General features: G+C 43.6%; 1 long non-coding RNA gene across 2 annotated transcripts; it reads right to left on the reverse strand.

Moving 5' to 3' along the window:
- Window positions 1–4,246: 4,246 nt before the first annotated feature.
- On the reverse strand, window positions 4,247–33,323 carry LOC109554720 (uncharacterized). Of its 2 annotated transcripts, none has more exons than XR_011565045.1 (4): window positions 33,128–33,323; window positions 30,084–30,239; window positions 17,684–17,833; window positions 4,247–6,662 (listed from the first exon to the last, which is right to left on the reverse strand). It is a non-coding gene; the product is annotated as an uncharacterized lncRNA (long non-coding RNA). The 2 variants fall into 2 exon arrangements; XR_002180198.2 differs by lacking the exon at window positions 4,247–6,662 and adding an exon at window positions 15,811–17,123 and having other exon boundaries at window positions 33,128–33,321.
- Between the last annotated feature and the right edge of the window lie 38,766 nt (window positions 33,324–72,089).

The raw sequence follows: 72,089 nt of genomic DNA on the forward strand, positions 1-72,089 counted from the left end.
TCAATCAGAAGCCCTGTGTGCTTGCTTGGCATGCTTCTCGATATGTATCATTATTAGGAAGTGGGGGTGGCTGAGTGGCTCAATGGTAAAGAATCCACCTGCCAGTGCAGGAGACACTGGTTCCATCCCTGGGTCCAGAAGATCTCCTGGAGAAAGAAATGGCAACCCACTCCAGTGTTCTTGCCTGGAGAATCCCATGGACAGAGGAGCCTGGAGGGCTACAGTTCATGGGGTTGCAAAGAGTCAGACATGACTTAGTGACTAACCAAAAACAAGGTCATTTCCTGCTCTCAAGTAGGTCTCCAATAAGTGCTAAATGAAATAATGGCACAGTCATCTGATGCCACAGAGAAGTCTGAGGCAGAAATCATTACCAGCAGGGATACCATAAGAGCCCAAAACTGATTTTTCCCCAAACCTAGAAATCATCACCAAAGCATACCTGAGCTCACAGGCAATGGGGAATTAATTAGCAGGGTGCCCTTGGCAAGCTTTTGGGGCTAATGGAAATGGATGATGGGAAGTGACATAAGTCAATAGGAATCAGAGACAGAGTAGAAGAGGTAAGACAGTTTCATACTTCCCAAGGTCTCAACAAACCTTTCTGATGCCATGGATGACAAACATGAGCCGTTCACATTCAGAACCAGCCACCTCCAACTGAGGTGTGCTCAGTTCTGACACAGGCCTCGCAAACTCCCATTTCTTTTTCCCTGAAGTTCTCTGTTACTTCCTCAACCATTAGAGCACAGCTGCGCACTCCTATCAACCCCAGTTACTCTGGCCTCTTGACCCTCTAAGTCCTAACTTGAGCTTCCTATATCACTGAGCCACATCCCCTTTCACACACTGGCGAGCAAGATGCCATTGTGTGTAGTGATAGACATGAGGGACCCAGGAGTGGCCACCATATGTACACAGCATCAAAAATGTACAAGCAAGTCAAGTGTCAGCATATTCTATTGACTAAGCAAACAGTATTTTTGCCTGGAGAATCCCAGGGATGGAGGAGCCTGTTGGGTGCCGCCCATGGGGTCGCACAGAGTTGGACACAACTGACGCGACTTAGCAGCAGCAGCAAGCAAACAGGAGGACCTGATAGTAACTGACTAACGATCAGCAGGCTTCCAGAACTGAAGAGGCCCCATAATGTGTGTGTGTGTGTGTGTGTGTGTGTGTGTGTGTGTGTGTGTGTAGGAATGAGGGGGAAGATTCTTCCACAGCTGACTCAGCTTCCCAAATTTCACCTGCTCGTACATGGAGCACACAGGTTGGCCTCTGGGCACCATCTGTTCCAGGGCACTGGCGTGTAGAATGCCGTCCATCACCCAGTTGTCCTTGGTCTTCCGGTGGGCAGTCATCAGTGCATGTGCAGTGACACCCCCTGTTGCTTTCACTTGGCTCAGTCCCTTCCTCTTTCCCTCCCTCCACGCATCCCAAACTTAGCCTGAGACAGGGTTATAGCCCCAGCTCCTAGGAGCTCGCATCTCATGAGGAAACAAAAGCGGAGAGCAGGAGTCTTTTGCTTAGAGTCTCAGATCAGGACAGAACTGGAAGGAAATCCCAGTGGTGCCCTGCCCTCACTTTATTCCGGGGAAACTGAGGCCCAGGAGGGTGGTGCCACTGACCCAAATTCACACAGTGGACCTAAGACAAGAATTCAGGTCTTTGCTACTCCCTTAAGCCTTGGCTGCTTCTTCCAAGCTGTGGTTGCTTCAATAACAAGAAATTCGCATGAGCCCCCTCCTTGCCAGCCTCCAAGTCTTCTCGTTGATTCAGTACCTCTGTCCATGACTCCAGGGGCCAAAGACTTGAAAACCCCCTGTCATCATCCTCTACTGCCCCACCCTCCCCAGGCTGCATCTTCTCCCTTGCTCCCTGGGATCCCCTGCTTCCTATTATCATGATTGCTTGCCTTTTTGACCAAAACTGCCACAAGGCCTTAGATAAACCATCTGTAGAGTAAAATCCCAGCTAGAGTAAGAAATTATTGAACTAACCAAATGTTGCCATATAGACTTGAAACCCCCTTTCCCCCAGAGCAGCCTACCCAGCCCCTGCCCCTCATCCCTCTTCACATCTTTGTTTCCAGGGCCCCTGGCTGTTCTCTTGTTTCAACGAAATGACTGAAATGCCCTACAAGGGACAGCTCAAGATTTGAAATGACTACTATATTGATTCAGGCAAGTTCTTACCTTAGGAATTTTGAACGGATCTGGGCAAAAATGTGTGAACGTTCCAACACACCGACTTTAATCTCATTAGTGCAAATTCAACTGACAGGCACCGAAACAACCCTGGCGGTGGGTGGGGGAGCGGGGGCCTGAAACATGCAGACACTTACAAGGGGCAATTTCCTTTGCACCTGGAGATGAGAAATCACAGTTGTCAGCTGTTGCTTTGAAAGGCAGAAAGATGGGCGATCGGGTCTGAGCTGCACGCAGAGCTTGGACACCTTTTATTCCCTCCCAGGGAGGGGGCAAGAGCACAGAGCAGAGGAGGACCAAGAGGCAGCTCGAATAGCTCACACCTCTCATGAGGGAGAGCAGGGATTAAAGCCATCAAAACAGATCAAACTGTCTCTGCCCCTGGCTCCCCTACAGCCTCCACCGTGAGCATCATTCCATCTGCCAACCTCATCAGTGGAAATTGCTGAGAAGTTCTAAACCTTTCTCTGTCCTCCTAAGAGATTAATCGACATTGTACCTGCTCCTTATTTCCATATATCTCAATGACTCTCTAGCAGTAGCTTCAAGAATTTAGACCTGGAAACTTCCCTTCTGGCATAGAATTGCCAGATCTTTATTTTGTTGAGCCAAGATAAACAAAACATTTTGCTAAAACAAAATGAAATGAAAAACAAATCTCTCTCATCAGTATGATTTCTTTCTTTTTTCTTTTTTTAAGGGCACTTTTGAATAGAGAGGCAGCTGTAGAGAATGGACTTGCGGAAACAGCAGGGGAAGAGGGTGGGACAACCTGGGAAGTGGCATGGACATGTATACACCGCGACGTATAAAACAGCTCGTGGGAAGCTGCCTTATAGCACAGGGAGCTCAGCTCAGCCTCTGTGATGACCTAGAGGAAGGCGGGAGGGAGGCTCAAGAGGGATGGGATGTGGGTATACTTACAGCTGATTCACACTGTTACACAGCAGAAACCAGCACCACATTGTAAAGCAATGATCCTCTAATTAAAAATTAAAAAGGGGGCACTTTCATGCCAAATAAATAAATAAAGCTCTTTATGTAGCTGTTAATTTTCTCATTTGGACATGGTCTTCATTTGGCTTGAGGGGATAAAGACCCCACTGGGGGTCTCTGGATATGCCTTTGGATAACTGAAAACTATATTTCCAACTTCAGTCCCTCCTGCTGTCCCCGACCTGCTTCCCTCCCCTAAAATATACCCTTTAATTGGTCTCAAGAAACCAGACGCATGTGTCTTCCCACTCTCTGTGCCCTTGGAAATGCCCTCCCTGTCCTTGCTGGTGGCTCCTGCTCATCCTTGAGCTCCCCTCCTTCTGCAGGCAGAGGGCCACCTTTCCCGTACCTCTGCAATGCAATTAATCATACTGCAGCTTGTTTACACCAAGACATCTGCCTCTTCTGCAGCTCCCTGAGGGCAGAGGTAATCCCTCTGCCATCCTCAGAGTCATAAGCATCCTGAACAAAGTCCCCCCACCTCCCACCAGCAGGGATGCTCAGCCATTGGTTGAGCAGGGAATGGCCGGCATAAGGGCCACTAGTTCACCAAACAGGCACCCAGAACAGCGCAGGTATTACTGAGGCTACACCAAAGTAGCAAACGAGGGCCGTGCCCTTAGGGAGTTTACTTTTAGGGAATTGAGCAAATCAAACAGACTTAAATGAGACAATATAAACCATTCAAAATCCGTGTGACTCAGACTGTGGGCAGAAGAGCTGAGGGAGTTTTAAGTGAAGGAGAAGTCATCGCAGGGTGGGGTTTGCCAGAGACAGTTTCATGGAAGAGTTGAGTTTTAATCTGGGCCTTGAAAGAAGTGCAGAAGTCAAGTTGGCAGACGACAGCAAGGAGCATCAAGGAAGGTAAAGAGTATGACTGGAGGCTGGAAGGAATCAGGCAGTGGCTGATCAGCTGGGTGCCAGGCTGTGGGCACATGATTAAGAATGAAGGGACCCCACAGGGGAGTCCAAGTCTGGTGGGAAACCTTGGACCAGCCAATAGGGGAACCTGAACGCCAAGCAGAGTAATTGGGTTTTACAGCTGGAAATAAAATTTCATTTTTATTGGATAGATTAGGCATCCTCTTGTCCAACCCACCCATTTCACAGATGAGAAAACCAAGGCACAGAGATTTTGGGCATGTCTTCCCCAAGATGCAGGAACAGTGGCATCAGTAGTAAAAGTCAACGCAGTGGCTGATGTTTAGAGAACTCGGACCTGCGGGACCTTGCTCTAAGCAGCTTAGCTGCACACCTCGCTTAATCCATAGCATACCTCCAAGGTAGGTAGTCTACTGATGCCCATTTTGAGGCCAGGAAGCCAGAAAGTTGAGCAGCTTGCTCAAGTTCACAAGGGAAAAGGGACAACTGATGCAGTCAGCACTTTGGAACTGATCTCACCGGGTACTAGTGCTAATGGAGAGAACACAGGATTTCCAATCAAAGGACACGCATTGAATTCTGGCTCCACCTCAGTCATCATGTGACCTCCGGTGAGTTGCCTAACCTTGCTGATCCTCTGTATCCTCACCAGTACAAAGAGGATAATAATTCCTATCTTACAGGACTTCTGTGGGGATTAAATAAGATTATATGTGTCAAATTCCTGGCACCTAGTACATGCTCAGTCAACACTGGTCCCCTCTCCATCTCCTTCCTTCCAGAAGCCTTGATCCCACCTTCTACGGTCCTGTGGCTGCAACTCCTCCCCTCAGCCACGTCTCCTCCCTTGGACACTGTTCCTCCAGGCTCTGCTGTTCAGCCCTGGAAGTAACTGTAGGGTAGGCGGAGTGGAGGGGGAGTGCGAGGGGAATTGGGCTTTCTGGGTGGCAGGACAAAGCTGCTCACCTGCTTCGACTTCCCAGGTGGTTCAGTGGTCAAGAATCTGCCTGCCAGTGCAGGAGACCTGGGTTCAATCCCTCGGGGTCAGGAAGATCTCCTCGAGAAGGAAATGGCAACCCACTCCAGCATTCTGGCATGGAAAATTCCATGGACAGGGGAGACGGTGGGCTACAGTCCATGGGGTCTCAAATTGCTGGACACAAGTGACTGATTGAACATGAACACTTAGGGGGAAGTGCAGAAAGATCCATAAGTGGACCAGCAGAAAGACACAAGGGGAACCTCCCTAATGCTCCATGGACTCACCCCTCCCCAGCCCAAGCCCTTGACTTCCTGGGTTTCTGGGTTTCTTGAGGTCCTTATCCTTTGCACACACTTCCACCTCCCACCCCACCCTCCTGCCCCACCATCCTGTCCCACACACTGCCTTCACTCAAACTGTCTTATATGCCAAGTTGTGCTGCTTAATTATTCAATAGGAAGCCTCCAAAAATATGTCTAGGGAGACTGGTTGGGAGGGGTCAAGAAATTATATCAAGAACTTTGCTCAAACAAGGCTGCTTGAGATGGAGAGAGAAGATACATGTATTCTTCCCTGGCTAGGAGATGGGATAGGATGAACAATTCCTCCCTGTACACTTTAAGTGTTTAACAGCTTCTTGGGCTCTCAGTTGCAAAGTACTATCCTCCACCCACTCAAGTGCCAGATAGTTTGAAATTCATTCGCTGGGTTACCAAGTCCCTCTGAAGGACAGGTTACTTAGGTAAACCAAATGGTAATAAATCTGCATGTTATAGACCCTGTTTCCATCAGGTTTAACTGATGATGAAGGAGGACTCAGAGAAGACATCACAGGGATGGGACTGAGCTTTCTGAAAGCGCCCACTGTGTACAAGACACTGGGCTAGACTTTGTGCTTGCTTTTTCTTACTCTTTCCCACAACCTAGGAAGCTGATGACACTGAAGCACCCAGCCAGTCAGTCCTGGGCTGTGGTCAGCCTCATTTCCCAGCTGTGGACCCAAGACACACTAACCTCTCCCAGCCTTGATGTCCATATTGAAAAGCAGGGACGACAGCACCTATCTTCTGAAGGAGCTCCGGGGATAAAGACTGGAGGGTAGGTACCATCCTGACCTAGGGCTGATGCTTGGGACTGGCTGGGGCTCAGCAGAGAGGCCAGGGAAGTCTGGGGAGGGCTCACCTGGGCCCAGCTCTGAAGCTATCGATTGTGTATTGATGCATCGAGTTGAGTTTCACGCTGCCGAAAACAAGTGTGAGCTGTTCAGCTGAGCCTGGAGTGCTTGGGAGAGTGTGAGAGAGCCATGCGGCAGAGGTTAGAGTGGCCTACGGCTGCCAGGTCCAGGTCACGGGCCTCTCTGCAAGTGACATGCTGGACCCGGTGATCGCTACAGTTCCTTCCCGCCCAGCAGAGAACCCTGTGTTCCAAAACGAATTCATTTATAGAATCTTAAGAGTCCCGTTCCGGCTTTTCACATATGACAGGCAGCTTAGGAGGTACAAGGAAGATTTCTCTCAAGCAATTTCAAAACAAAACAAAGCAAGCTGCAGGCGCTGCCTCGGCCTGGGGTGTTTTCCACTTCTTACCCTGTTCACCTGCATGGGGAACAAAAACAAGAAAAGTTTTTTTTTTTTTTCTTCTCTTAAATAACACACACATTGTCTTTCTACCTGGCTTTCCCTTGGGCTGGGTGCCAGCAAGGTGGATAAGATCTTTAAGGAACTTTTATAATGTCACATACTTATGCAAATTGGCAAAGTGTTTATAGCAACAGGCACCACAACAGCGCCCTGAGGTTTCAATTAGTGAGAAAAGCAGGGCAATCTAAGCGGCTCCAGAGCATGGAGGGTGAGGTTGGATCTAGAACACTTGGGACTCTAGCTTGGCAGCTGCCCGGCCACACCACTCCATCTCCTGAGCCTGTCTATCTGTGTATGGAGATGATGTTGTCATTCCACGTGGAGTGCCCGACAGACCCCGGGCATGCTGGACACACACATGGAGTTGACTGTCCACCAATGCGACTCCGACTTCCATCACATTGACTCAGAGGCCTGTAAGCACTCCAGTCCAAAGGCCCACTGGCCACACACCCACACGCACAGTGCCAGGCAGGACACTGTCCTTCCAGCTAGGGACAGGCAGGACACTGCACTTTCCTGCTGGACAGACCTGGAGGGAGGCCTGGGCCATGCCCCACTCTATCACTTAACTTGTTCTGTGACTCTGAGCAAGATACCAGCCTTGAGTCTTACTTTCCTCATTTATTAAAAAGACAGTAGACCCGTGGTTTGGTCATGCCTATGTGGCGTGCACCGGTCTTGCTGGGCTGCCTGGGAGTTAAATGTTGATAAGGTGGTGCTAGTGGTAAAGAACCTGCCTGCCGATATAGGAGACATCAGAGATGTGGGTTCAGTCTCTGGATCGGGAAGATCCTCTGGAGGAGGGCATGGCCACCCACTCCAGTATTCTTGCCTGACGAATCCCATGGACACAGGAGCCTGGTGGGCTACAGTCCATATGGTTTCAAAGAATTAGGCATGACTGAAGCAACTTAGTACTCAAGCACTAAAGAACCACCACTGTGCTTGACAAGTCATAAGCTTCAGTGTATCCTGTCACCATACCAGCATCATCTAGGATGAGTCCCAAGTTGTATTTGGGGAGAGGGATTAATAGGCAATATGTAGAAAATGGGTCTGGGATCAGATTCAGGAGTGAGGTGCCAAGCAACGGAGGAGCAGACATGGATGAGGTCTCCGGAACTTTCAGAGGGGGTTACAGGGCTCTGTTTCCAAATTGATTTGTCTTCAGAAGGCCCTCTCATTGTGTGCCATGTGGGGACCAGCAATCCATGAATCACCCCTGGGAAATCCTAACCATGGCCTGAATGGGAGAAGAGGAATCCCAAAAAGGAGCACCTGCAGACTTCCCTGCTGGTCCAGTGGCTAAGACTTCACACGCTCCCAGTGCAGGGGACCTGGGTTCTATCCCTGGTCAGGGAACTAGATCTTGCATGCTGCAATTAAAGATCCCACATGCCGCAACTAGGACCTTGCACAGACAAAAAAATACTTATTTATTTCAATATTTAAAAAGGAGAGAGAGGTGAAGACATCTGAAGAAGAAGCAAAGATAAAGGACTCGGAGAGAAAAGACAAGGACACCCATGTACGCTGGAGCCATCTGGACCCCCCATGAGACATGGACACCCAGGGAGCTGCTGTTCACAGTAGCTCATTTTGAATCACCATACAAACCTTTTGGGAAGCTGGGCTGGACTGTCCCCACTTCACAGATGCCCACAGTCAGGCACTGACAGGTTCAGCTGCAAGCCCAGGACCATGGGACTAGCAGGCGGTGTACCTGGGATGCGAGCCCAGTGTCTCAAAGTCAAGTTCTAGAGTGTCCTGTGTGAGTGAGAGGAAGACCGATGTGGATTCTAGCAGGCCGATCATTCAAACTCCACTTAGCCTGGGGCAGTTCGATCATTAAGATCACTTTGGGCTTCTTTTTGGCTTGAGATGTCACCTGGTTGTTTTCACTTTGTAGCCTCTTTCCAATGTTTACATTTGGAATGTTGTAAAACTTTGCTCTGTTGAGAGGCATAATTGGAACCTTACCAAAAACACTGCAAATGAGTCTTAGATTTAGTTGAATCAAGTCCCCCCCTTCCTGTCTCTCTCTCTCTCTAACCCCAACACTACAAGGGCCTTGGGTACCGTCTTCTGGACTCAGGTTACCCTCCCAGGGCCCTATGACCTCACTGCAGAAATTGCTGAAGTCAGCCTGTTACCTTCACAGTCCTTAGAGAGAAGGGAAAAATCCCAGGGGCCTGTAAATACTGCAAGAAACAGCACCCCACCCAGCACTCTGTTTAGCTTGGATGAAAAACGTACGCGGTGACAACGCAAAGCGCCCTGGGCAGCGACAGGACCCAGCGATGTTCCTGTATCTCATCGCTGGTTGATTAATTACCAGGCTACATACATGGGCTGTGGAGTCAGGAGTGGTGCCGTGTGTGCTGTGGGATCGTTCTTCTCTCTGCTGCTGTGTGTGCAGAGCCAGGAATCTCTGCCTGCCAAGCGTGAGAGGTGCCAGCGATAAACACTCCAGCCAGGTGGTGGGGACCAATGAGGGACAGAGTGGAGGCCGCCTGTCACACCCGACCTTCTCAAAGCCGGCTCTCAGCACCTGGGGTGGTATGTGGAGGAAGGCCTTTCTCTTTTCTCTGTTTTGATGGCTGGCTTTTGGGTTTTGTTTTTGTTTTCCCTGGGAAACCAAAAGGCATGGCCTTCAGCCCCAGACTGCAAGAGTGGGGTCTCTTTCCCTCTTAACTCAGTCCCTCAAAGACCACTGATGAATGCTTTGTTGTGTACACAGCATTGGGGTGAGACCATGGAAGAAATGAGGTCTGAGGGCTTCTCACCAGGAGCTCACAGGCCAGCTGAGTGATGAGATCCTCCAACCAAGCAGAGGGGGGAAAGATAAGACAGGGTAACATCCCAGGGAGCTATAGTGGACATTGGTCATTTGTGTCAGCTCTGTGGGGGCATCACCCTTCCATGAGGCAGATGGTCCCAGAGGGGCTGGCCACCACCATCTCCTATGTCCTCACCCCTAGCAGAGGAGTAAATGAGGAAGCTACGCTTTTCTGCAGAGGATCTGCAGAGTAGGGACACAGAGCAAATAAACTGAGGTTCATAAGGGTTTAACTTCCTCCAGGTTACTGCGTGGGAGGACTGAGCCTTGAATCTAGGTTTGTCTGACTCTAAGCTTGTGCTCTTCCCCATGGTATCACTTTAACCTCCAGAAAACGAAAGAAACAAGGACTAAAGAAGCAGAATCCATCTTCTCTATCCACTCATCTGCTGATGGACACTTAAGTTTCTCCCATATCTTAGCAATTGTAAATAATACTACTATGAACATCAGGGTGCATGTTATCTTTTTGAAATAGGGTTTTTGTTTCTCAGATATGTACCCAGGTGTGAAACTGCTGGGTCATATGGTAGTTCCGGACTTCTCAGGTGGCACTAGTGATAAAGAAACTGCCTGCCAATGCAGGAGATGTAAGAGACTTGGGTTCGATCCCTAGGTCAGGAAGATCTCCTGGAGGAGGGCATGGCAACCCACTCCAGAATTCTTGTCTGGAGAATCCTACGGACAGAGAAGCCTGGCCGGCTACAGTATAGGATCCACAAAGAGCTGGACACGACTGAAGCAACTTAGCATGCACACATGCATGGTAGTTCTATTTTTAGTTTTTTGAGAAACCTCCATACTGTTCTCCATAGTGGCTGCACCAGTTTCCACTCCCACCAGCATGTATGAGGGTTTCCTTTTATCCACATCCTTATCAACATTTATTGTTTGTGATGGTTTTGATGATAGCCATTCTGACAGGTGTGTGGTGATATCTCACTGTGGCTTTGATTTGCTTTTCCCTGATGATTAGTGATGCCGAACATCTTCTCATGTGCCTGCTGGCTATCTGCATTTTCTCTTTGGAAAAATGTCTATTCGGCTCTTCTACCCATTTTTAATCAAGTTGTCTTCTTGACATTGAGCTGTTTATACATGTTGGATATTAATCCCTTATCGGTCAAGTCAATTTGCAAATATTTTCTCACATTCAATAGATTGTCCTTTCATTTTATCAATGGTTTCCTTGGCTATCAAAAGCTTTTAAGTTTAATTAGGTCCTACTTGTTTATTTTTGCTTTTATTTCCTTGGTATTTTCATAAGTATTGTACTGAGTCCACACACTCACACAAACACACACTGGAATACTACTCAGCCATAAGAACAATGACATTTTTGCATTTGCAGAAACATGGATAGACTTGAGGGCATTATGCTAAGTGCAGTAAGTCAGCCAAAGAAAGACAAATACTCCATGATCTCACTTATATGCAGAATCTAAATGATACAACAAGCTAGTGAATATAACAAAAAAGAGGCAGACTCACAGATTTGAGTACAGACTAGTAGTTACAATGGGAAGAGGGAAGGAGAGGTAACCTGGGGTAAGGAATTAAGAGGTACAAACTATTAGATATAAAATAAGCTACAAGGCTAAATTGTATAATATGTGGAATATAGTCAATGTTTTGTAATAACAATAAAAGGAATAAAAACTTTAAAAAATGCGAATCATTATGTTGTACATCTGTAACCTATAGTGCATACCAACTATACTAAAAATATTTAAATTTAATTTTAAAAAAGAAATGGAACCCAGAGCTTCCCATAGGAACTGCTCTGCAGAACTGCCAATGCCAAAAGATGACCTGGAATATGCTGTCATGAAACTTAGAGGGGCCAGAAATGATTTGAAAAAAAGGATCTAATCCAACCCTCAGCTCCTAATATTGAGCAATAGACTGAGGGTAGCAGCTGTGCTTTAGTTCACTTTTCTCCCCAGTGTCTAACGCTTGCTTATCCAACGGTCTAATACGATACCACTATTTCCTTGGAACAGCAGAGTGATTAAAAGCATGGGCTTTCAAGGTGCAAAGGTCTAGGTGTAAATATCTCCTTCATTGAAAAAAGGGAGCTTTTTACATGGAAATCATTGAAAAGGATCCCTTTCTCACACCTTCAAAAATCAATACTGAATAGATTAAGAATATAAATATCAAGGCAACATTTGAAAACTTTCAGAACTAGTGAGTATCTTAATAACCTTGGGATAGGAAAAGATTTCTTAGTCAAGACATAAACATTTCTAGTTATACAAGAAAAGATATATAAGTTTGACTATATTATAACTAAGAATTTCTATTTGTCCAAAGAGTCTCCAATGGGAGGGAACCCTCCTACACTGTTGGTGGGAATGTAAACTGGTTTAGTCATTATGGAGAATAGCATGGAGGTTCCTTAAAGAACTAAAAATAGAGCTACCATATGACCCTGCCATCCTACCCTTGGCATGTATTAGGAGAAAAACATGATCTGAAAGGATACATGCACTCCAATGTTCATTGCAGCACTATTTACAATAGCCAAGACATGGAAGCAACCTAAATGTCCATCAACAAAGGTAAGATGTGGTACATATATACAATGGAATATTACTCAGCCATTAAAAAGAATGAAATAATGCCATTTGCAGCAACACGGATGGACCTAGAGAGTGTCATACTGATTGAAGTAAGTCAGACAGAGAAGGAGATATATCATATGACATCCCTTATAATATGTGTAATCTAAAAAGAAATTATGAACTTACAAAATAGACAGAGACTCACAGACTTAGAAACCGAACTTATACTTGCTGGGGGGAAGGGATAGTTAGGGAGTTTGGGAAGATCATGTACACACTGATATATTCAAAATGGATAACCAACAAGGACCTATTTTACAGCATACGGAACTCTTACTCAATATTATATGGCAGCTTGGATGGGAGAGGTTTGGGGGGAGAGTGGATACATGTATTTGTATGGCTGAATCCCTTTGCTGTTCATCTGAAACTACCACAACACTGTTAATTGGCTATCAGTTCAACTCAGTCACTCAGTCGTGTCCAACTCTTTGTGACCCCATGGACTGCAGCATGCCAGGCTTCCCTGTCCATCACCAACTCCCAGAGTTTACCCAAACTCATGTCCATTGAGTCAGTGATGCCATCCAACCATCTCATCCTCTGTCATCCCCTTCTCCTCCCACTTTCAATCTTTCCCAGCATGAGGGTGTTTTCAAATGGGTTAGTTATACACATCAGGGGAGCAATGTATTGGAGTTTCAGCTTCAGCATCAGTCCTTCCAATGCATATTCAGGACTGATTTCCTTTAGGATGGAGTGGTTGGATCTCCTTGCTGTCCTAGGGACTCTCAAGGGTCTTCTTCAACACCACGGTTCAAAAGCATCAATTATTCACCGCTCAGCTTTCTTTATAGTTCAACTCTCACATCCATACATGACTACTGGAAAAACCATAGCTTTGACTAGATGGACCTTTGTTGGCAAAGTAATGTCTCTGTTTTTTAATATGCTGTCTAGGTTGGTCATAACTTTTCTTCCAAGTTTTTTTCCAGGCAAGAGTCTTTTGATTTCATGGCTGCAATCACCATCTGCAGTGATTTTGGAGCTCCCCAAAATAACATCTGTCACTGTTTCCACTGTTTCCCCATGTATTTCCCATGAAGTGATGGGACCAGATGCCATGATCTTAGTTTTCTGAATGTTGAGCTTTAAGCTAACTTTTTCATTCTCCTCTTTCACTTTTATCAAGAGGCTCTTTAGTTCTTCACTTTCTGCCATAAGGGTTGTGTCATCTGCATATTTGAGGTTATTGGTATTTCTCCTGGCAACCTTGATTCCAGCTTATGTTTCATCCAGTCCAGCATTTCTCATTATGTACTCTGCATATAAGTTAAATATGCAGGGTGACAATATACAGCTTTGATATACTCCTTTCTGGATTTGGAACCAGTCTGTTGTTCCATGTTCAGTTCTAACTGTTGCTTCTTGACCTGCATACAGATTTCTCAGGAGGCAGGTCATGTGGTCTAGTATTCCCATCTCTTGAAGAATTTTCCACAGTTTGTTGTGATCCACACAATCAAAGGCTTTGGCATAGTCAATATAGCAGAAGTAGATGTTTTTCTAATAGGCTATACCTCCAAACAAAAAAAAAGTTTAAAATTTGAAAAAAAAGTTAAAAAAAAATTTAAAAAGAGTCTTCAATGAAGGTAAAAATATAAGCTACAAACTTGAAGAAAATATCTGAAACATATACAGCCAACAGAAAAGCAGTTTCAAAAATATATAAAGCACTCCTACAATCAAGAAAAACCTCAGCTCAGCATAAAAATGGGTAGAAACCATAAAGAAACATCTAATAGAACAAGAAATACGTATGGAACCAATCATTTCAGCCTGTAGACAGGGAGGAGCTAATGAAATATAATTAAGCAATATGTGGGGTTTGCTTCAAGTTTTAAATAAAAGTTGTTTCATATTTATTTTTAAAAAAGAAACACATGACCAACAAAGAGGCGCTCATCTCACTAATAATCAGGAAGAGATGGATGACATTTTGTCCCCATGAAATACTGGTTTACATCTATTTGATCGACAAATCTAAGAAGTCTGACAATACCAAGGTGTTGGATGTGGAGAGGGTCTCATACACATAGCTGGTGGAAGCTGAAAAACCATGTAATGTTATCTTGGAAAGTTGAATGCCTGCATACCCAGCAAATTTAATCAGTATATATTCAATTTCTGTGGGGCTTCTCAGGTGATGTAATAGTCAAGAATCTGCCTGCCAATGCAGAAGACACAGGAAACACAGGTTCGATCCCCGGGTGGAGAAGATCCCCTGGAGGAGGAAATAGCAACACAATCCCGTACTCTTGCCTGGACAGTCCCATGGACAGAAGAGCCTGGTGGGCTGTGGTCCATCGGGTTGCTAGGAGTTGGACACGACTGAGCAACTTCACTTTCACTTTTCACTTTCATGCATTGGAGAAGGAAATGACAACCCACTCCAGTGTTCTTGCCTGGAGAATCCCAGGGATGGGGAAGCCTGGTGGGCTGCCATCTATGGGGTCGCACAGAGTCGGACATGACTGAGGTGACTTAGCAGCAGCAGCAGCCAGTATTCTTGCCTGAAAAATTCCATGGACAGAGGAGCCTGGTGGGCTACTGTCCAAGAGGTCGTAAAGAGTCGGACGTGCCTGAACAGCTGAGCACTCACGCACGCACACCGATTTCTGTAAGGATATACCCAAGAGAAAATTTAGCATGTGTAAAGGAGACAATATACAAACAATAATATCAATTGAATGTATTAAATTACCAAAACACTGGAAACAATCTCAAAACCCACTGAAAAAAGAGTGCATAATGAAATCATAGTGTATTTAGAAAATGCAACGTTCTATGACATGAAAACCAAAGGGCCACTGAGGCACTCCTCTGCATGGATGAATCCATGTTGAATGAAAAATCCTAGTCCCAGAAGACCACATACAACCTGAGAGACTTTTTATAAAGTTCAAAAACTATGGAGAAGCAAATCTAAAACTAAGCCAAGCTAAATATGCCATTGAGGCATGCATATTGCTATTTTTTTTTAGAAAAAGGCAAGGAAATGGTAAGCACAGTATTCAGAGTGTGAGCTAAGCCATTTCAGTTGTGCCCAACTCTGTGTGACCCTATAGACTGTAGTCCACCAGGTATTGTCAATGGGATTCTCCAGGCAAGAATACTGGAGTGGGTTCCTCCTCCAGGGAATCTTCAATACCTAGGGACTGAACCTTTGTCTCCTGCATTGCAGGCAGACATCTTTACTGCTGAGCCATCAGGGAAGTCCCACAGTATTCAGCTTAGTGCTTATCTCTGGGGAGGAGTCAGGGATGTGAAAGAAGAGAACAAAAAGGGAGCTGGATGTTGTTGGTGACATTCTAAACTTGCTTTGGGGTGGGGGGCATCAGACGTATTTATTGTATTATTCAGCATGCATACATGCATAAAATAAAGTAGAATAAAAGATGGCCTTTAGTGGATCAAAGGAGATTATGTACCATGAACCAAAGATTATGATTAATCCAATTTTGTGAAACTAAGATCCAGTCAATCAATCAATAGGAAATCCTGGGTCCATTACATGCTACTTAAATGGGCCAGATTAAGTTGCTTTATTACATCTTAATATCAGTCTTCTTGACTGTGGAATAAAACCATGAGCTATTATAAAGATTAACTGAGCAATAAATGGGCACTAATATATTTTTAAAAACAGCTTTACTGAGACATAACTCACATCCCATACAATTTACTCATTTGAAGTTGACAATTTAGTGGTTTTTAGTGTATTCAGAGTTGTGTAACCATCACCACAATCAGTTTAAGAACCTTTTAATCACTCCAAAAAGAAACCCTGTACCTGTTAGCAGTCACTTCCCTTCCGGACTTCTCATGTCCTGCTACCCAGCCCTGGGCAACCATGAATCCACTTTCTGTCTCTGTGGATTTGTCTGGTCAGGACATTTCATATACAGGTAAATGCAACCATATAATATGTGGTCTTTTGCGATGGGAACCAATTTTTTTCTCTCTTTCCCTAGAGCAGAAATTATTACAATAGAGCTGTGTGAATGCTTGTTGGCTGTTTGTATTCATATCAGCTGTAATCAGGACCATCTAACATAGTTTTCTTTTAAACAACTGACTACTATCTACCATCAAAACACTGCAATACATTGTCTTATTCATACAAGTCTAACAACACCCTGTGAAGCAGGCATACAGAAGCCAAGCTACTTAGTCACATGAGCAGTTACTGGTTTAAAGCAGTAATCCATACACAGCTCTACCTCTAGAATCTAGAATTTTAATCACTACCTGATTTGTTGTGTTGTTCAGTTGCTAACTGTGTTCAACTCTTTTTCAATCCCATGGACTGCAGCACACTAGGTTTCTCTGTTCTCCACTATCTCCCAGAGTTTGCTCAAACTCATGTCTATTGAGTCAATGATGTTATCTAACCATCTCATCCTCTGCCCTCAATCTTTCCCAGCATCAGAGTCTTTGCCAACAAGTCTCTCCAGATCAGGTGGCCAAAGTATTGGAGCTTCAGCTTCAGCATCAGTCCTTCCAATGAGTGTTCAGGGTTGCTTTCCTTTAGGACTGACTGGTTTGATCTCCTTGCAGTCCAAGAGACTCTCAAGAGTCTTCTCCAGCACCACAATTCAAAAGCATCAATTCTTCAGCATTCAGCCTTCTTTATGGTCCAACTCTCACATCCACATGATGACTGGAAAAACCATTGCTTTGACTATGCTATGACACATGCTTTGACATAGCTATGCCATATGACATATGCTTTGACATAGCTATGACATATGACATATACTTTGACATAGCTATGACCACCTGATAATGCCTCTGTATATGATGAAATGCTATTCTTATTTTTTATAGTCAGGAAGGGTGTGTAATCAGTTTCATTTTAATACGACGACTTTTATTTTTCCTGGTGAAGCTGAGTTGCAGTTTTCACAGGGATGGAGTAGTGGTAAGGGTTTGGGTATTCTTTGCCTGAAATGAAATCAATCCAGTATTAACCACAAAGACCTACTGTACAGCACAGGGAACTCTGCTCACATGATGCAGCAGCCTGGATGGGAAGGAGTTTGAGGGAGAATGGATACACGTATAAGTATGGCTGAGCGCCTTTGCTGTCCACATGAAACTATCACAACATTGTTAACTGGCATCAGTTCAGTTCAGTTCAGTCGCTCAGTCGTGTCCGACTCTGCGACCCCATGAATCGCAGCACGCCAGGCCTCCCTGTCCATCACCAACTCCCGGAGTTCACCCAAACTCATGTCCATCAAGTCGGTGATACCATCCAGCCATCTCATCCTCTGTCATCCCCTTCTCCTCCTGCCTCCCAATCCCTCCCAGCATCAGAGTCTTTTCCAATGAGTCAACTCTTCGCATGAGGTGGCCAAAGTACTGGAGTTTCAGCTTTAGCATCATTCCTTCCAAAGAACACCCAGGACTGGTCTCCTTTATAATACTCCAACTTAAAGAAAAAGTTGTTTTTTTTTTAAAGTCATCCAATAGCTAACCTATTTTTCTCTAAAAAAACTTACCTGTGGGAAGAGTGGCAATTATCACTCAGGAAAACATGTGCCAATGGATGAGTAGGAGGTTGTTGACTTAAAGGGTTGGTTGGTGAAACAGAGAGCTTGCTAAGTCCTGAATTACTGCTGTTAAGGATGTACCTTCCTGTTCTGATGTTCCTGTGGGTCAGAGAAACAGGAGCTAGTGTTTTGTGGGCATTGGGACAGATTTTCTCAGAGTGTCTGGCAGCTATCACTGAGTCGGGGGGACCGATGAAACCTAATTTAACATGTATGTTTAAACTATTATGCATATTGTTACTCTATTAGGCCTTGGAGATTCCACAATTTCTTTTTAAAAATTTATTTATTTTTAATTGGAGGATAACTGCTTTACAACATTGTGTTGGTTTACACTAGTTTTACAAAGCAGGGAACGCTGTATTTACTTTGATTATACATTGATTTGAAGGAGGGGATGCTGCTTTTGGAAGTGTACTTTCCCACAGAAAGACAAAATTCATGGCCCCTTCTTCCCTCTTTAGCCTCAAGGGAGCTTAACAGAGACTGATTAAGCAAGGAAAGCCATCAAAGCTTCAAAGCTCAGAAATCCCTGGGCTTGAGTTGAGTTTTAGGTGAAGGGTTCATGTTGGTGTCAAACCAGTTTCTGCCATCTCGTCACTGTGCATACTGACAGCCAGGGGACATGCACTCAGGTCTGAGATCCGAGGAAAGAAACACCTGGCTGCAATTACCTGCAACTATATGGTTAACTTTTTTAAAAATTAATTTTTAATGGAGTATAGTTGCTTTACAATGTTGCATTAGTTTCTGCTGTAGAGCAAAGTGAATCAGCTACATGTATACGACTGAGTGACTTCACTTTCACTTTTCACTTTCATGCATTGGAGAAGGAAATGGTAACCCACTCCAGTGTTCTTGCCTGGAGAATCCCAGGGACGGGGGAGCCTGGTGGGCTGCCGTCTATGGGGTCACGCAGAGTTGGACACGACTGAAGCAACTTAGCAGTAGCAGTATACATATATCCTTTTTTTTTTAAAGGGAGATCAAGATGGTAGAATAGAAGGATATGAGCTCATCTGCTCCTTCGAGAACACCAAAATCACAACTAGCTGTTGGACAACCATCAATAGGAGGATGTTGAAATCTACCCAAAAAAAGATACCCCACATCCAAGGACAAAGGAGAAGCCACAACAAGATGGTAGGAGGGGCACAACTGAGGTCACCATAAAGCACTGAGTAGAATTTCCTGTGCTATATAGTCAGTTCTCATTAGTTATCTGTTTTATACATAATGACTGAGTGACTAGCAGACACACATACAGTACATATATATGTCAATCCCAATCTCCCAATTCATCCCACCCACTCCCCCACTTCTCTCTTTGGGATCCATATGTTTGTTCTCTACATCTGTGTCTCCATTTCTGCTTTGAAAATAAGTTCATCTGTATATTCAGTGGATATTACTCAGCCATAAAAAGGAATGAAACTGTGCCAATTGCAGAGACGTGGATGAACCTAGAGACTGTCATACTGAGTGAAGTAAGTCAGAAAGAGAAAAACAAAAATCATATATTAACACATAGATGTGGAATCTAGAAAAATGGTATAGATAAACTGAGGATTTTCATGTAGATCTGACTGACCCCAAAGCTCATTATTATTTTTCTTACTACACTACCAAGAATGAGGGGCTTCCCCAGTGCCTCAGCTGGTAAAGTGCCGGGAGCCAGCGTGAGGAACTCCGCCCGTGGCAAAGGTCATGAGGAAGAAGGTTCGGCATACGCAAAGGCAGGATCAAGCCTCAGGAGTCCCCCTGGAAATTCTCGAGCATCTACCCCCAAAACCAGAGTCTGCCTACTTTACTGCTTTGTGCTCTCACCTACACTTCTGACTTTACGGGGGGCTGTCCCCTACCACCATCTCTCTCTCTAAAAAAGAGTTAACTTACAGCTCCAGTTAGTAAAATTCCTGGGTGTGACAAGACTGTTTCGACCTACAAACTCCTTTGGAAGTCCTCTAGCCTGCCTGAATAGGTTCTTCCGGCCACATGTGATTGTTCAGAGCCTCCCAACTGTGAGAGGCATGAGATGTTCTAAACTGTCTAAATACAGATTTCTTTGAGCAGTTAAAAGATTGATTAGAAATTGTATTGGTGAAGGGTTTTTCACTTGTTGGGCCAATGTTTGCTGCTAAATTTCCATATCCCTTACCTACGGTGTCCCTGGCAGTGTACTGATTAATATAATTGGTGTATAGAAATGTAAGTAGTAGCTTTAATGTTTGTAACCTTGGACCCTTGAGTTAATTCTTTTCTTGTTATAGCCCACCACACCTTTGCCCTATAGGAATGCAACTTTATCTAATGCTTTTGGAGGGTGGCACCTGACTTTAGAATAATCACCTTTAGAGAAAAAGAAGTTTTCTGAAGAAAGGATCTTAAAATGTTAACAGGCATCTTGGCCAGAAGATGATGTAAATCACCTAAACTTTTGCATATGATAAGTTTGAAAGCCTGGCTTCGATTAGGATCAAGGACTGCTGTCCTTGCATGACTCTACCCCTTCCCCCATTATCCTCTATGCACAACTTAAGGTATAAAACTACTTTGGAAAATAAAGTGCGAGTTTTGTTCACCAAAACTTGGTCTCCCCATGTAGTTCTTTCTCTCACCTTCTGGCTGAATTTCCATCTGGGGCATGGAGGCTTGTCAAGCCTACTAATTTTGCCTGGGCTTCTAAGATCTGACCGGGGAGGCCTTAGTGTCTCCTCTCCTTCGGGAGAATGGGAGGATGCCTGCGTCCTATGTAGGTGATGCAAATTCCTTATTTTGGAATTTTATTAGCTTTCCACGTAAACCAAGTTATTCAGCCTCTTTTCTCCACTGAGTTTCCTCACTGAGCTATCCTTATTTAACCACTCTTTATATCCTTAATTAACATTTAATTAAGCAATTGTTTCCTGATCCTCGCCGCCAACGTCCCCGCTTCGAATTCCCTGGATCCACCTGGGCTGGATCTCAGCAATAAAGAACATGCCTGCCAATGCAGGAGACTCAAGAGATAAGGGTTCAATCCCTGGGTCAGGAAGATCCCCTGGGGAAGGAAATGGCAACCCATTCCAGTATTCTTGCCTGGAAAATTCCATGGACAGAGGAGTCCAGCAGGCTACAGTCCATGGGGTGGCAAAGAGCCAGACATGACTGAGCACAAATGCATGCATGCACAAAGAAGGAAAGCGGAAAGTGATGCCTATTTGTGTGTTGTTATTAAGAAGGAAAACCATGTGCCTTGTCATGAGAAAAAATATCATTCCTAGTCAATGATTCCTGACTCTAACATGAGTCAGCCATTTCCATGTTAATGTTATTATCTATGGTAATAATAATGTGGGTTACTATTATATTCTTCTAGAAATCATCTCAAGTTTGTAAAACATGATCAGACATCTGTATGGGTTCTCACTATATATAGTGTTAAATGGAGAGAAGTCTTCTGGTGTCTGTTTTGTCATACTTAGAAGAACATTCTGTGTATAAAGGCCAGAAATCTGACCCTTAAAGACGATTTAAATACTCAATGATGCAACATGCTTACTAATTGATTACTGTATAAGAGTATGAACATTATTATGCCTCCTCTGGCAGTGATAAATCACTTCACCATACAACCACCAGGTTATATTATAATACATGAATCAGGCATTATGGCTAGATGTCAGTTTTCTAGAAAAGAGGTGACATGACATGATAGGTAGGCATCCAATATAAAATGGCAGGTGGTCTCCCTGGTATGCTAAATACCAGAGAGACTAGACATCTGCACAAGATGTTGATACAAAAATGAACATGTGTATGTGCTAAGTTGCTTCAGTCAGTCTGATTCTTTGCGACACTTTGGGCCATAGCCCGCCAGGCTCCTCTGTCCTTGGGATTCTCCAGGCAAGAGTACTGGAGTGGGTAGCCATTCCCTTCTCCAGGGGATTTTCCCAACCCAGGGATTGAGCACACATCTCTTACATCGTCTGCATTGCAGGTGGGTTCTTCATCACTAGGCACCACCTTGGAAGCCCCCAAATGAACATATCCCTCACCATTTAGTGAAAGACAGAGGCAGAACTGGGGTGACAGGGCTAATGGGGAAAAGATGAAAATAGCCTTTCTAAATCTCCTCTCCTGGCTCCAAGTTAAGCTCTCAAAAATGCACATCGATGTCCCCTCATAGTTCCTTAGCTAACTAATAAGTACATTTCATTTTTAAAAAACCACCTTAACCTGTATTTTCCTCCATCTAGTGCACTGTCTCTCTGATCACCTTCCCAACAAAATTCTTTGAGAGTTGTTCATATGAACTTCTTTTCCCCAGTTCTCTCTCAAACCACTGAAACAGCTCTGAGTACGATCACCAGTGACCTCTGAGCTGCCACATGTAATGTTCAATCCCGGGTTCTTGACCTCCCAGTTATACTTGACAGTGAGCCATCCTCTCCTCCAAGAAACACTTTCTCCACTTCACTTCTAGAACATAAGCGTTACCATTGCACTTGCTGATCTTTTGCAATTGCCTCTGCAACTTCCTAATTTCTTTGACCTCTAGAAACTAGAGACCCCCTAGAGACCCCCAAGTTTCAGTCTTTGGAGTGCTTTTGTTCTGCAGATGACTTTGTCAGTCCTTCCTGTTTAAATACAATCTATGTATCAACAACCCCACATTCATATCTCCAAGTCTGACCACTCCCTGAATGCCAGACCGGCTTACCTTCTGCCCACTCTACATCTCCACTTGAATATCCAATAGGCAGTTCAAGCCTTACTTGTCCCAAACTGAATGTCTAATCTCCCCAACCCCCCTAAACCTGCTTCACTCATCATCTTTGTCTCAGGTGATGCAACTCCATTCTCCTGATTGTTCGAACCAAATACCTTAGTGCCATCCTTGACTCTTCCATGTCTCCCATATGTCTTAGGAAATCCTGTTGGCTTTACCATAAAAATGTTTCAAGACACTAAGTGCCCCCTCAGCATTTCATGGCTGTTGCCCCACTGAAGCCATGACTGTCTTTAGCTTGGATTACTGATGTTGCCTTCTTGCTGATCTGCCTGCTTCCTCCCTTGTTCCCTATAGCCTGTCCTCTATTACGGCAGCCAGAACCATCCTATGAAAGCCTGAGTCCAATTATGTCACCCCTCCATTTAAAAACATCCAACAGGACTTCCCTGGTGGTCCAGTGTTTAAGAATCCACCTGCCAGTGTAGGTGACATGGGTTCAATCCCTCATCTGGGAAGATTCCGGGACAGTTAAGCCCATGTACCACAGCTACTGAGCCCGCACTCTAGAGCCTGTGCTCCCCAACAAGAGAAGCCACTGCAGTAAGAAGCCTATGCACCACAATGAAGAGTAGCCCCTGCTCGCCACAACTTCTAGAAAAAGCCCATGCGCAGCAACCAAGACCCAAAACACCCAAATAAATAAATTTTAAAAATCTGACAACTTCTCAATTAAAGTCGAGTCCTTACAGGGGTCAAGAAGACCCTATGTGACCTGTCCCCCATCACCCTTCTCAGCTTCTTGTCTCCTACAACCCCATCCACTCACTCATCTCCAGTTCCACCAGCCTCCTTTCCTCTCATAAACATGTCATACTCACATCTGCCTCAGAGACTTTGCACTTACTGTTTCTTCTGCCTGCAGTGCTCAATATTCACCTGGCTCATTCCCTGACTTTATTAAGGTCCCTGCTTACATGCTGCTGCCTCAGGGAGCCTTCCTGACCCCACTCCTTTGTTCCTTGTCCTCTTAACTGACTTTATTTTTCTTCCTTGCATGTATCACCAGCTGATATTTTCTGTTATCTGTGTGGTCTGTCTGCCCTGGTTTCCCTTCGGTCTCTACGAAGGCTGGAATTTTGAATATTGTATCCCAAATGCTAGAAGAGTCACTGATGCCTAGTAAGTGCTTAATACATATTTACTGAATGAATGCTTTACTTCCTGGAGAGAGTGAATCTTAAAGACCAGGTAAAAATTAACCAGGCAGGTGAGAATGGAAGAGGATTCTAAGCAAAGAAGGTAGCAACTTGAGGCCACAGTGGTCTCAGAATGTGGCAGAGTAATTATAAGCAGTTCTAAATAAGTCTGTAGGAGCCTCCCCATTAATACTCATGTCTTTTCCATCTAAGGAGTACCTTAACAGTTTTCAAAATTGTTTTCTTTTTCACATACACATAGGAGTTAACTTTTAAATTGATTAAAAACTTCTAAATGATCTTATTTAATCAGTATAGATTTTAGTAAGAAAACATGATGAAACAATAAGAAAATATTTTATCAGAGTTAATTTGGCAACAATTTTTCTTCTTTAGTTTTACAAAAAAATAATATGCCTCATGATGGCATTTTAGGTTTAATAAGGAAGGTACTAATTGAGAAATCATATTAATATTTACAGTCAGGGAACACGGGTTTGGCTTTAACCTGGTCATAAAATAGATACTGAGGACCTAATTATACTGTAATAAACCAAATGGGATATTCTATGTAGAGAGAACCGGACATTATAAAAGTATTGCTTTTGATAGTGAAAGTCATCTCTTACATTTGATGTACTTTGAAGCTTTTAAAATAAAATATAACTTGGCTTTTAAACTCAGTAAAGAGATTTCTGTCTCACTGGAAAAAGAAAAAAATACTCATATCCTTCCAAGGGTTCCTGTAAAGCAGGCCTGCTTCATCCCAGGGTTATCAGGCCAGTGCTCAACTTCTTAAGAGTTCCTTGGACTGCAAGGAGATCAAACCAGTCAATCCTAAGGGAAATCAATCCTGAATATTCATTGGAAAGACTGATGCTGAAACTGAAGCTCCAATACTTTGGCTACCTGATGCAAAGAGTAGACTCATTAGAAAAAACCCTGATGCTGGGAAAGATTGAAATTAGGAGAAAGGGATGACAGAGGACAAGATGGTTGGATGGAATCACTGACTCAATGGACGTGAGTTTGAGCAAGCTCTGGGAGATGGTGAAGGACAGGGAAGCCTGGTGTGCTGCAGTCCATGGGGTCGCAAAGAGTCAGACACGACTGAGAGACTGTACAACAACAACAGCAACTTCTTCTAGGGAGAATCTTGAAGTCTGAGTTGGCTAATTGCTCCCTGGCTCAAGACGTCCCACCTGAGGACCAGAAGCTGGGGGTGGTGGTGGAGTGGGGGTGGGTGGGGGCTGATGGAAAGCTAGGAGGTGAAAGTAGAGAAGAAGGAAGGAGCTCTCAGTTTAATCCTATGAGTTCATTACCCTGGAAAGATGGGTCCAAGTGAGCCATGTCTGGCAAGTAACGGGCCTTGCCCGAGTGACTCAACAGCATCAGCTCAGCAACCACACTGAGTCAGCTGGAAGCAAACAGAGCTCCCCAACCAAGGCCTGATGAGTGAAGCTGAAAAGAGCTCACTGAAAGGCACTGCAAAGCCATTCACAGTCCCAGAACCAAATGCAGAACTAATCCAAAAAGAGGGCATCTTGATCCCTGTTCACAATGCATGTGGGCAAGACAACCAGCACGTGCCAGGAGGCCAAGGTTCCAGCACACTGGGACACAAAGCCCTGCTGAGTGTGTGGTCCATTAGTAGAGGTCCACTGCCTCCCAAAGGGCCTGGGATTTGGATCCTCAGCCTCCGTGCTCATCCCGAAGCACTTTCCCAGGGAGAATTTTTTGCCCCATTTGGCGGATGTGGCTCAGAGAAGCCAAGTCTTGCCTGCAGTCAACCAGCAAGTCAGTTTCCTGAGGTGGGAACCAAGGCCCAGACCTACCAGCCTCGAGTGGTTTCTTGACGGTGTCCTCCCAGAGACTCAGAGGACAGCAGAGGCAAGGGGGTCAGCCCTCCTGCATGGGAACCACGGCGGACAATGGGGACGGGCAGGCGGGTGTGGAGCACTGCAGACCCACCATCACAACAGGGAGAACAACTCAGACCACATCCTCCTGGGGGCGGGGAGGGGATGTTGGTGACATTTTCTTTGTAAATGAACGACATCAGTCCTGAGGTTCGCAGCTGTACAGTCTAAAATGTTGGAGTTGGACGGGGCGCTGGGAGACATCAATCCAATTTCTTTTGTTTCCTGGTTGAGGAAATGGAGATGTGGAAAGACTAACTCGCTGTTCAAGGTCACACAGCTGGCTCAGGCCAGAGTGAGGACAGGAGCCCATGTATCTTAAGCGTTGACCCCGTTCTTTTTCCAAACACCACTCTTACAATAATGACCTGTCCTCTGATGACACCATGAAACAAGGTCAACAACAGCCAGTTTCTCTCCTCTGCTTTCCTAACATTAGAATGAAAGTGGAGGAGCCTGGAGTGAAGGCGTGGTGTGCTCAGCTCAGACCTGCAATCTAACACTCAAAACCCCCTGAATCTTCCACTCATTTGGTCTTGGAGCCAAGATTAACATAGCCATGGAAAGAAAGGCTGGGAGATTGCAAAGAGGTTCTTGGAGAGCCCGCCCCTGGGAGATGGTGAACTGGGTCTCACCGACATGGTCAGGCTCACTCCAGGGCACGGCTCTACGGCAGATGTGTCTGGAACAGTGTTCTCAGGCTTCCTGCCTGGGCCCTCCATGGCACCCAGTGATGAGCATGGCTCTGGGCAGAGGTGGCTGCTGCCAGCGGGAAGCTCTCCCATCACTCACCCACCAGGTGTTCTTCCCAGCAACCACTGCAGCTTGGCAGGAAAACCACAGTGGGGCTGCAGGGCCGGGCAGAGAGGTGCAGCTCCCTCCGCTGTGCCGTCCAGGTGTCAACAGATGGGTTATGGATCTGCCTCTCCCTTAACAAACAAACAGGACTTTTACAGGCTGAGTAATCCCACATGGGGTAAGCCAGACTGTCACTCAGCCAGCTTTCCCAGCCAGGGACTAGCCTCCCTAGGCCCTGTTCCTATAAGGAGAGGTGTTTCCAGAAGGCTGGCCATCCCAGGACAGTAGCAAGGCTGAATGTCCTTCCTACCCATGGAGTCACAGGGAGCCAGGTAGTCCTGGGAGCCACCATGTCCTTTAAATGTCCCCCCAGGCAAGTATCCCTGCCAGTTTCCACAGTCTGCAAGCTCGTGGTTCTATGCAGGTGTGACCCTTCCTCCCATCCAGCCCCGAGAGAGCAGAGAGTGAAAATGCAGATGAGATGGCTAAAGGAAGGAAAACTCTCCCTTGTTGAGAGTGGCCTCAGAACCAAATCTCTCCATCCTTCTCCTGACGGCTTTCAAACCTTGGGGAAATGGGCCAGGAGACAGGCTCTTGGACTATTTTCCTCTTCTGATTCCTGCCCAATATCTGGCCTCTGAGTAAGAGGGGCAGTCTGGCCTGGTCTGGAGGGGCCCCAAGAGCAGGATGAAGATCAGGTAAGGAGCCAAGTCCTGTAGCCCAATGGTCACCGGTGCTGCATATAAGCATGAGAGACCACGGAGTGCTAGACCAGGAATCCGATGTCTGGATGTCACTTACTTTCCTGAACCTCGGTTTCTCCATCTGCAAAATGGGGACAGTAATACCTCTCCCTGCCCTCCTTGCCTAAGGATGAGAATTCAGTGAATCAGAATAAAGGAAAGGTTGAACATGCTGGGTAGGACTCCACTGCAGCTCCTGTGCATGGTCACTTCCAGCCAATGACAAGTCACTTGTCACTGAAGGTGACAAGTGGGTTCCAGCCCAAAGGAGGTAAAAGAGGTGGCCCTGGGGTTTCACTTGTCCTCCCTACTTCCTGTACACGTTCTACCAGCACCATGCCAGGGACTGTTCAAAGGCGCAACAGATGAGGCAAAATCCCTAACGTCAAGGGTCGGGGGCGGGAGGAGAAGCAGACTAACTCCCTGGTCCAGCCCCTGATGGTGGTGGCCTGATTCAGGTGGGGGATACACTTCAGGACAACACACTCTGTGTCAGCCCCGATTAATAAAAACCAGTAACCACGGGAGAACTTTCTGGCTCTTTCTAGCCCAAACACCAGCTGAGCAGCTGGGGAAACCAGCAGTCCAACTCTGTCCAAGTGGTCACCTACCTCTTCCCACCTGCACACGAGGCTGGTTCTCAGCGCAGGGTCACGCTGAGGTGAGCCGTCAATCCGGGCCTGGAGCTGCTCACCTCTGACTTAGTCACAGTCTCCAGGTTTGTTATCTCCCAAGCAATGAATTGGCACTTTTCACCGAGGGATGACTACTGGGCCCTTTAGAGCTTCATTAAGCTCCATGACTTAATGACTCTCCTGTTTAATGGAAGCCAAAGCTGTTTAAGTGGCCACAGCTGCCAGGAACTGGGGTAAAAGAGTGAAACTTCGAGAGCAGCCGCACTAATCTGCCCGGCACCCCTCCCCAGCACTGATCGTGGCCTGTTTTGACAGCTCCCAGAGCCAGTCCCACTGGGAGCGGCGGGGGCAGCTCCTTTCCCTCACGCTCTCTCCTCCAGCACATCGCCTGCCGCAGGGGAGAGGAAGAACAATCAAGCATTGTCTTGTTCTGGCCTAGTGTGTCAGGGCCTCCTGGAATAAATATTATTTGCCTGGGAGGGAAACTGGCTGAGAGACAGCTCAGGGTCAGGGCTGCGGAGGACGAGAGGGAAGGCGGTGATGTTTGGGTTTGGTTTTATTGTGAGTTTAATCTCTTTCTCCCTGAGTTCTGCACATTTCCCCTGCCTCCCCATCCCGAACGGGCCATTAAGCAGGAAGCCAGTGCTGGGCAGGGGGCTCTGCCAGGTAGAAACAAAAGGAATGTTCTGCAACGTGTACCCTGGGTTACTCTCAGCCCAGCTCTGGGTGAGTAAAGGGCGTACACTCCGGGGACTCATGCGGGCTGCAGGCACAGTGGCCCACCTGGCATGGCACAGCCCCTCACACGCAGATGCGCTTTACCCTTCTGCCCTTTACTCCTCAGCAAGTACTGTCTGGGCCCAGCCCCCTCTGTGAGTCTGGGGAAACTGGACCCCAGATACCCCAGGCAGTCAGCACTTACTGAATTCCTACTGTGTACCGTTCACCAGGTGTACTTCCTGTCACCTAGAAAGCTTCACAACTCTCCCGAATGAAGAGCTAAAGACCAACTATTGAATAGGAGACTTGTAGGGGCTGCCCGGAAAGGCCAGGCACCCCCCACCCCTCCTTCTCCCGGCTGTCTCAGGAGGAGTGAGTGGGAAACAAAGGGCCAAGCTGCCTGTGACAGCCACGGGCACTGGGGCATCGAAGGGGCGCCTCTGCTGTGCTGTCCCAAGTCCCCCTTTCCACTAGGAAAATGAATCTTCCCTTTATCCTTAAAATCCACGCTGGGAGCAAGACACATACCCAACAGCTGAAACAAGAGCTATCGATGATTACATGCTTACTCCATGTCGGGCACTGGGGAGAAGGCAATGGCACCCCACTCCAGTACTCTTGCCTGGAAAGTCCCATGGACGGAGGAGCCTGGTGGGCTGCAGTCCATGGGGTCGCTAAGAGTCCCGGACACTTTCACTTTACTTTCACTTTTCACTTTCATGCATTGGAGAAGGAAATGGCAACCCACTCCAGTGTTCTTGCCTAGAGAATCCCAGGGACGGGGGAGCCTGGTGGGCTGCCGTCTATGGGGTCACACAGAGTCGGACACGACTGAAGCGACTTAGCAGCAGCAGCAGCAGCAGTGCTAAGTGCATTACGTATATCATTTCATTTGACAGAAGCATACACGTTCAGTCCACTTCCATAGATGGGAAATGAAGCTTGGAGAGGTCACGGAACTGGTCCAAGCTTACACAGCTACTAAGAAGGCTTCAAACCCACCTTTATCTGCTTCCAAAGTCTTGACCACTCAGAGGTACTTCCCAGAAGCGGTGATGGGTTTGGAAGCCACCCCACACACCCCTGTGCCACTTCTTGTCAGCAAGGACACACTTTTGCCAAGGAGGATGTGTGCTAGGATGCTGGCTCTTCGGGCTACCCTGACACCTTCACTCACTGGGGATCCTTTGTTCCCAGAGGCAGAGTTCCTCCCTGTGGACTTTACTTAATTATTTTTGTGTACAAAATAGTTCATTGCTCTGCTCAGTGCCATGTACAATTACAGAGTTAATACCTGCTTTGTAAGAGTGATAATGATCTCACCACCCAGCCAGTGAAATAAACGTTGCCCCCCACCCCTCTTCTTGAGAAACAAAGAGCCAGAGAAGGCCAAGCCATCCAAGCACTTGACATGGGGCACGGAGAACATGGGCGTGAGTCCGCAGACCTGGCATCAGGTCCTGGATCAGCCACACACTAGCCAGGTGTCTGCGGCAAGCCAGCTGACCTCATGAGGCCGTGTTTCTTCAAATGTGGGGGCAGATCACAGCGCAGACACAATAACCTGATGTGTAACTGTGAAGATCTGGTGAGAAAGTGCCCACAAAGCTCTAAACAGTCTTACCTGGTAGAGTAGGTGTTCAATGTTGGTTTCCTCACTTAGTGCATCTTTTTTCTTTCAATGGAGCTCTCATCATCCAAGAATCTTGATTCACTTCTGCCTTGGGGACATTCCCACCATTGCACGCTGCTGGCAGTCTCAGTGCCTCGGTATCTGCATCTGTAAAATGGGAAGGAACAAATGACTTAACACACATAAAGTCCTTAGAATGGTACCCAGCACATAGTAGTTGTTAAATAATTATAGACATTTTATAAACATTGTTGTGATTAGTGACTACTATTATTCTTCCTCAGAGTTCTGTGGGGAATAAACAAGATGATGGATGTGAAAACATGTTATCAACTACAAGAATAAGAGTAAGCACTCGGTGGCTCAGACAGTAAAGCATCTGCCTACAACGTGGGAGACCCAGGTTTGATCCCTGGGTCAGGAAGATCCTCTGGAGAAGGAACTGGCAACCACTCCAGTACTCTTGCCTGGAAAATCCCATGGATGGCGGAGCGTAGTAGGCTACAGTCCATGGGGTCACAAAGAGTTGGACACAACTGAGAGACTTCACTCTCTTCACTCACTCACTCGTACACACAGAGAGGGTAACAGGAAAAGACCTGGCCCCAGACATGCACTTGAACAATCTCAAACCGCCCTCCCCTTGACACAAAACACGGAGTTCCTCCTTCAAAGAAACAATAATTCACCTTCTGGTTTTTGTTAGTTTGTTCTAATTTGAAAGTGAAAGTCGCTCAGTCGTATGGACTCTTTTCAACCCCATGGACTATACAGTTCATGGAATTCTCCAGGCCAGAATACTGGAGTGGGGTAGCCTTTCTCTTCTGAAGGGGATCTTCCCAACCCAGGAATCAAACTGGGGTCTTCTGGATTGCAGGTGGATTCTTTATCAACTGAGTTATCAGGGAAGCCCTCTGTTTCAATTTAGACCAGATCTTTCATGTTGTGTATTTCATGTTGTGTTTGTATTTCATTGACGTATCCACGATCACTGCATAACAAGGGCATTGTTAAAGAAGCATCTGGTCTAAGCAGTCCTTGGATATCCTGATGTGAACAGAGAATACAATTAAGCTGTCTCTCCCTCTCAGGTAATCCAGGTGCAATCTTTCCTGATGGGTTGAAAGAACCAGGCGGGCAAGCCACTCAATGAGGGGGAGTTGCAGATAGCTGATTAATGGCTGGAAGCCCAGTAACACCACCCCTCAAAGGCTTGAAACAGAAGCTCCTGGACCCATCTTTGACCAGGTTTACAGTGAATCTGGTCAATCAGCCAAACAAGAGACACAGGGTGTGGGCTTCCCTGATGCCACAGTGGCAAAGAATCCGTCTGCAATGCAGGAGTCAGGGGTTTGATCCCTGGGTTGGAAAGATCCCCTGGAGGAGGACATGGCAACCCACTCCAGTATTCTTGCCTGGAGAATCACATGGACAGAGGAGACTGCCGGGCTACAATCCAATAGGTCACAAAGAGTAGGACACAACTTAAGTGACTTAGCATGCATGCAGGAGACACTGGGTGAGACTTTTGCCCAGCACCTTGATGGAAACCACGGGGAATGTAAAGCAAGTGCCTAGGCCACAGTCCCTGCCCTTAGGGAGACCACCCAACTGATGGAATAAGACAGATGAAAATGAAAGGATGAGAGAGTCGGAAAAGGCAATGATAAAATGAAGGCTAGATTTTATGGCCCAGACTGTAAACACTGGTGCATGGAGTAAAGGGAGATGGGTGAGAGCCAGAGGGAGTGGAAAGGCTCACACAGGAAGGGGTTTCTTAGCTGGGTCTGAGTCTGGGTGAGCTTTGGGAGTTGGTGATGGAAAGGGAGGCCTGGCGTGCTGCGATTCATGGGGTCGCAAAGAGTCGGACACGACTGAACGACTGAACTGAACTGAACTGACGGGTGTGTAGGAGTTGCACTGGTGAGAGGGAGAGTGGCAGTGCAAGTTGGGGAAACTGTGAGAGAGGTCTAGGAGGAAGAAGGACTTTCTACAGGGCAGAGGTGAACCGGACATGTCTGGAGCAAGAGTGCATCCTAACTGCCAAAATTAGCATTGCTTTAAAGAACCAGGAAGATGAACTCTTATCAGTAATAAAACTAGTTGAAGGCGGTCTAGTTTGTTCTAGTTTGTCTCCCATATTAGTGAACTTCAGCAAGTCACTTAACCACCCAAGTGTGACTCTCCTGCCCTGTGAAATGGGGATGATGATACATGTCTAACTGTTCCTATAAAAGGTGCTGATTCCAGGGGCAAGTGCTAATAGGCAGGCAATGAGGGCATTTCTCCCCCAAGCTCCCTGGTAGGTGACTCCAACTCAGGGTCACCGAGTTCTCTTCTCCCTGCAAGGAGGGAGAACCAGGCTCTGTGTGAGTCACCTGCTGTTGACTCTGATCCACAGGGACTGCAGGAGGAGCCTGTCGGGGGCCCATCCCCCCAGAAAGCAGGACTGCCCCTGCCACGTAGAGACAGGATGGGATACCCTCCAACTTGACGGCTTCTGAACCAAGCCAGGGGTCCCAGCCGGGAGGGGGGTCCCTCCTCCTAACCCCTCTCCTCAAGAGGATGGGGCGGAGTGGGGGCGGGGGGGCGGGTAGGAGTAGCCTGAGAACTTCTCACAAGTGCCAACTGACCTGAGGGAACGAAGGTGACCAGGTACGGAGTCAGATCAGAGAGGAGCCCCAGGAAGAAACCAGCGTGTTCGTGAGCAGACGCCGCGGAGACTGATCGGGTGGGAAATTAACCACCGACTCAGACGCCCCGGAAGGAAGCAGCAGCTAATGGACCAGCCCCGAGGGCCAGGCCCGCACCTCCTGACAGTGTCCTGGGCCTGGTTTCAGGGCCGGGAGTCCAAGTTTCTGCCACAGACCCAGGGCCAAAGCTGTTCCCAAAGCGCTTGATAACTGTTTTCCCCGCGCGTCTCGCACAAACCCGCGCCTCGGGCGCGCCTGTCCTCTCCTCCCACCTGGGCGCCCAGAGGGAATCCTGAAAAGGGAGCGGGAGCGGGACCCTGGGACCCTGGGGGCGCTGCCCACCTGTCCGCAGCGCGGAGCCCGGCTGTGAGAGCGGAGGGGAACGGCCAGTCAGGACTCACGTTCCCCGGGCTCCGCTCCGCGCCGGCCTCCTTCTGGCCGCGCCCGCACGTTGCAGGGGACCCGCAGAGGCGGCCTGGAGATAAGCGGCCCCTGGGCGCACGCGCGCGTCTACTGCCCGCACCTGCGTGCTGCGCCTTGGCTTAGGAAGGGACTGCCCCGCAGGGTGGGTGCGTAAGCGGGTGTGTGTGCGCGTATGTCTGTGCGTGTGCGTAGACCTGTGCGCATGTGATCACAAGAGAGAGCTGCGAGGCAGGGAGCAGGGCGTGTGCGTTGTAAACAGGGACAGTAAGGAGGTGCCCTAATAGGGACTTCTCAGCAGCCCAAGACTACCTGAAGCCACTGATAGAAACTTCTAGGATGTAGGCTGTTTGAGGGGGGCTTGGTGTTTGATTGTTCACTGCCGTATCCCCAATGCCCGTTACGATACCTAAAACTTAGGAGGCTTTTAATAAATAGTTGCTGAGCTAATGCCTGGATGTCAGGGGTGGAGGGAGGGCATTCTAGAACCAGAGAGAGTGAGAACAAAGCCACATTTCACCCCTTTGGCGATTCTTCCTGGCACCAGCCCTGGCACTCCCTCAAGGCCAGCCCTTCTCCACATCCAGGTGATGCCAAGTTTTCTTTCCCACTCCCATTCTTGCATGTTCTTCCCTTGACCTCTCTGTTTTACGGGTCTCCTGCCTATTACCCTCCGCTGCCAGAGAGGGACAGAGGGGAACGCAGAGGAGCCGAGCTCTGCCAGTGGAGCAGTGGCCCGGTGGCCTCCCCATTCTGAAAGCAAAGAGTGGGAGAAAAAAATGCTGGAACATGCAGTGGGTGCTCCAGAAATGTTAGTTCCTTTCCCTGAAGAGTAGGCAACATTCTGGGCGTGCCCTGTGTGTGGCTGGGGATTGGTTCTGGTTTGATAATCACCGCCAGAACACCCCTCCTTTTTTTTCCTAAAATGCCTTGAGGGGGATTTAATGGTAGCTGAAAACTAAGGCAAGCTTCATTTCTAAAACATTCAGAAGTTAATATGCTATGAGTCATGTATTCTGCAGAGGCCTCCTCACACTCAGGAGAAAGGTTTTCCAAGTAATTAAACAATCCTGTTGGACCAACCTGAAGTGCCCCAGCTCCTGCTTCCCCACTGTGGACTTTCCTCTGCCCACACCAGCTGCCTCCACAGCTATCCTGGTTGAGATTAGTAAATTCTTCTTCAGCTGTGGGAGACACTGTGTGAAAACCAAATCCTACAATAACATTTTTCATCACTAAAGGAAGGATCAGGTTTCACCCTCCTCAATCTGATTTAAGGACCTAACAGAAATAACAACCTTCATGGGGTAATTAGGCAATTATCCTCTTACAAACTGGTAGATGTCTCCTTTCTTTTCCGTGGGATGAGATGGGAAGGGTATTATTTTTCTTTTTCCATGGTGAAGTGCCTGCGATTAACCATGCCGCCCGGGTAATTGTTCCCTTGTGTGTAAGCTGATAGCCTGCCATTCCGGGGTGTACCTGCCAACGCACTCCAGAATAACATATTACAGCCTCCATGCCCTTCCTGATGAAAGGAAAACTTCAGTCATGTTTAGTTAAAGGAGCTCTTTCAACCTGGCCAGTCAATACCCTAGTATGCTATGCCAAGTTGCTTCAGTTGTGTCTGACTCTTTGATACCCTATGGATTGTAGCTACCAGGTTCTTCTCTCCATGGGATTCTTCAGGCAAGAATACTGGAGTGGGTTGCCATGCCCTCCTTTAGGAGATCTTCCTGACCCAGGGATTGAACTGACATCTCCTGCATCTCCTGCATTGGGAGGTGGATTCTGGAAGCCCCAATACCTTAGAGGTGGAGAATTACACCAAGGGTAAGCAAAGGTTCCCTCCAACTAGCTAGACACTCATTTGTTAAAAGAGTGTGGGTGCATGCAGTGTGAGCCTTATCAATACTGCCTATTTCTAGGCTTGTGGAGAACAGTGCTGATATTTCAGAGAACCCAGGAAGTCCCTAAGGGTCCCAGCAAAGATTTTTATTTGACAGGAGGGAGAAATTCCTAGCTGAAGATTCCTAACTCCGGATCTGTTTTAATTTATAGATCTTCTAAGATGTTATCAGAAACAAGACCAGAACTCAAAGATAAAAATGGAATTAACATTGGCCTCCTTTTCCCACTCCATTCTACTCTAATTATCTCACTCCTTTGTCTTGCGATCTCTCTCTCTCTCCTTCACATGCACACACATGTACACACATACATGCACACACCCACACACACAGAGCAACCATACAACAGGTTTGACAGATCTCTTGGATTCCTTAAGGGACTTAGGGAGTTTTTGATAGCTAAAAGAAGTACTGAAAGATACACATGTGTCTGTGTGTATGTACATAAACATATTTTTCACCTTGTTGAAAAATATGTCTTGTTGTTCGGTTGCTCAGTCGTGTCTGACTCTGTGGTCCCATGAACTGAAGCACTCCAAGCTTCCATGTCTTTCACCATCTCCAGGAGCTTGCTCAAACTCATGTCCATTGAGTCAGTGATGCCATTCAACCATCTTGTTCTCCATCATCCCCTTCTTCTCCTGCCTTCTGTCTTTCCCAGCATTAGGGTCTTTTTCAATGAGTTGGCTCTTCACGCCAGGTGGCCTAAGTATCAGCAACTGCTTTCAGTTCAGTTCAGTTCAGTCACTCAGTTGTGTCTGACTCTTTGCGACCCCATGAATCGCAGCACGCCAGGCCTCCCTGTCCATCACCGACTACTGGAGTTCACTCAGACTCACGTCCATCGAGTCAGTGATGCCATCCAGCCATCTCATCCTCTGTCGTCCCCTTCTCCTCCTGCCCCCAATCCCTCCCAGCATCAGAGTCTTTTCCAATGAGTCAACTCTTCACATGAGGTGGCCAAAGTACTGAAGTTTCAGCTTTGGCATCATTCCTTCCAAAGAACACTCAGGGCTGATCTCCTTTAGAATGGACTGGTTGGAACTGCCTAGCACTTGATGTATTCCAAGAGCTCACACACATTCTTTAATTAATGCAGCTGGCAGACAAAAGGCTGCCAGGCAGCATCCACACCCCCAGTTCCACCAAGGATGAAACTGAGACTAGGACACAGGGAGGTGAGGCGACTTGGGTAGCGTCGTGCTATCAGGATAAGATGCAGCTGAACCCATCTTCCCTCCCAGGTCATCTGCCATACCTGAGAGCTTATTAGAGATGCCAGTTCTCAGGCCCCACCCCAGAACAGGGGACGGGCCCAGCAATCTGTGCTAACTAGCCTTCCAGGTAATGCTGGTGTGCACTCAAGTTTGAGAACCACTGCATTAGAGCCTACAAGAGAATACCCAGACAGCCCTTCAGGATTAACTGACCCCCCTCATCAGTTCCTTATAGTCTAACTGCATCCACCTGACACTCACTGTTCCCTAAACATTTCTTTTTCATGTTTTTGATACCATGCTCCTGTTACTTTGATAATTCTGTTCTTCTTTACCTGGCAAACTCCTGCTAATCATTTAAAACCCAGTTCAAAGACCTCCCCATCTTAAGATTTCACCCATCTTCTCCAACAGTCCACTTACCTCCTCCACTGTCCCCCAACAGCCCCGGGACATACCTCCACAGCATCATCATGCCCTGGACTTCAGTTTCTCAGCATCACCTTCCTAGTGGATGGCTTAAATTTTATTGCCTCTTGGTACTCTCAGTAGTTAGCCCTGTGCCAGGAATACAGTAGGTGCTTAATAAATATGTATTGAATTAATGAATAAGTGAATGCATGAGCTGAAGCATCATTACAAGTGTGTTGAGTAATGGAGACAGGCAACTGGCCTGGGCACACAGCTGGCTGCTCCAGAGCCTGGCGTGACCCCCAGGCATCCTGACACCCAGCCCAAAATAGTAATTGTCTAATTTCTTTCACCTTGACTCCAGTCTTTAGGTAATGTAATTGTTAAACAAGAGAGTCATTTTTGGCTACTTTGTGACAGATAATTATGACAAGCAAACTGAACAGTAAAATTCTCCCCTTTAGGCTAAACTGTAACTTGACGAGGTCACAGCCTGTCAGTTATCTCTGCATCTCTCTGTGTTTGTATTTATATATGGCACCTATTGCAATGGTATCTAGACCAATTATTAAACCATTTAGAATGCCCAGGAACCAATTTGTGGCAGCCAGCAATTAGCTCCATTCATGTTTTAAGTTTTTCCTCCTTTTGAAGTTTAATAGATAGTTATTATGATGTAGTCTTTACTGCCTCCAAGTTTGCAGGCTGCTTAAAGCCTAATCTGCAGCGAGAGGAGGTTAGACTTGAGAGGGAGCATGCACATAACCTAAAGCGACTCTTCGATTTCTGCTCCTAAGTCTGCTGCTTTGCCTGAGTCTTCTTCCTCTGTGAGGAGAGTTGGGATGAAAAGTCTTTAGGAAGGGAAAGTTGACAATCATGATGAATTCTGATCCTTTACTCACAACTCCCTGTCTTCTGCAATGTCCTTACTCCCCAAAGTCACAAGTGACTTGAAGAAAGAGAAGTTCCCTTTGATTCAAAACAAACTGGGGTCAAACTTTTGGCTGTGCCTGACACCCACAAGGAAGCACTGCTGAGAAATTATGCCCACTCTTCCTGCCTCCTCCTGTCCTCTTACCAGACTCTCACTGACCTCCATCCTTCACAGCCTGGGCCTCTCGTGGGTTTCCGCCTGGATTTCAAGCATCTATCTACCTCTATGAAGGTAGGTTCCACATCTTGCTCCCTGGGGATCCCCAGCACCCTAACACGAGCTCACTAAATGTGTGTTTTTATGAATGAATGAACACTTCACAGAGCTCCTAGCCTGGTGGGAGAAGGAAGGGTTGGAGTGGGAATTCACCATCCACTATGATGGATGTTACGTAGAGGCACAAGGAGGGACGGTTCCCTATGTGGAGAGCTTGAGCATGCACAGCACCTAGCCAGGTGACAGGGAGGGGAAACCCGGAGGTAAGAAAGAGGAAGGCATTCCAGAAGGGGTGAAAGTAGCTCCCAGGGCTGGTTCAGGCTAGACATTGGTCTGCATCTTCAGTGGGATGCTTGAAATCCAGGCGGGAACTCACGAGAGGCCCAGGCTGTGAAGGATGGAGGTCAGTGAGAGTCTGGTAAGAGGACAGGAGGAGGCAGGAAGAGTGGGCATAATTTCTCAGCAGTGCTTCCTTGTGGGTGTCAGGCACAGCCAAAAGTTTGACCCCAGTTTGTTTTGAATCAAAGGGAACTTCTCTTTCTTCAAGTCACTTGTGACTTTGAGGGGTAAGGACATTGCAGAAGACAGGGAGTTGTGAGTAAAGGATCAGAATTCATCATGATTGTCAACTTTCCCTTCCTAAAGACTCTTTGCCTAAGACTTATAAAACATACTTAAAAGTCTCTTTCAGGGGCTTCCCTGGTGGTCCAGTGGCTATGACTCACTTCTCCCAGTGCAGGGGGCGTGTGTTCAATTCCTGGTCAGAGAACTAGATCTCACATGCTGCAACTAAGAGTTCACATGCCATAACTAAAGATTTCACGTGCCACAATGAAGACAGAAGATCCTGTGCACTACAACTAAGACCCCGCACAGCCAAATAAGTATTTTTTTTAAGAAGTCTCTTTTATCCTTAACAAAATGATCTAAGTACAAGCCTTCCTTCACACTGTGATACTGGCAAGCTCTCCCTTTAACTCCTTCCTTCCTTTGTTAACCAAGTTCCTCCACCAAATGCACTCACCTTCTCCTTTCATTCACTTTCCATCCATAGCTGCCAGGCTTGTGTTCTCTACACCCACAGAAACACTAGGATAAAGGTGGTCAATGGCCTTCAATGGCCATGTGCAGTGGACTCATTCACTGATCCAGTCAACAAAGCTTTGTGTCTTCTCTGCATCATATGCTGTTCCTGGCCTGCAGATCCAGCAATGTAAAGGCTTTCTCACAGTCTACCTTTCCATGGGCTCCTTTTAGTTCTTAGGTCTCCGCAGCATTTGTCATCCTTGAACTCTGCTTTCTGGGAACACTCTCTTGCTTTCCATTCACCAATCTCCTATGATTCTTCTATCTTCTTTATCATTCCTTCTCTATTGATTCATTAGGGCTTCCCTGGTGGCTCAGTCAGTAAAAAATCCACCTGCAATACTAGATACTCAGGTTTGATCCTTGGGTTGGGAAGATCCCATGGAGAAAGAAGTGGCAACCCACTCCACTCTTCTTGCCTGGGAAATCTCAAGGACAGAGGAGCCTGGCGGGCTACAGTCCATGGGGTCACAAGGACTCAGACACAACTTAACGACTAAACCACCACCACCACCATCTATTCATTAAAGCCTTACTTTAAGTAGGTTGTGTTCTAGGCTGTACACTTACCCTCCAAGGTTTTATCCTTCTCTTTGATTTTATTTGTTAGATATATATCTCAATACCTGTATAATCAGCTCGCTCCATACATCTCCACGTGGACACCACCTCGGTGTCCACCTAACCACAGCTGGACTCTAGGAACTCTGTGCCAACTCTGCTCCTCCTCCTGTGTTTCCCAGTTCAGTGAATCCTGCTATGTGACTGGGGACACTGAGAGTCACCCTGGACCTGTGATTTTTCTTTTTTACCTTTTTAGAATATTTATATATCTTTAGAACACATTTACTCGGTGGAAACAGTGTCAGACTTTACTTTTCTGGGCTCCAAAATCACTGCAGATGGTGACTGCAGCCATGAAATTAAAAGACACTTACTCCTCGGAAGGAAAGTTATGACCAACCTAGATAGCATATTCAAAAGCAGGGACATTACTTTGCCAACAAAGGTTCGTCTAGTCAAGGCTATGGTTTTTCCAGTGGTCATGTATGGATGTGAGAGTTGGACTGTGAAGAAGGCTGAGCGCAGAAGAATTGATGCTTTTGAACTGTGGTGTTGGAGAAGACTCCTGAGAGTCCCTTGGACTGCAAGGAGATCCAACCAGTCCATTCTGAAGGAGATCAGCCCTGGGATTTCTTTGAAGGAATGATGCTAAAGCTGAAACTCCAGTACTTTGGCCACCTCATGCGAAGAGTTGACTCATTGGAAAAGACTCTGATGCTGGGAGGGATTGGAGGCAAGAGGAGAAGGGGACGACAGAGGATGAGATGGCTGGATGGCATCACTGACTGGATGGACGTGAGTCTGAGTGAACTCCGGGAGTTGGTGATGGACAGGGAGGCCTGGCGTGCTGGGATTTGTGGTGTTGCAAAGAGTCGGACACGACTGAGCGACTGATCTGGTCTGATCTGATATATATATATATATATATATATATATACACACACACATATATACATATATATATATATACATATATGTATATATATAAATTTTGGGGGGCACACCATGTAGCATGGAGGATCCTCTTTCTCCAACCAGGGATCAGACCATGCCCCCTGCAGTGAAAGTGTGGAGTCTTAACCACTGGACCAGCAAGGAAATCCCTGTAAGATATTTTTTAATGTGCTCTCAGATAAAAATCTATGTTGTCCAATGTACTGAATAAGGTGCCTGGACAAGAAAAAAACCACAGCTCCAGCAGTGGCCTTGTGATTTGACCAACTGTAGAGAGACGGCAAAGCACCCCAACTACCCTGCTCATCACTCTCACACTTGGACCTGGACTTTTCTTATCCCTGTGCTCCCAACGCCTACAGCCCCTGTCCTAGGCAGGACCCTCATCATCACTTCTGGAACACTGCTACAGTCTCCTTGCCTCCAGACTGATTCCATCCAACTCTTCATTCTGCTAGCAGAGTGATTTCCCCAAATTGCAAAATTGATCATGTTCCTCCCCAATATTCTCATCTCCTCCAGCAGCAGTTCTCAATATGAAACCCCAAGACACTTTCAGGAAGCCCACAAGTCAGATTTATTACATGATAATAGTAAAGCATTACTTACCCTTTTCACCGTGCTGACATTTGCACTGATGGGACAAAAGCCTTGGTGGGTAAAACGGAGGGAGACTTAGCACCGATTATGGCCACAGAACCAAACGGTGCTATGAACTAGTCGTTCTGGTCTTAACACTGTGCACTCTCAGAAGAGCTGGTTTCATTTAAGGAAATGAATGTCCCTGATAAAGTAGAAAAATATTAATTTTATTCACCTCAGCCCTGGAATGAGCATCTTTTTAATATTCTGGGACAACATGCAAAGTACCCATAAGGCAATTATGTACCAAAGTGTGATGGTCGTCTCAGAGAAAAGCACTAGCGTGATCATTTGAGTTGCAAGCTAAACTAGTCTTGTTTCCCCTCACCTAACACCGTTTTTATTTGAAAGTGTGACTGACAAACTGTGCTTATTCAGACTTGGGTATTTGGCAGGCACATTCTTAAAGATTAATGAAGTGACTTGTCACTTTAAGGAAAACACCTGACAATGTTAGCTGCCAGTGGGAAAAATTGGATCTTACAAGCAAATATTAGAATTTTGGAAAATGCATCTGCCACTACGAGCATGGCAGCTTCCCAATACTTACTGACTTTTCTGATGAGATTGATAGTGATGTTAACAAATATGTGAGGTTTCTCTTGGATCATGAGATGTGTTAACATTCAGATGAGTTACATGACTCTGTGAGTCAATATTTTCCAAATGGCCAATGGTTGATGTTACAAAATCATGCATAAGTAAAAAAAGATCTGTTCAAGTGTGAGACAGACCAATGGGTGTTAATGTAACATTTTGAATGTTCATTAATACAGCAGGACATGGTGGCAGCCTGAATGTCCATCAACAGAGGATGGATAAAGAGTATGTGGTACATTTATATAATTTTAAAAGTTAATTTATATTTTTATTAAAGGATAATTGCTTTACAGAATTTTGTTGTTTTCTGTCAAACCTCAACATGAATCAGCCATAGGTATACATATATCCCCTCCCTTTTGAACTTCCCTCCCATCTCCCACCCCATCCCACCCCTCTAGGTTGATACAGAGCCCCTGTTTTGGTTTCCTGAGTCATACAGCAAATGTAAGATTCCATGTTACTCTCTCCATACATCGCACCCTCCCCTCCCCTCTCTCCATGTTCGCAAGTCTGTTCTCTATGTCTGTTTCTCCATTGCTGCCCTGTAAGTAAATTCTTCAGTACCATTTTTCTAGATTTCTTATATATGTGTTAGAGTACGGTATTTATCTTTCTCTTTCTGACTTGACTTCACTCTGTATAATAGGTTCTAGTTTCATCCACCTCATTAGAACTGACTCAAAGGCATTCCTTTTTATGGCTGAGTAATATTCCACTGTGTATATGTACAACTTCTTTATCCATTCATCTGTTGAAGGACATCTAGGTTGCTTCCATGTTCTAGCTATTGTAAATAGTGCTGCAATGAACAATGGGGTACATGTGTCTTTTTCAGTTTTGGTTTCATCAGGGTACATGCCTATGAGTGGGATTGCTGGGTCATATGGTGGTTTTATTCCTAGTTTTTAAATGAATCTCCATACCATCTTCCATAGTGGCTGTATCAATTTACATTCCCACCAACAGTGCAAGAGCTTTCCCTTTTCTCCACACACTCTCCAGCATTTATTTTTTGTAGACTTTTTGATGATGGCCATTCTGCCTGGTGTGAGGTGATATGATATCTCATTGTAGTTTTGATTTGCATTTCTTTAATAATGAGTGATGTTGAGCATCTTTTCGTGTGTTTGTTAGCTATCTGTATGTCTTCTTTGGAGAACTGTCTATTTGGGTCTTTTTCCCACTTATTGATTGGGTTGTTTGTTTTCCTGGTATTGAGCTGTGTGAACTGCTTGTATATTTTGGAAATTACTCCTTTGTCACTTGTTTCATTTGCTATTATTTTCTCCCATTCTGAGGGTTGTCTTTGCACCTTGCTTATAGTTCCTTTGCTATGCAAAAGCTTTTAAGTTTAATCAGATCCCACATGTTTACATTTGTTTTATTTCCATTACTCTAGGAGGTGGGTCATAGAGGATCTTGCTTTGATTTATGTCATTGAGTGTTCTGCCTATGTTTTCCTCTAAGAATTTTATCTTTTCTGGTCTTACATTTAGGTCTTTGATCCATTTTGAGTTTATCTTTGTGTAGGGTGTTAGGAAGTGTTCTAATTTCATTCTTTTACATGTAGCTGTCCAGTTTTCCCAGCACCATTTATTGAAGAGGCTGTCTTTGTCTCATTGTATATATATTCTGGCCTCCTTTGTCAAAAATAAGGTACCCATAGGTGCATGGGTTTATTTCTGGGCTTTCTATCTTGTTCCATTGGTCTATATTTCTGTTTTTGTGCCAGTACCCTACCGTCTTGATGACTAGCTTCGTAATATAATCTGAAGTCATGAAGGTTGATTCCTCCAGCTCCATTCTTCTTTCCCAAGACTGCTTTGGTTATTTGGGGTCTTTTGTGTTTCCATATGAATTGTGAAATTTTTTGTTCTAATTCTATGAAAAATGTCATTGGTAATTTGATAGGGATCTCATTGAATCTGTACATTGCGTTTGGTAGAATAATCATTTTCACAATAATTGATTCTTCCTACCCAGGAACGTGGAATATCTCTCCATCTGTTTATGTCATCTTTGATTTCTTTCATCAATGTCTTATAATTTTCTGTGTACAGTTATTTTGTCTCCTTAGGTAAATTTATTTCTAGATACTTAATTCTTTTTGTTGCAATGGTGGATGGGATTGATTCCTTAATTTCTCTTTCTGATTTTTCATTGTTAGTATATAGAAATGCAAGTGATTTCTGTGTGTTGATTTTGTATCCTGCAACTTTGCTAAATTCACTGATTAGCTCTAGTAATTTTCTGATAATGTCTTTAGAGTTTTCTGTGTACAGTATCATGTCATCTGCAAACAGTGAGAGCTTTACTTCTTCTTTTCTGATCTGGATTCCTTTTATTTCTTTTTCTTCTCTGATTGTTGTAGCTAGGACTTCCAGAACTATGTTGAATAATAGTGGTGAAAGTGAACACCCTTGCCTTGTTCCTGATCTTGGGGGGAATGCTTTGTTTTTCACCACTGAGAATGTTTGCTGTAGGCTCATCATATATGGCCTTTACTATGTTGAGGTAGGTTCCTTCTATGCCCATTTTTTGAAGAGTTTTAATCATAAGTGGATGCTGAATTTTGTCAAAGGTTTTTTCTGCATCTATTGAGATTATCATATGGTTTTATCTTTCAATTTGTTAATATGGTGTATCACATTGATTAATTTGCATATATTGATGAATCCTTGCATCCCTGGAATAAATTCAACTGGATCATGGTGTATGAGCTTTTTGATGTGTTGCTGAATTCTGTTTGCTAGAATTTTGTTGAGGATTTTTGCATCTATGTTCATCAATGATATTGGCCTGTAGTTTTCTTTTTTTGTGTTGTCTTTGTCTGGTTTTGGTATCAGAGTGATGGTGGCCTCATAGAATGAGTTTGGAAGTGTTCCTTCCTCTGTAATTTTTTGAAAGAGTTTTAGAAGGATGGACATTAGCTTTTCTCTAAATGTTTGATAGAATTCTGTGAAGCCATCTGGTCCTGGGCTTCTGTTTTTTGGGAGAGTTTTGATCACAGTTTCAATTTCACTGCTTGTAATTGGATTGTTCATAATTTCTGTTTCTACCTTGTTTAGTCTTGGAAGATTGAGCTTTTCTAAGAATCTGTCCATTTCTTCCAGGTTATCCATTTTATTTCCATATAGTTGTTCATTATAGTCTCTTAAAATCCTTTGTATTTCTGCATTGTCTGTTGTAACCTCTCCCTTTTCATTTCTAATTTTATTGATTTGATTCTTCTCTCTTTTTTTCCTTGATGAGTCTGGCCAAAGGTTTGTCAATTTTGTTTATCTTCTCAAAGAACCAGCTTTTAGTTTTATTAATCTTTAGTATTGTTTCTTTCATTTATTTTTCATGTATTTCTGCTCATATCTTTATGATTTCTTTCCTTCTACCAATTTTGGGATTTTTTTGTTCTTTTTCCAGTTGTTTTAGGTGTAAAGTTAGGTTGTCTATTCAATGTTTTTCTTGTTTCTTGAGGTAGGATTGTATTGCTATAAACTTCCGTCTTAGGATTGCTTTTGTTGCATCCCATAGGTTTTGAGTTGTGTTTTCATTGTCATTTGTTTCTAGAAATTTTTTGATTTCCCTTTTGATTTCTTCAGTAGCCTCTTGGTTATTTAGAATTGTATTGTTTAATCTCCACGTGTTTGTGTTTCTTAGAGTTTTTTCTTGTAATTGGTGTCTAGTCTCATTACATTGTGGTCGGAGATGTTTGATACAATTTCAATTTTCTTAAATTTACTGAGGTTTGATTTGTGACCCAAGATGTGGTCTATCCTGGAAAATGTTCCATGTGCACTTGAGAAGGTGTATTCTTCTGCATTTGGATGGAATGTCCTGAAGATATCAATGGGATCCATCTCATCTAATGTATCATTTAAGACTTGTGTTTCCTTATTCATTTTCTGTTTTGATGATCTGCCCATTGGTGTGAGTGAGGTATTAAAGTCTCCTACTATTATTGTGCTACTGGCAATTTCTCCTTTTAAGTCTGTTAGTGTTTGTCTTATGTGTTGAGGAGCTCCTATGTTGGGTGCATGGATATTTACAATTGTTATGTCTTCCTCTTGGATTGATCCCTTGATCATTATGTAGTGTCATTCCTTATCTTCTTTATTTTAGAGTCTATTTTGTCTGATATGAGGATTGCTACTCCAGCTTTCTTTTGCTTCCTATTTACATGAAATATATTTTTCCATCCTCTCACTTTCAGTGTATATGTGCCTTTACGCCTGAAGTTGGTTTCTTGTAGACAGCATATATATGGGTCATGTTTTTGTATCCATTTAGCCAATCTGTGTCTTTTGGTTGGAGCATTTAATCCATTTACATTTAAAGTGATTATTGATATATGTGTTCCTATTGCCATTTGCTTAATTGTTTGGGGTTGATTTTGTAGATCTTTTCCTTCTCTTGTATTTCTTGACTATATAAGTCCCTTTAACATTTGTTGTAAAGCTGGTTTGGTGGTCCTGAATCCTCTTAACTTTTGCTTGTTTGAAAAGCTTTTTATTTTTTCATCAATTTTGAATGAGATCCTTGCCAGGCACAGTAATCTTGGTTGTAGATTTTTCCCTATCAGTATTTTAAACATATCCTGCCATTCCCTTCTGGCCTGCAGAGTTTCTGCTGAAAAATCAGCTGTTAAACATATGAGGTGTCCCTTGTATGTTACCTGTTGCTTTTCCCTTGCTGCTTTTAATAGTCTTTCTTTGTGTTTAGTCTTTGTTAGTTTGATTAGTATGTGTCTTGGCATGTGTCTCTTTGGTTTTATCCTGTATGGGACTCTTTGTGCTTCTTGGACTTGATTGACTATTTCCTTTTCCATGTTGGGGAAATTTTCAACTATCGTCTCTTCAAAATTTTTTTCATACCCTTTCTTTTTCTCTTCTTCTTCTGGGACCCCTATAATTTGAATGTTGGTGCATTTGATGTTGTCCCAGAGGCCTCTGAGACTATCCTAAGTTCTTTTTATTCTTTTTACTTTATTCTGCTCTTCAGAAGTTATTTCACAATTCTATCTTCCAGCTCACTGATTTGTCTTTCTGCTTCAGATATTGCTATTGATTCCTTCTAGAGTATTTTTAATTTCAGTAATTGTGTTGTTTGTCTCTGTATACTTATTCTTATTTCTTTTAAGTCCTTGATAATTGATTCTTGCATTTTCTCCATTTTGTTTTCAAGATTTTTGATCATCTTTACTATCATTATTCTGAATTCTTTTTCAGGTAGTTTGCCTATTTCCTCTTCATTTATTTGGACTTCTGTGTTTCTAGTTTTTTCCTTCATTTGTGTAGTATTTATCTGCCTTTTCATTATTTTTTTTTTAATTACTATATTTGAGGTCTCCTTTTCCCAGGCTTCAAGGTTGAATTCTTTCTTCCTTTTGGTTTCTGCTCTGTAAGGTTGGTCCAGTGGTTTGTGTAAGCTTCTTATAGGGTTAGATTTGTACTGAGTTTTTGTTTGTTTTTCCTCTGATGGGCAAGACTGAGTGAGGTGATAATCCTGTCTGCTGACGATTGGGTTTGTAGTTTTGTTTTGTTTGTTGTTTAGATGGGGCATCCTGCACAGGGTGCTACTGGTGGTTGGGTGATGCCGGGTCTTGTATTCAAGTGGTTTCCTCTGGGTCAGTTCTCACTATTTGATACTCCCTAGGGTTAGTTCTCTGGTAGTCTAGGGTCTTGGAGTCAGTGATCCCACTCCAAAGGCTCAGGGCTTGATCTCTGCTTAGGAATGAAGATTCCACAAGTGGTTTGTTATGGCATTAAGGGAGATTAAAACAAATACCCCAAAATGAGAAACCAAAGAGGAACCCCAGACAAATGGCAGTTACAAAATCAGTCAAATAATAATTAAAATAATGGCATATACACATATACATATATACCCATAAGCAAAATCAAAACAGTCCAAGAAAAATAAAGTACAGCAGATTGACCTAGCAAACAAAGGAAATCAAAATTATATTTACCAGTTAAGAACAAAATTAACTAAAGCAAAAACCAGAACACAAAAGTAAAGCAAAGTGCCAAGTGGGGAATAAAGCAATGAAAATAAAACTAACAAATAAGTTGAGAGGAAAGGAAAAAAGAAAAGAAAGAATAGATATGCAAAGTTAAATAGAGGTAGATGAAGATTTATATACATTAAAGGTTAACTGCAAGGAGAAAAGAACAGTAGGAAAAGCAAACAAAGGAATAAATGTTGAAAAAATAATAATAAATATAAAAATATATCAGATCAGATCAGATCAGTTGCTAGTCGTGTCCGACTCTTCACGACCCCGTGAATCACAGCACGCTAGGCCTCCCTGTCCATCACCAACTCCCGGAGTTCACTCAGACTCACGTCCATCGAGTCAGTGATGCCATCCAGCCATCTCATCCTCTGTCGTCCCCTTCTCCTCCTGCCCCCAATCCCTCCCAGCATCAGGGTCTTTTCCAATGAATCAACTCTTCGCATGAGGTGGCCAAAGTACTGGAGTTTCAGCTTTAGCATCAGTCCTTCCAAAGAAATCCCAGGGGTGATCTCCTTCAGAATGGACTGTTTGGATCTCCTTGCAGTCCAAGGGACTCTCAAGAGTCTTCTCCAACACCACAGTCCAAAAGCATCAATTCTTCAGCACTCAGCCTTCTTCACAGTCCAACTCTCACATCCATACATGACCATAGGAAAAACCATAGCCTTGACTGGAGATGAACCTTTGTTGGCAAAGTAATGTCTCTGCTTTTGAATATGCTATCTAGGTTGGTCATAACTTTCCTTCCAAGGAGTAAGTGTCTTTTAATTTCATGGCTGCACTCACCATCTGCAGTGATTTTGGAGCCCAGAAAAATAAAGTCTGACACTGTTTCCACTGTTTCCCCATCTATTTCCCATGAAGTGATGGGACCGGATGCCATGATCTTCGTTTTCTGAATGTTGAGCTTTAAGCCAACTTTTTCACTCTCCACTTTCACTTTCATCAAGAGGCTTTTAGTTCCTCTTCACTTTCTGCCATAAGGGTGGTGTCATCTGCATATCTGAGGTTATCGGTATTTCTCCCGGCAATCTTGATTCCAGCTTGTGTTTCTTCCAGCCCAGCGTTTCTCATGATGTACTCTGCATAGAAGTTAAATAAACAGGGTGACAATATACAGCCTTGATGAACTCCTTTTCCTATTTGGAACCAGTCTGTTGTTCCATATCCAGTTCTAACTGTTGCTTCCTGACCTGCATATAGATTTCTCAAGAGGCAGATCAGGTGTTCTGGTATTCCCATCTCTTTCAGAATTTTCCACAGTTTATTGTGATCCACACAAGCAAAGGCTTTGGCATAGTCAATAAAGCAGAAATAGATGTTTTTCTGGAACTCTCTTCCTTTTTCTATGATCCAGGGGATGTTGGCAATTTGATCTCTAGTTCCTCTGCCTTTTCTAAAACCAGCTTGAACATCAGGAAGTTCACGGTTCACATATTGCTGAAGCCTGGCTTAGAGAATTTTGAGCATTACTTTCCTAGCGTGTGAGATGAGTGCAATTGTGCGGTAGTTTGAGCATTCTTTGGCATTGCCTTTCTTTGGGATTGGAAGGAAAACAGACCTTTTCCAGTCCTGTGGCCACTGCTGAGTTTTCCAAATTTGCTGGCATATTGAGTGCAGCACTTTCACAGCATCATCTTTCAGGATTTGGAATAGCTCAACTGGAATTCCATCACCTCCACTAGCTTTGTTCGTAGTGATGCTTTCTAAGGCCCACTTGACTTCACATTCCAGGATGTCTGGCTCTAGGTCAGTGATCACACCATCGTGATTATCTGGGTCGTGAAGACCTTTTTTGTACAGTTCTTCTGTGTATTCTTGCCATCTGTTCTTAATATCTTCTGCTTCTGTTAGGTCCATACCATTTCTTCCTTTATCGAGCTCATCTTTGCATTAAATATTCCTTTGGTATCTCTGATTTTCTTGAAGAGATCCCTAGTCTTTCCCATTATGTTGTTTTCCTCTATTTCTTTGCATTGATCACTGATGAAGGCTTTCTTATCTCTTCTTGCTATTCTTTGGAACTCTGCATTCAGATGTTTGTATCTTTCCTTTTCTCCTTTGCTTTTCGCTTCTCTTCTTTTCACAGCTATTTGTAAGGCCTCCCCAGACAGCCATTTGCATTTCTTTTCTATGGGAATGGTCTTGATCCCTGTCTCCTGTACAATGTCACAAACCTCATTCCATAGTTCATCAGGCACTCTATCTATCAGATCTAGGCCCTTAAATCTATTTCTCACTTCCACTGTATAATCATAAGGGATTTGATTTAGGTCATACCTGAATGGTCTAGTGGTTTTCCCTACTTTCTTCAATTTAAGTCTGAATTTGGCAATAAGGAGTTCATGGTCTGAGCCACAGTCAGCTCCTGGTCTTGTTTTTGCTGACTGTATAGAGCTTCTCCATCTTTGGCTGCAAAGAATATAATCAATCTGATTTCGGTGTTGACCATCTGGTGGTGTCCATGTGTAGAGTCTTCTCTTGTGTTGTTGGAAGAGGGTGTTTGTTATGATCAGTGCATTTTCTTGGCAAAACTCTATTAGTCTTTGCCCTGCTTCATTCCGTATTCCAAGCCCAAATTTGCCTGTTACTCCAGGTGTTTCTTGACTTCCTACTTTTGCATTCCAGTCCCCTATAATGAAAAGGACATCTTTTTGGGGTGTTAGTTCTAAAAGGTCTTGTAGGTCTTCATAGAACCGTTCAACTTCAGCTTCTTCAGCGTTACTGGCTGGGACATAGACTTGGATTACTGTGATATTGAATGGTTTGCCTTGGAAATGAACAGAGATCATTCTGTCGTTTTTGAGGTTGCATCCAAGTACTGCATTTCAGACTCTTTTGTTGACCATGATGGCCACTCCATTTCTTCTGAGAGATTCCTGCCCGCAGTAGTAGATATAATGGTCATCTGAGTTCAATTCACCCATTCCAGTCCATTTTAGTTCGCTGATTCCTAGAATGTCGACATTCACTCTTGCCATCTCTTGTTTGACCACTTCCAATTTGCCTTGATTCATGGACCTGACATTCCAGGTTCCTATGCAATATTGCTCTTTACAGCATCGGACCTTGCTTCTATCACCAGTCACATCCACAGCTGGGTATTCTTTTTGCTTTGGTTCCGTCCCTTCATTCTTTCTGGAGTTATTTCTCCACTGATCTCCAGTAGCATATTGGGCACCTACTGACCTGGGGAGTTTCTCTTTCAGTATCCTATCATTTTGCCGTTTCATACTGTTCATGCTGTTCATGTACTTTTCATACTGTTCATATATATAAAAATATATAAAATAAAAATAAATAAATATTAATAAAAATAACAATCATACTTTTTTAAGTTTAAAAAACTAAAAATTAAAACTAAATAAAGAGAGAGAGAGAGAGAGAAAAAGGGAAACTCCACAGAACTGCAAAAGCCCAATGTAGAGGCAGAGGTTTATAGCAACAATAAAAAGTGTGACTGAGAAAAAGAAAAAGTTTAAATGCTTAATTAGATTTCATAGTGCCAATAAAATCCACAACTACAACAGAGGGGGAAAAGAAAAGAAAAAAAAATCCAAAGGAATCTACAGGACAAGTCAAAACACAAGAAAAATACATGTTTTTCTTGAGTCACTGCTGTCAGAGTCCTTTCCCTCTCTGGGAGTCACAGTCCACCTCACCTGCCTAGGATGCCCTCTAACACTGTGCTATTGGACCTATTGTGGGGGCAGCTCAGATTCTAATTTTGGTCCTACTGCTGTGTGTTCTTGCCTCCAATGTCCACAGCTGTCAGAACTAGTGCATTTTCTTTTGTGGGAGCTCTCAATGACCTTTTATATATTCCATAGACACAGAGTCTGCCTAATTGATCGTGTGGATTTAATCTGCAGCTTATACAGCTGGTGGGAAAGTTTTGGGTCTTCTTCCTTAGTCATACTGCCCCTGGGCTTCAATTGTGGTTTTATTTCCACCTTTGCATGTGGGTCATACACTGGGGTTTGTTCCTGAGGCTTCCCTGGAGGACTTGCGTTTACCCCTTTGAAGGCCAGGTGTGGAAGTGGTGCAGCTGCTTGAGTCTCAGGGGTTCTGGCAGCACCATGTACTCAGGGGAGTTGGTGGCTAGGGAAGCAGGAAATGTAGTACTCTGGAAGGGTATGGCAACCAGTATTGGCCAATATGCTCCAGTATTCTTGCCTGGAGAACCCCCATGACAGAGAAGCTTGACAGGCCACAGTCTACAGGGTCGCAAAGAGTCAGACACTACCAAAGCAACCCTATGTGCATAGAAGCAAGATTTTTTTCCCCTGGGGCAGCTCTGCCCCAGTGAGAGTTGACCATGAAGGTGGTGCAGCTGCCTGGCTCATGGGGACTCTGGTGGTACAAAGTGTGCAGTGACACAGACTGCCTCTTTTCAAGCCTCTTGTAGCTGGTGATCAGAAGGCCTCTTTGGTCAGCCTTTCTCCATAGCTCTGCCCCTTCAGGCACTTAGAGGGCTCCCTTACCTGGGGTACTTCTCTGTTGTTCAGCACGTCAGGCACATAGAGAGGCCTTCCTGGCTGGGGTCCTACTTTGTGGATTGGTGCATTAGGCACTTAAAGGGGCACCCTGGGTGGGCTCCTGCTCTGTAGTTCAGTGTGTCAGGATTTTGATGGGCCAGGCTCTCTATTGTTCAGCTGCTAATGCTGGCATGTGGGGAGAGAGAGGCTATGGTGATGGCTCTACCCTCTAGGTGTGACTCAGCAGTATCGCCTTGCTTCCATGGCTGCCCGGCTTTCCTCCATAAGCATTTTCCACACCAATCTCCTCCCTCCCATCCCCTCGATCCATCTCTCCACAGTCAATAGAAGCCCTTGCCCTGGGATTGCTCCACAATCCCTAAACTCCAGCTCCCAGCCACTGCACCTTCCATTAGACTTAGGTCCCTGTCCAGGGTATGTATGGCTGCGGCAAGGACTGTCTGATTCTCATTCCATTTAGGCTGCCGTAGATCAACTGTTTCACTCTTAGCCTTAAATGTTTCTCCTCTGACTCAGACAATGGCCCCGATGTGGGGATCGGACCCCTGCCTCAGTTCCCCCACCCACCGAGGGCAGGTCCCGTCCTACTAACACTCCTGTTTTTCCCTCTACTTCCTTAGTCCTACCGAGATTTGTGTGGTTCTATATATTCTTTTCCACTGGTCAGGTACTCCTGTCAGCTCCCAGCTGGTGTCCTGCATGCACTTCTGTGTCTGAAGGTGTATTCCTGATGTATCCATGGAGAGAGATGTACTCCACATCCACCTACTCCTCAGCCATGTTGTTCTCCCATATATACAACTGAATATTACTTGGCTATAGAATAGAATGAAATAGAATGGAATCATACACTAGACACTTTTTTGCCTGTATTATTTCATTTAGCACAATGATTTTTGAGATTCATTCATGTCCCTTTTTGTGACTATTATTCTATTGCATGAATATACCACAAATTTATGTATCCAAATGAGCATTTGGATTGTTTCCAGTTTGGAGCTAAATCCTGAACCTAACAAAATATGAATCATAATCATTTGAGAAATCAGAAAAATGAGAGAAAATATTATAATTTCCCAGTAAGAATTAGAGCTTAACTATTAACATAGGGACATTACTGGCTCAAAGGAATCCACTCAACATCAAGGCAAAGGCTAGAGCCAGGAACAGTGAGCTTCAGAGCTGAACATTAAATTTGGTGTCCCTGGAACCAGGGGAGGAACATCAGGAAAGAGACAAGCATTCAGCCTTGATCTGGCTAGTGGCACTGGCGTAAGGATGTTTTCATGGTCCTGTCTGCTGATCATAATATCATTCTTGCCAATAAAATAAATATTAATATGCTTATACATATTGTTTACTTTATACTAATTCTGTATGTATGTACTAAGAAATAAGTTTTGGAAGCCAAAATAAATCTCTATGTGGGCAATTTTGGCAAATAATTCTGTGAAGATCTGTTAACCTTATTAGAGGATATGAATCTTACTAAATGTTCATTGATGTTTCTAGTGTTTAAACACCCGAAGCCACAGTTCTTTGCAAATATTTTAACAAGATACATACAGTGAGAAAAGCAGGTTAATGTTATTTAATGACCTAAGAGATCAGAATCTGATCTAAAATTTGAATTTAAAAAAGCAATGCCTATTTCAAAGGCAAAACAAAAACCAGGGCAAACAGACAAAATATTCTTATTACTGAAAAAGGAAATTATCTAATTTGAAACAACATGCTCGCTAATCACTCAGTTTGAAAATGCTTTTGAACACACCCTCAACCAACCAATTCCATGAACCTCACAAAAGATGAAAGACATTTTTCTGTATCTGGAATGCTTATCTTGAAACTAAGAAGATTTCACTGTTGGACAGCAAGATTCATGCTTGTATGATTTGTAATTTTAAGAGTAATTTTTAAATCTTAAATATTTGTGATATTATCTTTAGATTTTTTAAATGGTTTTTTACTTGACATTTATTTTCTGTTAATGTTTCCTTTTAATTTTATATTCTGTGTGTCTATGCTTAGTCACTCAGTCGCGTTCAACTCTTTGCAACCCTTTGGCCTTTAGCCTGCCAGGCTCCTCTGTCCATGGGATTTTCCAGGCAAGAATACTTGCCTTTCCTTCCTCCAGGGGATCTTCCCAATCCAGGGATCTCTCCTGTATTGCAGGCGGATTCTTTACCCACTGAGCCATTGGGGAAGCCCTTAATTTTATCTTCTTATCAAATGTCCATAATAGGTACATGTCATTTTACATGTTATTGAAACAAATAATTTTGTTCCAGTATTTTGGTTCACACAGTAATAGCCTGATGCTGTGAAAGACTGAGGGCAGTAGAAGAGGGCATCAGAGGATGAGACGGCTGGATGGCATCACCAATGCAATGGACATGAACTTGGGCAAGTTTCAGGAGATGGTGAGGGACAGGGAGGCCTGGCGTAATTTAGTCCATGGGGTCAGAAAGAGTCGGACATGACTGGGTGAATGAACAACAACAATAAATAGTAATAGTCAACAACTTATTATTATATATTTTCTTCTTTACAGAAAACGTTTCAAATATCTAGTATAACCCTATCATAGAAAAGCTGTTCATTGTTCATTATTGTGACCAATTTTTATCATTTAAAAACATATAAGTAAAGTGTTATGGCCAAAGTACTGGAGTTTCAGCTTCAGCATCATTCCCTCCAAAGAAATCCCAGGGCTGATCTCCTTCAGAATGGACTGGTTGGATCTCCTTGCAGTCCAAGGGACTCTCAAGAGTCTTCTCCAACACCACAGTTCAAAGGCATCAATTCTTCGGCCCTCAGCCTTCTTCACAGTCCAACTCTCACATCCATACCTGACCACAGGAAAAACCATAGCCTTGACTAGACGAACCTTTGTTGGCAAAGTAATGTCTCTGCTTTTGAATATGCTATCTAGGTTGGTCATAACTTTGCTTCCAAGGAGTAAGCGTCTTTTAATTTCATGGCTGCAATCACCATCTGCAGTGATTTTGGAGCCCAGAAAAATAAAGTCTGACACTGTTTCCACTGTTTCCCCATTTATTTCCCATGAAGTGATGGGATCAGATGCCATGATCTTCGTTTTCTGAATGTTGAGCTTTAAGCCAACTTTTTCACTCTCCTCTTTCACTTTCATCAAAAAGCTTTTTAGTTCCTCTTCACTTTCTGCCATAAGGGTGGTGTCATCTGCATATCTGAGGTTATTGATATTTCTCTCGGCAATCTTGATTCCTGCTTGTGTTTCTTCCAGTCCAGTTTCTCATGATGTTCTCTGCATAGAAGTTAAATAAACAGGGTGACAATATACAGCCTTGACGAACTCCTTTTCCTATTTGGAACCAGTCTGTTGTTCCATGTCCAGTTCTAACTGTTGCTTCCTGACCTGCATACAGATTTCTCAAGAGGCAGGTCAGGTGTTCTGGTATTCCCATCTCTTTCAGAATTTTCCACAGTTTATTGTGATCCACACAGTCAAAGGCTTTGGCATAGTCAATAAAGCAGAAAGATGTTTTTCTGGAACTCTCTTGCTTTTTCCATGATCCAGCGGATGTTGGCAATTTGGAGAAGGGGACGACAGAGGATGACATGGCTGGATGGCATCACTGACTCGATGGACATGAGTCTGAGTGAACTCCGGGAGTTGGTGATGGACAGGGAGGCCTGGCGTGCTGCAATTCATGGGGTCAGGAAGAGTCGGACATGACTGAGCGACTGAACTGAACTGAACTGAAAGTGTTATGGAAAAATACAGAATAAATTATGATTTGGGGAATACCTTGGAATTCCAATTTCTTGTTTCTGCCTCACGAGAATTACTATCTGTTCAGGAATTTGGAAATGCTATCCTGTATTAAGCAGCCACAGTGAAAGTAGAGAGGAAAAGAAAAAATAAAAGGATATTTAAGAGGTAAATCATCAGATTTAGTGGCTGATTTAACATGAGAAATAGGGAAGATGTGAGTCCAGAATAATTACTGAAGTGTCTGGTATTGTGGACATGGGTGGTGAAGATTTTGGGAAGAGAAGCTGTGTGGAACAGCTAGATTGTTGGAATACAAAAAGTTTGAGGAGCCCAAGTCATTCGAGTGAGAGTGTTCCCTCTGTTTGGGGCTCAGCAAAGAGGTCTGTTCTAGAAACAGAGGCTCAAGACTCAGTAACAGATAGGAGTCAGAATTCTGGGCAAGTTGGTATTTGCTTCAAACTATTTGGGACTTGTTTAAGACATTGACAGTATAACAGCAGAGGTGGGCGTCTGGGAGCAGGATGGGTAATTATTTTAGTGCTTTCCCAACCTTATACATTATCTTAGTCATTTTGGCAAGCAAACAAACCATAATGACAACCAGTTATGGTTTTTAGCCTCTCGAACTTCCGAAGTTACAGATTTATGTACTTCAAAACAATGAAATAGAAATGCCTTTTGGTTTTCCTTTAGTTGAAACCACAATTCAAGTGAGAAGGAGAAATATTTCCCCATTCTTTTTCTTTTAATTACAACATTGTAAAACATAGAGGAAAAACTTTTGAAAATAAGGTAAATCAACTAGGAAGTCATAGAGGAGAGGAAGAGAACCTGGCATTATCTCATGTGTAACCCAGCATTAGCCCATGTGCTACCTTTAACCTTGTGGGCCACAAGGTCCTCATTCTAATTATTTTTTAAAAATTGATCTGTGACTGTGTTCTTGTTTGTATGCTATAGAGCTTAGTTAAGCAAGAGCTCCAGGGTTAGACAAATTAAGGTTTGAATCCTGACTCCACTGCTTCCAGCTATGTGACCTGAGGTAAACTGTATAATCCTTCTAAGCTTCGGTTTCCGTTGATGCAAAATGAGTCATCCTTGACTTCTCCCATTCTCTAACCCGTCCAGGCATCTACTAAACATTTCTTGTCTCTGCCACCACCTCTCTGCCCCCTCTGCCAGTTCCCAACTCCAGGCTATGGACGTCTCATGTACGAACCCTTACAACAGCCACCTATCACTTTCCCCACATTTAATCTTGCTCTCTTGAATTTCCATTCTTGACCCCACAGCCAGAGTGATCATCTGAAATCATAAACTCTACAATTTAAAATCCTGTAGTATCTCTCTACTGCTCTTAGATTTCACTACCTATCGCCACCCCCAACACTCTCTGAGCCCCTTCTGGCCTTAGGGTCTTTGCACAAAGATAAGACAACTTCCATCTCCCCCACCCTGTGCGCTTTGACTACCTAACCCATTTTTATCCTGCAAGTCTCAGCTTGGAGGCCATTTTCTCAGGAAGTTTCTCTCCCCCATCCCCAGTTCTGGATTAGATTCCCTTTAGAGGTGTTCCTATAACACAATATACTTTTCTCATCCATTCTGCATTCTGTTTTCCCTAACTTTGTAGTAAATGTTTTTAAGAACTACATATTGTATTAGTGAAGTGAAGTTACTCAGTTGTGTTTGACTCTTTGCAACTCTGTGGACTGTAGCCTTCCAGGCTCCTCTGTCCATGGGATTTTCCAGGCAAGAATACTGGAGTGGGTTGCCATTTTCTTCTCCAACTTGTTGTATTAGTGATGGTTTTATTAGGAAAAGAGAAACCACTCTGTATGCCCTACAAGTATTAAGAGCTTTAAGAAAGTAAGGCTTACACAACCATTGGGATAGCAAAGATCAAGAAAGTCATCCTAAATACTCTCAACCTATGACATTGAAGCATGTGATCCCCAAGAGCTGACCTGGGAAACTACAAAACTTATGAATCTCTGAGATGTTTCCACCAGCCGTCTCAGCCTATAGCACAACATAGACAATTTTCAAAAAATCTATCTAAAGCAGTTTGAACCTGCATTTCTCTGTGTATCTGCCTCCATCTGCCTCAGGAGAATAATGATCCCTTCTTCTGCTCCCCTTTCCTCCTAAGTGCCTTTCATAGGATGATGCTTCCTGGAACTAGGCAGTGCCTGGAAATGTAGCTACTGGCTTCTCTTCTTCATGACAGAAAGACCTCAGAAGGGGACTTCAATGATGTCCAATTTATAACCCACTAGTCAGCACATCTACCCTATGACAACTGGAAACATTTATGTTAATGACATTAATGGTATATTGAACTTTATAGACATTCTACTTATTCACTGGGCACCAAGGCCCAGGTTCCTCTTAAATCACAATAACTGCCTGGCAATGCACCTTCAATCTGGTCCAGACAATGAATGTTATGACTGAAGCTGAGTTGCTCATGTACTTTTATGACTCCTAAGTGGATAGATGAGTCACATCCTTGTGTCCTACACACAACCCATTAAAAACAACAAGTCTCTACTGACCTGAGAAGAAACAGAGCAATCTTGCACTGGCTGATTCCATTCCTGGCAAGGTTGCCATAAATCAAAGTGTTGGATGGTGAATCAGATTTCCTAGCAAAAACTAAGCCACTTGTATTACCAACAGCGGAGTGACAAATTTTTTTCTAGAAAATGACACAAATGCCACAATCAACTGAATGCAAATTATATATCTGTACACAAGTCAGTATAAAGCTTTATGAAATGTGTAAATGCCAAACAGGGAGATAGAAAAGCCAACCACTGCTATACAATAATCAATTAAACCTTTAATATCTTAGCATGATTTTTGTTATATTTACCACAATGAGTAGAAAGTGAAACTGCATTTTTCAAAGCAATTTTTGGATATGTTCTGATAAGATTCTTTAAATAGAACTTTGAAGAAACAGGGGTTTGTGATGACTTGGAGGAAATAAATCCCGGGAGGCATGCACCTGCTGCCAAGTTGTTAGCGCAAATTTTCTTGAAGCTGGCAAATATACAAAGCAACATGTAATTGGTCATTAGCATTTGAATTCTGTTTTGCTTTCTGAACTGCTACTCCACAAGCACTGACTACACCTTTATCTTATCTTAGGGTAGGCATACTTCTTAAAGAATTTTTGCTTTTAGGATGCACAACCTAACCTTTGCACTGAAATTTCCATCACTTCATCTCCTATTATGTTGTTTTTGAGTGTCAAGAGTGCTCCCTTCCTGGCCTGGAATTATAGCCAGGCTGACCAATATACGTCATTAGTTTGGTCTCGAGTCCAGAAATGATTCTTGTGCAGCTATAGCTGAATTGAATCCTCTAGTGGAGAAATGTAATTTCCACTAAAAAAGAAAAAAGACTCAAAAAAAAGAAAAAAAGAGTGAGGGCTTCTCTGGTGGCTCAGTGGTAAGTGCCAATGCAGAAGATATAGGTTCGATCCCTGGTCTGGGAAGATCCCATGTGCCGCAGAGCAACTAAGCCACAGGCATTGAGTCTGTGCTCTAGAGCCCGGGAACTGCAACTAGTAAAGCCCATGCACCCTAGAGTACATGCTTTGCAACAGGAGAAGCCACCACATTGAGAAGCCTGCATAGCACAGCTAGAGAGTAATCCCTGCTCATTGCAACTGTGCGGATGCACAGCAACTAAGATCCATCTAGCACAGCCAAAAATAAATAAAAAATAATAATTTTTAAAAGGGAGTGAATAGTTAGAATACTTTTAAGTACTAAAATAGTCACTTCTTTTCTCCATAACCACCTTGAAACATACAGTATTCTTCAGAAGTGGCTGCCTTGGGCTAAACATCTCTGGAGTTCTTTGTGAACTGGTATAATCAACGTGGTCAGTCTTATCTGCTTTATGTTCACAAGACAGTTATACTTTGTCTGCACCTTTTCTTTTCTCCACCTGTCTCTCTCCTCCCCTCCACTTTATACTGAAGCCCAGTTTTCCCTTCTACTCTGTGACTTTCATGCTAGAGCTTAACAGGAGGAGTCTTTGAGTGCAGGGGTGAGTGCCAGAGGATGGGGATGGTGGAGGAGGCTTCCCCAGACAGGGAAGGGAAGCTGGGATGGGGCACATTGGGAAGACAGGTCCAAGGCCACGCACCACCAGCACTGCACGGACACATATGACATTTGTGTTCCCAAGGTCACTGACAAGGCAAGTTTTCCAAAGTCTCTGGTAACTTGAGTGTTTGCATCTGTGAAATGAGTGGGCTGCAGTAGCTAACCCTTCTTCCTGCTCTAACATTCTATGGACAGACAATGCATGTTGTCTGCCTCTTGAAAGTACACAATGGATACAATTCACTAAGCCACTGAAGTATAAATACGTGCCAGAGGCCAGTGCGAATTTAGGTAGAGAGCACTCACACATCCATCTGAATTCTAACACGGTAAGTTGATGGTGGAGATCCGGAGTCCAGTGGGATGCATCCTGGAAAGGCGCTGTGGAGGAAATGGGATTTCCAGAGACTTTTGCATAATGAGATACAGCGAATCAACTTAGCAACTTCTCGATTCAAGCAGCCACATGCTTTAAGGATCTAGAAAATACTGGTCCATGTTAAATGAGCTCATTCACTCTCCTTTCAACTTCCTCTGGGCACCACCTTGGCTCCCGAGTTTCCAGGTCAACCTGTTGAATTTCTAGCATTCCTACTGAGAGAGTCAGTTCCTAGGCAGGTTGATAAGGAGTCCTGGGTCCCCGAGGAGAGAAGGGTCTGGGGCTCTCGAAGCGGAGATAGGGGTCTGGAATTTTCAAGGAGCAGAAAAGGACAAAAGTCTTTTTTTTTTTCTCCTCTACATTCCTTAGTCTGTCACATAAAACATTTTTTTCCTTTAAGCCTGGAACTGATGATTACACAACAAACAACTCAGTTTAAACTCTGTACTAAGGATTATATAGCAATAATGTATCCTGCTTGAGGACAGTTTCTCCTTTCTGAAAACCTTATGACTAATTCTGATATCTTAGAATGTATATTATGGGAGTGGGTCTGGTAGGATCTTTCTATTGTTAAATTCTAATCCTATTATCCTAAAATATAAGTTATGGGAGTGGGTCTAGTAAGATCTTTACAACCTTGACACATTCTTTTGATTTATTGTAATAACTAATTTTAAAAAATATATAATTCCCTTGATAAAGATGAACAAGGGGGGCACTCTCCATCCCCCTTCTGATATCTATGTCAGAAGCTTTCTCTGTCCCTTTTTATACTTTAATAAAACTCTGCTATACAAAAGCTCTTGAGTGATCAAGCCTGGTCCCTGGTCCCAAAGCTAAATCTTCTCCAGAAATCACAAATCCAACATCGTTCACTGTAAGCTATTTCCACTAGCCAGGAAATGTCCCTGACTGACTTACAGGACATTACGATTTTCTTGGAGAGAGCAAAGCCCCATGTCAAACCCACAGTACTCACCCCACTCCAAACACATCAAAAGCCAGATAATCAATATTGACTGTGGACTCAATGCTCTTTAAGGCTGTCCAGGATTTAAACGGGACATTTAAACTCCCCATTGGGAGTTTATGCTTTTTAATTTAGATCATAAACTCTTAGTGGGAAGGTGCCTTCTCTGTTTATTTCATCTGGTTTGGCTCTGAATTTGTGTGTTTACCAGATTCTCTTTGGATTAACTATTGAAGGAAAAGGTGGCTTCCAGCTTAATGAAGATGTATCACAGCTTATATCATCCTCCAAAATTATAGTTGTTGAGACGATCTTGGCAGACCTTCCTGCTCCAATAGTGTAAATGTGAGAGTGACCAGGATCCCAGGGGGAGGGTGGGTAGAGCCTGCTGCCACTGCCATGGGCCAGCTGGTCTGGAGTAGTCCCATGTTTAATTAATTCTCTTTAATTTTCCTTCTCCCAAGAAAGGAAATGTCCATCTGTGCTTGTGTGTGACTTCCTCCCTATTTGGCTGTGCTCTGGAGATTCTTCAGGAAAGACGAGTCAATCACCTTTCCTGCCTGAGATGCTGAGACTCCTTGCCAATACTTGTGGCCAATCTAAGTGTCTCTACTTCGTGGTTAGAGGACAAGAGGTTGGAGAGACTCAAAAGAACTCAATCTGGGATTATAATCAATAGATGAGAGAGATGAAAATAACCTGAGTAATAGGCCCCATCATTTGGTCTGCTGAGGACAAAAGGGTGGTTAGATAGAGCTAGCTGAAAAGGACCTTAGTCAGCTAAGCCAACATCTTCATTTTATAGGAAGTGGAAATCCAGAGAGGAACAGTGTCTTGCTCTCTTATGAGATTGAAACATCTCCCTTTTTTTTGGATTCAATCTGATTCTTTGTGCTTCTACTAGAGATGTAGTCAGGCTAATTCTAAACAACAGCATTCATTTCAGGAGCCCAAGGAGCCAAGGAACAGTGGCAGGGCCAAACCTATCTACTCCACACCTTTGCCCAAACACCCAACAAATTAAGTCAGCAAATACAGAAATTTCAGCTAATCACAAGGTATGTTTTATTTAAACTCTCAGCCAATGAGGTCACAGGATATTCTAGAAGGAAGAAACTAAGCAAAAGCAAATGATACAAAATACAACTAGGAAAACTGATGGACGGTAAGAAAGAAAAAATAAATCCCAGATTTCAAGTCCACAAAATCCAAGGGAGTATCTCATTAATATAAACAAATATATATATATTTTCATGAGTCATGCTTTTATGTTTGTTTCTTTTCTGATTGTCCCTGAAAACCCAGGTTTAAGACAAATTCCTCAGCTTTCATTATTGAGGCCTCTAAGGCCCTCTTCTATAGAAATTCTGGAGGGAAGACTGTAAGGGAAGCCAGTCATACACTGCAGTGCTCCAGGGAAGCGAGGTAGGACTGTGTTCCCTGGGAAGAAGGTCTAAAAACAGTCTGTAGGAACTCGGTTGTCTGTGTTGTTAGGGCCACGCTGTGACAACTGGAGCTGTCTCTCCAAGCTCCTACCATTAAACAACATGCCCCTATCATTAAACAACACGCCCCAGTCCCAGTGGAAGACCCCTGAAGCTGAGTGGCAGAGAGCTGGGAGCTTGCAGGAAATTCCCCCGGTGAACTTGAGATTCCTGCCTTGAAGAACTCAGCAACTGGCTGGGCTATTCATCCAACCCACCTAATGGCATCTCGAGAGAAGAAATTTTTTTTCTGTGCTGCCTCCTTTTGGAAATTTACTCTAGGGTGCTAGGCAGAGGTGGGGCACAGGACCAGCTCACATGGTTTACAAGCACTTTGGAGCTTGAGTTTACAACGTCTGATATCCTCTCGGGACAGAGGAGAACTCTGTAAACCAAGCCCTTCTCAATTCATGAGCCCTGGGTCTGCAGAGTCCTCACGTCAAGGGCAAGTTGGAACAGTGTGGAAACTTTGGCAAAAGAAGGTCCCCTTTCTCCAGCTCTCCATTTTAATGAAACAATTCTAGGGTGAGGTTACTTCTCTGACTCATATTCCCTTTGGTCTTTTTCACACACTCCTCTGAAGCAAAAGCTCTGAGCACCTCATAGCCCTGGGCACAGATGGGGGCCTGTGGGGTGGGGGCAGAGATGTACCGGGGCCCACTCAGAGCAGTACCAGGGCCCACTCTACTCCCAAAGTGGAGATGGCGAACTAGGAGGGAGGCATCTCTCCCAAGGCAATTTCTGTCAGCACCCCAAGCTAGTTGGGGACACCATTGCCACACAACTCATGAAGAAGCCTCAAACTGGTTCTAGCTCTCAAATAAGCAGGTAGGAGTCAGCCTGCTTAAGATCCCTACCAACTGATAGAGAGTTAAGATAAGCAGTAGGGAGGCAGTGGGTCTGGCCTCTGCCCTTCCTGTTGAATCAGGAGTAAGGGGGACACTGGTCTTCAGGGATATAGGCTAACCTGGAAGACGCAGACCCTGGCCCAGTAAAGCTGCTGGGCTGCCTGAGCACCTCCTGTCCTAGGCTTCCCATTTCATAATCCGATTTACTCTGCTAGCAATATATATATATAGTGTATATAGTGTGTGTATATACACACACTGATATATGTATATATATATACACACACAGTATATATATATATCAGTACAATTTTTAACAGTAAACCTGCCTGTGTTCACTTGGGCTTCCCTCCTTATTTCGTCTACGCCTAACTGTAGAGATGCTAGCTAAACAAATAAAACAAAGAGAACTCAAATCCCGGGAGAATGGAAAGTGGGAGCTAATACCATAATGGCCCAACAGGTTTATTAAGGTTGCACATGGCTGTGGACTGATTTTCATATTTTACTGACACGGCGTAACTGGTCTTAGACATGCATACATTTGGAAACTGTAATTGAATCCTCTTTGCAAATACCATATGATGTCACTTATTTGGGCTTCCCTGGTGGTTCAGACGGTAAAGAATCTGCCTGCAATGCGGGAGACCTGGGTTCGATCCCTAGGTTGGGAAGATTCCCTGGAGGAGGGCATGGCAACCCACTCCAGTATTCTTGCCTGGAGAATCCCCATGGACAGAGGAGCCTGGCAGATTACAGGCTGCGGTCACAAAGAGTTGGACATGACTGAGTGACTAAGCACATTACTTATTTACAAAATTTTAAAAAATGATACAAATGAACCTATTTACAAAACAGAAACAGACTGACAGGCATAATAAACAACCTTATGGTTACCAAGGGGGATGGGAATGGATAAATTAGAAATTTGGGATTAACAAATACATACTACTATTGTTTGTATTTCTGCTTTATTGACTATGCCAAAGCCTTTGACTGTGTGGATCACAATAAACTGTGGAAAATTCTGAAAGAGATGGAATACCAGAACACCTGACCTGCCTCTTGAGAAACTTATATGCAGGTCAGGAAGCAACAGATAGAACTGGTCATGGAACAACAGACTGGTTCCAAATAGGAAAAGGAGTACATCAAGGCTGTATATTGTCACCCTGTTTATTTAACTTATATGCAGAGTACATCATGAGAAACGCTGGGCAGGAGGAAGCACAAGCTGGAATCAAGATTGCTGGGAGAAATAACCTCAGATATGCAGATGACATCACCCTATGGCAGAAAGTGAAGAGGAACTAAAAAGCCTTTTGATGAAAGTGAAAGAGGAGAGTGAAAAAGTTGGCTTAAAGCTCAACATTCAGAAAATGAAGATCATGGCATCTGGTCCCATCACTTCATGGGAAATAGATGGGGAAACAGTGGAAACAGTGTCAGACTTTATTTTTTGGGGCTCCAAAATCACTGCAGATGGTGACTGCAGCCATGAAATTAAAAGACACTTACTCCTTGGAAGGAAAGTTATGACCAACCTAGATAGCATATTCAAAAGCAGAGACATTACTTTGCCAAAAAAGGTTCGTCTAGTCAAGGCTATGGTTTTTCCTGTGGTCATGTATGGATGTGAGAGTTGGACTGTGAAGAAGGCTGAGTGCCGAAGAATTGATGCTTTTGAACTGTGGTATTGGAGAAGACTCTTGAGAGTCCCTTGGACTGCAAGGAGATCCAACCAGTGCACCCTAAAGGAGATCAGTCCTGGGTGTTCATTGGAAGGACCGATGCTAACGCTGAAACTCCAATACTTTGGCCACCTGATGTGAAGAGTTGACTCATTGGAAAAGACTCTGATGCTGGGAGGGATTGGGGGCAGGAGGAGAAGGGGACTACAGAGGATGAGATGGCTGGATGGCATCACAGACTCGATGGACATGAGTTTGGGTGAACTCTGGGAGTTGGTGATGGACAGGGAGGACTGGTGTGCTGCAATTCATGGGGTCGCAAAGAGTCAGACAGGACTGAGTGACTGAACTGAACTGATTGTTTTGTTTAACTATACATAAAATAGACAAACAACAAGGACCTCTTGTTTAGCACTAGAAACTATATACAATATCTTGTAACAACTTATAATGGAAAAGAATCAGAAAAAGAACATATAAGTCACTTTACTGTACACGTGAAACTAGCACACCATTATAAATCAGCTGTACTTTAATTAAAAAATAAAAATTCTTAACTAATTTTTCTCCTGTTTCACTTTGGTTTTTTAATGAGGCTACTAGAAAATTTTAAATTATTAATATGGCTCACTTTACATTTCTGTTAGACAGTATTGCTCTCCAGAGTATCAAATTTAATACCTTTTAGTGATAATAATAAATCTATTTATAAAGGGGAACATCTGTAATTGGACACTCATTACTTATTATGTAACTTCAGTGACTATAGTGAGTTTTTTTTTCACTTTTCTCTCTCATGGAATTTTTCAAAAATCAGTGTATCAAGACCAAATGAATGAATCTTTTGATACTTTTCTCTTTTTTCTAGCAAATCCTTGGAGATCTTTGGGGAGGCTAGTGATAGCACCACACTGGGTGTGTGAGCAAAGCAGGAGACTCTGGGTAGGTCTGGATCTGTTTGTTATCCCGGACTGGGACAGTGGTTCGTTTAGAAAATGAATTGCCAAAGCGCTTGTCCACACCAATAGCTTCCCCACCTGCACTTTGCTGAAATTAAACACACCCACACACACATTTAATTGACTGGGTTATATATCAGTGTTAGGCAATTTTCCTCCTGGCTGTTTTTCCTTTCTTATCATCATCACTGGTATTGTTTCTCTTTCATTTTCTGTGTCTTGCAAATCTGTAAACCAGACACTTGTTTCTCTTGAAGCAGCTCCTTCAGAAAAAGCAGAAAAAGAGTTTATAATCTAGATTTTCATGTAGAAGTGTTTTGAATGTTCAATATATGGGAAGTTAAAAGGTGAAAGGAAGGGCTCTAGGGGATGGCAGTAGGAAGAACAGTTTCTAATTCTCTGATAATGAAGTGTTTGGGGCTAGGAGGGCTTCTCTTTCCAGAAAGAATTCTTAGAATGAGAAGTGTTAGCTGTCCTCCATTTTGTCCGGGAGCACCGCCTTGGGTGGGCATAAACCATCTGGGGAGATGTCTGAATTCCAGGAGCAGGGAAAGGCAATAGCATCCAGTTAGCTGGCTCCACCTCCTCCTCTATGCCCCCATGGGACACTGTTCACTACTCCATCACAAACTTCCAGGATAAAGCAGGCATGGGCTCTTGCCATCTGACACTTGATGGTTGAACCTCCAAAGGAGACAGTAAACAATGAAAAAGAGCTGGAATTTTTAATATATACTTGCCGAGAATTTGGAAATTAAATTATACAATAGTTTTAGCTAGTAAACCAACAAAGAATATACTGTGGAATCATAAAAAATGATCCACAAGAAGATGGAAAACAAAGGGAAAAGAAAATAAGAAACAGATGGATAGGTAAAAGACAGACAACAATGTGACAGATTTAAACCAACCAGATCAATAAATATATTAAGTGTAAGTAGTCTAAACAACCCAACTGAAAGACTGTTAATTATAACAATTAGAGATAGTCACACTGAACAAAAAAAAGGAACTATATGCTACCCACAATAAACCTACTTTAAACATAAAAGTACAAGTAAGTCAAAAGGAAATAAGATACAAATACTAATAAAAATAAAGGTGAAGTAGTTATATTTATATCAGACAAAATAGGTTTCAGGGGAAATAATATTACCAGCCATAGAAAAGGCCATTTCACAATGGTAAAGGAGTTAATTCATTAAATCCTAAATGTTTATTCCCCCAATAATAAAACTTCAAACACAGAGAAAAAACTGATTGAGTTGCAAGAGAAACAAACACATCTACGATTACACTTGGAGATTTCAATGTCCCCCTCTCAATAACTGATAGAACAAATAGAAGATCAGGAAGAAGGTAGAAGATTTGAATGACACTTTCAGCTATCGGGATCTAAATGACATTTGTCAAGCACACCATCCAACACACATTCTTCTCAACAACATAGACCATGTGGTACCATATGCTGAACCATCAAAAAATTCAGTTATTCACATCATGAAAAGTATGTTGTTTGACCACAATGAAATTAAATTGGAAATTCATAGCACAGAGTTCTCTGGAAAGTACCCCAGTATTTGTAAACTATCTAATAGACTCTTATATAACCTATGGGCTTCCCTGGTGGCTCAGTGGTGAAGAATCCACCTGCCAAGCAGAAGACGGCAGGTTCTACCTCTGGGTCGGGAAGATCCACTGGAGAAGGAAATAGTAACCCACTCCAGTATTCTTGCCTGTGAAATCCCATAAACAGAGGAACTTGGTGGGCTACAGTCCAAGAGGTCACAAAGTGTTGGACATGACTTAGCAACTAAACAACAATATATAATCTGTTAGGTAAAATAAAACAAAAAGGAATGAAAGTTAAAAATATATGTCTAAAGAGTGGATACAGCTAAAGCATACTTATAAGGAAATATATAGTACTAAATGTCTATATTAGGAAAGGAAAAGATTTCTAATCAATGACTTCAGCTTCTAGCCTAGGAAAATAGAAAAGTAAAGCAAATGAAACCTGAAGTAAGCATATCAGAGCAGAAATTAATGAAATAAAGATAGAAAACAGCAGAAAAAAGCCAATGAAACCAAAAGTTGGTTCTTTGAGATCAATAAAGTTGGTAAACCACTAGCTAGACTGGTCAGGAAAAAAAATACATAGCAAATTATCAATATCCAGAATTAAAGTGATAATTTCACTACAAATTGTTTAGATTTCAAATAGATAATAAGGGACTATTATGATAGTTTTTGCTAACGCATTTGCAATTTAAACGTGATGGGCAAATTCCTTGAAAGAAACAAATTAGCAAAAACTCACTCAAGAAGAAATAGATAACCTAAGTCACCATATATATCTATTGGGGAAAACTGAGTTTTTAATTTAAAACTTTACCTTAAAGAAAACTACGAGCTCAGCTGGTTTCACTGGTTGATTTTTATCTAGCATTTGAAAAAGAAATCACACAAATGTACAAACTACTATATTTAAAATAGATAACCAACAAGGACCTAATGTATAGCACAGGGAATGCTGCTCAGTAGTCTGTAATAACCGAAATGGGGAAAAAATTGAAAAAGAATAGATTCATCCATATGTATAACTGAATCACTTTGCTGTATACTTGAAACTAACACAGGATGGTTAATCAACTATGCTCCAATATAAAATAAAAATTAAAAAAATCAATCAATGTAATTTAGTATATTGATGGATATTTTAAAAAACCGTATCATCTGATTCATTTTGCTGTACAGCAGAAACTAATACAACACTGTAAAGCAACTATACTCCAATACAATTTTTTTTTTAAAAAGAACTACTTCACAATCCAGCAAGAGAAAAAAAAAAAAAAAACACCTCACCATATGATCATCTCAATATAGGCAGAAAAAGAATTCCTGATGGGTGAAAATCTATCCGATGTGCTGAAGGAACAGCGAGGTCAGTGGGGCTGATATGGAAGGACTGGGGGAGAGAGTATATAGAGATAAGATCAGAGAGGGGGCAGGGGAAGGTCATATAGAATGTTGTGAAGACTCAGGCAATTTCTTTCTCTTGGTGACGTGAAATGTCACAGGGGTGGTTTAAGGAGGAGCATGACATTGTTTTGATTTTAGTGTTAATCAGATCATACTTACACAGCTGTATTAAGATTTAGAGGGGCTGAGGACAGAAACTGAGGCTCCACTGGGGAGGCATTTGCAGTGAGGTATGTAACAGACAGCAGTGGTCTGGACAAGGAGAGTGGTAGAGATGGTGATGGAGATGTTAGGCTTCTGGGTTCTATTTTGAAGGACTGAGATGTACATAAGGTATAAAAGGCATGAGTTAAAGATGATCCCCATTTTGCCCTGAGCAAATGAAGGTGTTGTGTTTGCATTCACTATGATCATTTGCTGTTGTTGTTCAGTTGTTGTTCTTTGTCACCCTATGGACTGCAGCACGCCAGGACTCCCTGTCCTTCACCATCCCCTGGAGCTTGCTCAAACTCATGTCCATTGTATCGGTGATGCCACCCAGCCATCTCATCCTCTGTTGTCACCTTCTCCTCCTGCCTTCAATCTTTCCTAATGTCAGGGTCCTTTCCAATGAGTCGGCTCTTCGCATCAGTTAGCCAAAGTATTAGAGCTTCAGCCTCAGCATCAGTCTTTCCAATGAACATTCAGGACTGTTTTCCTTTAGGGTGGACTGGTTTGATCTCCTTGCTGTCCAAGGGACTCTAAAGAGTCTTCTCCAGCACCACAGTTCAAAGGCACTGTGATAAGGAAGACCACCAGAGGAGTGGGTTCAAGGGAGGAGGGGCACTCGGGACGAGGAGTTTGATTCTGTGCATATCAAGTATGAGATGGCTATTAGAAGCTTGCAAGTGAAAGTGAAGTCGCTCAGTTGTGTCCGACTCTTTGAGACCCTATGGATTGCAGCCCACCAGGCTCCTCCGTCCGTGGGATTCTCCAGGCAAGTATACTGGAGTAGGTTGCCATTTCTTCTCCAGGGGATCTTCCCGATCCAGGGATCAAACCCAGGTCTCCCACGTTGCAGGCAGACGCAATAAGAAGCTTAAGTGGAAATATTATGCACAGAAGCCCAGACAAAGAGGTCCAAGGTGAAAATGGAAATTTGAAAGTCATCAGCTTATGAGTGATATTAACACCCACTAGAGGGTGAGATCACCAAGGAGGTGAGTGGTGATAGAGAAGACTGAGTACCTGGGGGCCCAACGCTTAAAAGTTGGAGAGATGAGAGACCCCCCCCCCCCCCCCCCGCCTTGGGATATTAGCCCTTGGTGTATGCCAGGCACTGTTACCAGCAATCAGCACTTTACGGCTCCTTTAATGCTCAATCTGGCAATTAAGTACTATTATTATTTGTACTGTAGATTGATGAAACTGTGAGACAGAAAGTTTAAGTAACTTGCTGAGGGCAAGAAATATTCTAAGAATAGAAACAAACAATATTGAAGAGAAAACAGCAGGACTCAGAGGTACTGAGATGAAAAAGAGTAAAAAGGACTCATACTGTATACAGGCAAATGGGATATGTTAAAAGAGCTGCTCATGTTAAAGTTTTTCAAGAATGAAATTCATGGAGACTATGCAAAGATGCCAAAGCATCAGAGCAAAAATAGAAAGGAAGAAACATAGTGTAAGTGGACCGGTGAAAGATCCATTCTGGAAGATAATGCAACCCCAAGAAACAGGAAAAAAATTAGAGAAAAAATTAGAAAAACACAGATTCAATGAAACAAACATAAGTAATCAGACAAACAATAAAATGAGATTAAAAAATATCATTATAGAGCTAAGAAAAAACTGAGGAACAAAATAATAATTACAGAGTTAATTTTGAAACAGCAAAAAATGAAGTGAATATAACTAAATATTAAATTTATCACATTCAGGAAAACTTGAGGTAATTCACAGTACATGCACAGGGAAAAGACAATGGAAGTGATTAGGAGGAAGATAAAGGTATGGAGGATAGAAAATGACCTGACATATGGGTCTTTTTGTCCCCAAAGGAAATACTACAGCACACGAAATGGAAAAAAAAAAAAAAAAACATTTACTAATACAAAAGGAAAGGAAGAAAAGACTATAATAAGAAACTGAAAGGGCACCTTCAGTTCGAAAAAAGTGATACCAAGTGTTTAACCCTGAGACAAATTTTGATGCATTTGCCACAGGTCACACTAAGAAAAAAAGGGTCTTACAAAAATGATTCATATAATTCAGGTGAATCAGGCAGCAGTTAATGCAAGAAGATGGTAAAAGAGTGTCCATAAAGCTCTGAAGAAAAGAAAGTAGGACCCAAGAATTTTCCACCAAATAAGTTATTGCTAATACAGAAACAATTGAAATGTTGAATGTATAAAAACTCAGGGAACATAATATCCGTAAACCCTTCTTATAAACAAATATGAAACACACTCAACCAAAAGATGAAAGAGTTCAGAAAGGGACTAGTTCTGGCATCAGAATTCTTCTAATAGAGGGAAATTTCCTTAGGAAAAGATACTTTGATAAGGTTATGGGGATAGTATAGTATTTCCCACCTTCATAGACTTTTCCTTATCTGTGTAACATCTCCATGGTTTTTTACTTAATAAGTTTCTTT

This window comes from Bos indicus, chromosome 29, assembly GCF_029378745.1.
Source record: "Bos indicus isolate NIAB-ARS_2022 breed Sahiwal x Tharparkar chromosome 29, NIAB-ARS_B.indTharparkar_mat_pri_1.0, whole genome shotgun sequence".
In the NCBI taxonomy this organism is placed as follows: Eukaryota; Metazoa; Chordata; class Mammalia; order Artiodactyla; family Bovidae; genus Bos; species Bos indicus.